Consider the following 72089-nt stretch of genomic DNA (forward strand, 5'->3'; position numbering starts at 1 on the left):
GACTAAAGAAACAAGTCAAGCTGTATTTCATAAGCTGTCAATATGCAGACAATGGATTTTCTCATAATTAAAGGTCATCTTTAGTCAAACACGAGAAACAGCCTAAAGGAGGATGAAGACCTATATATCCATCACCTACTAACTACAAAGCAAAACCACTGTGTGACTGAAGGAAGATCACTTACTGCCCACTATGGTGTAAAACGTGGCTCCAAGGACTGCTTGTGTATATGCAGAAAGAAGGTTTGTAGTAAAGGTGTGTAAAAAATAAATGGCCAAACTAGTTTGAAGCAATTAGAGTCCAATGGCTTGCTGTATTTTCTTTTATATCCTTTATTTTTAATTGGTATTTTAGAACAGCAAATTGTCTTTCACAGCAGTGCCTCCTCGTCTGATGACATAGCCCCCATTTCTAAATGTAAAGATTTAAAATAAATCAATGAACATTAAGGCGTACAAACAGCTACTACTTTAAGTCTGTTCTTACTTAATAAGGATAACTTTTACTCATATTAAAATACATGGAATGTTGGCACACAACTGAAGCTGCTGTAGAAAGATCAGATGTTCTGTGGGTTACTGAAATTCTCTAAAAACATACCTTACATGGTTTTTGTTTTACAAATTTCAGTGTTGAGAAATGTCTAAATAATAAGTAACAATTAAAATAAAATGTTTTATTTGTAAATTATGTACAGAATACATTTTATGTTATGACAAGGAGATGGGGAGGAAGGAAGAGCCTCGGCGTCCGTCCAGCCAGCGCTCCTCACTTCTGCTGGAGATGAGCGCCTCTCTCTGGATTGAACGTACAAGTCAGTTGGGATTTCCTAAGCTGGAAAAGGAGAATCTGTAGCTGAATTAAAAAGGGTTGCTGCACTGTTACTAGCTGGCTTGTTTCCACAAAATGCTCTTGATCCCTGCTAACTCAAAAACCTTAAAAAAGGAATTTTCTGGTATAAGTTTATGGAAAAAAAAAAAACCAAAACCAAAAAACCAAACAAACCTAAAACCCCAAAATGAGCATAACGAGCAAGAACATTGAGTTTAAGCATTTCATCCCAAAGAAACTGCGAAGTGGCTATATCCTTATGCATAATCTGAAATGCTGCAGTTTCTTTAGCAATTTCCATTAGTCTAACAGTAAAAAGCCATACATCTATCAAAAATGCCCTTAATCTAAGTGTCATTGTGGACAATGTACCTCTGATGACTATCAAAATGAGGCCTACTTACTGTAAAATTATCAGATGGATAAAACTTATTAATGGCTTTAGACTGTACCAATAACAGTACCAATGTTCTACAAAACAAAAGGCTGACTGTAACTGAATGTCAAATACATTTCAGAAAATGGATTTAAAGAATGCTACAAATGCCATCTGTACATCATGATGATCGGCCAACACAGGAAACCCAACCTGTTGTACTTTAGTCCCCAAACTAGTCAGATTATGATTTTTCATGTGCAGATTTAGGCATCTCTCCATCTTTGTCGTCATCTTCCTCATCACAATCCCCATCTGTCTGCTGTTCCAGTTCCTCTTTCGTGATCATTTCAAAATCATTCCCGTTCCCACTACTGTGTTGGGAGCGGTCGTCTTCCCGCCTGTCACTGTCTGTGTCTGAGTGCCGCTCTCCGCCCGAGCCTTCTGGTCCATGGTCTGCCGGAGCTCCTTTCCCTTCCTCATCCTCCTTTTTCTCACTGTCTGACTTTTCCTCACTGTCGGACTTCTGCTGCTTTTTGGTTTCAGATTTCTCATCCTTCTTTAAGTCTGCTTTTGGTCCTTTGTACTCATGTGTGTACAGGGGCCTGAAGGAGTCAATGAAGCCCACGTCAGCAGTCAGGTTTGGCAGGAACCAAAAGTGGTGCCTTCCTCCAGTTATCAGCCAGATGATGAGAAACAGGATGCAGCGAGCTGTGGGGAGCAAAGTTTCTCTTGAATAAATGAAATTAAGCCTTGAAGCAACTACAGGTAATATTTGTTTCTAAGAACCTAGACAATATTTAGCTTTATTTGCATATTTTATGCACCATAAAGACAAATACTTAAGATTAGATCAGCTTAGCACCTGACAATATTTTAGGAGCTGCTTGAAACTTAGAAACACAAATGTTATGATGCCATTCTCAAAAAAATTACTTTTTTAAAGTCATGGACGTACACTGAGGACTTGTGCATTTTGTGAAGTTGTGCTTCAGTAAGGACAGTAGTCAGGTGGAAGTGGAAGCATCCATGACATCACACCATAAGAAAATGTGAATAAGGACTATGAATGATACTGGAAGAAAGCAGCCGGCGGAAGAGCAGAATGCCATGCAGCCTTACTTCCCAGTCCTTATGTCTTGTCCTGATTTTAAAAACCACTACATTCAACACACAATATAGTATAATGCAATGTAATGCTGAACAAGTATATACTGAAACATATATTATTATTATTCCTGATTTTAAAATAAATACAAAAAGCTCAGTGGGCCCTTCATTGTATTCTGGATATGAAGCATGTGCTAACTTGTTTAAAAGATAGCTCAGCTGTGAATGAAGAATCCAGGCACTAAAAACCTCTATCATCACATTCTTGTCTTAATAATTAGGTAAACTATGCTTATTTAAGTAACAACTGCTCCAACGTTAAGAAAAATTTTATGTACCTTAAATATCAGCTACGTACAGTGGTAAATTACAATGGTGCTGCAATCCTGGCACCTGGGGGCAAGGTCTGAGCTACCTGCCAAGACTCTATCTCAAAACATTAAAAAAAAAAAAAAAACAAAGAAACCCCAAGAAACCACGTAATGCTAACACAGCCAAGACTGCTCAAACAGATGATTTATGAAGTAACTTGTGCTTTTGTTGGTGCTTGGGCTGGAATCTGGGGTGCCCTGTCAGCGAGGCAACATAAAACTAGATCCTCAACCTTTTAAACTTTGAGATAGGGTAAGCTGTCCAGAAAAGCCTGTGACTTGCTGTGTAGTTCAAGCTGGCCTTAAACTCTCCCTTCTCCTGTCTCAGTTTTCTAAATAGCTGGGATCATAAATGCTTGTAATCACGCTTGGCTGAGATTACTCTTACTACATTATTACAAACCTTAATATTTCAAATGGTTTTCCATGAATTTACCAATTAAGTACGTATTAGTGAGCCTGCCTGCCTTCCTTCCTTGCCTTCCCTTCCCTCCTTCCCTTGCTTTCCTTGCCTTGCCTTCCTTCCTTCCTGAGACAGGGTTTCTTTGTGTAGTCCTGGCTATCTTGTAACTTGCTCTGTAAACCAAAATGGCCTCAAACTCAGATCTGCCTGCCTCCCTCTCTTGAATGATGAGACTAAAGGCATGTGCCCTGACACCTGGATTTATTTATTTATTTAAAGGTCACAATGACTATACAAGTATTCTAGGGTAACTGGTTTTGTTTTGTTCTGTTTTCTTTAAAATTATATATTACTCTTTCAAAGAAAGCTTACAAAATAGCAGGTCCATGGATTTCTCATTATTGTGCTTTGGATAAATCAGAGGATACTAGCTTTGATTTATAAAGCAGTATTTTAAGTAACCTTACTTATAAAGTAGTATTTTCATTTTCATGAGAAATAAAAATATACCATACAACAGATAAGAATCATTTGTGCTACAAAAAAGATAAATATGTTTGAAGCAATAATTTACAAGTAAATTCCACTGATAAAGCATCAATTTTTTTCCTCCAAATACAATTATGATGTTATAGTTTATTCACAAAGTTGTAAGAGAGGTGAAATGTTTTATCAGATCCAAGAAAAAAAAAGCATTTTAGAAAGATGGTAAGTAAACTGAGTATCTTACCACATGTAAAGTGGGTCTAACAGGATTTGAACTTGCAACAGGTTTTCTCTACATGGCACTAGATAAAGGACGAACCTCAGAACCCACATGTACCATCCCTATCATCCTTAGAGTAAAAGCTCCACATTTCACAAAATGCCACATCTTAGTGGTGATAGGAACCATGCTTATTGAAAAACACTATAACGATTTTTGTACAATTCTATACCACAGGACGTGTAAGTGGGCTACAGACAGAAATTATCTGAAAGAAGAATTTGAAGGATAGAAGGCAGCTGCTCAGTTGGTGGAGGGTTTTGCTAGCGAGCAGGAGGCGGCCTGGGTCTCACTCCCACCACTACAGAGAACCAGGCACAGAGACGCATGCCTGTAATGCTAGCACTTGGGACACAGAAACAGGGGGTCATCAATTCAAGGTCATCCTTTGTTATATTGCAATACTGATTATAACTGAGTTACAGAGACCTTGTCTTAAAATATTGTGTGTGTGTGTAGTTACATGTTGTGTTTGTTTCTTTAATTTGCAACATTATCTAATCCATAATATTTATATGCATTGAAACCTGGAAAATTATTTTCAAAACTGGAGAAACAATATTTTAAAGGTCCAAACAATCGAACATAAATCATGGTGCTACTGGTTTAATTAAAGATATAGCAACTAGAATAATTCTGTTCAGTAGAGCTAATACTTTGCTGAAAAACTTTAAGGAACTTGTGTAACTTTCACTAGTTTGACAGCCAGGTGGCATCTACTGTAAGTTCAAAATTTATGGCTTCTCTCCTTGATGCAGGCATCACACCAGCACTAGTTACCTGTATAATAGGATTAGCTATTATTTCTCGGCCTACAATTGTGCTGTGCTGTCTGCAGAAGCAGCAAAACATTTTTTTCAAGGTGACTAAGCTACAGGAAGGAAAACAAATTCAAAGTTAGAAGGGGCTCATTTGAAATGGGAGGCCTGTTACCATGGTAGACTAAAAAACTGTGGATAAACTCTTGGATTCATGTGAGTGGTGGTACCAACTCAGGATACTTTGGTGATCAAGGGGAAGGTGAGAATAAAGAAACTGTTTAGGGCTATACAAATAAAATAAATATTACTTTGATACAACTAAAAATTAATTACCCATAAGAAAATAATATGAACCCAGTTTACTTAATGTTGGCCAAGTTCTATCTTTTTTTTTTTTTTTTTTTTTTTTGGTTTTTCGTTGACAGGGTTTCTCTGTATAGCCCTGGCTGTCCTGGAACTCACTCTGTAGACCAGGCTGGCCTCGAACTCAGAAATCCGCCTGCCTCTGCCTCCCAAGTGTTCTAACAACAGAACATAGATCAATACTGTGGGCGATTTAATGTTTTCTATAAAGCAGTACTGATCTTAGTTGGGAGCGATAGCACATGATTTTAATTATAACACTCGGAAAGGGAAAGGTAGGTGGATCTCTAAGTTTGAATACTAGGCCAGCTAGGGCCATGTGGTAAGACGACCCTGTCTTGAAGGAAGGTATGAAATGTCTCAGTACTTCTGAATGTTAAGAACATTCACTTTGTTTTCCTACTTGGTTTTTAGTTATTTAACTCCTTCATTCATCTAGAATTCATTTTGGTACCCAAAAGAATAGTTGTATTTGTCCCTAAAATGGTAAACAAATTGTTTAGAACCACTTAACTAACTACATGAATAGAACTTATATATTTAATACAAGTTACATTTATTTTATTTCAAATATCTAGTAATGATTCACTACTGCAAAAATAAATGGCCATTATAGCTAATTTTAAAACACATTTACATGAAGATTAAAATATAGTAGTTTATTATATATATCAAAATAACAGAGTAAATTTCAAAAGGTTCACTGTAAAAAAAAGATAGCTAAACAAGGCAATAAATATTTTAACTTGATTTAATCATTCTACAATACAAATATATATAATAAATCATACTTTATAATGTGCTGAATTATGTTTATTAATCAAATATAGTATTACTAAAACAAGAAAGTTTGAAAAGATAGAGCAAATTCCAGATCAGAGCCAATGTCATCATGTGTGAACTCTTGGGATTTGTCTGAGGAGGATGACACACTTCTTGACTTACATGTATTAATTCTGCTGTAGCTACACTGGGGCTCCAGGAAAAGTCTACATGCAAATGCCTACCTTATACCACGATCTATGGTATTACTACTAAGACTTACCAATAGCAAGGAGAAGAATGCTGGCTACAAAGCAGCCTGCGCCCACACTGAGGTAATAAACACCTACTCTCATTTCTGCTGGCCAGAGAGGGAAGAGGGTGGCTGCTATGACTGCAATCACTGGAGAAATGACAGAGTTACACAGTAACTTTTAGAATAAATTTTTTAATGGCTTCATTACAATCAACAGTGAACATATTCTTGAAAATGGAGACAAAAAAGTAACATCTGTATAAGAATAATGAATTATCAGCAATTTCATGTGATTTAACATAACATTTTATACTGTTCTTAAACTAGGTTAGCATTTTTTAAACCTAAATTACATTTAATTATAAAAAATACTATCTAGAAATTAAAACTATTCCTTAAATAACCAACTACTATCATTTTGAAGCTAATATTTTTTTTAATATTAGGAGTAGGGAAACCTAAATCAAAACCAAACCAAAGAACACCCCACCTCCCACTCTAGGAGAATCAGATTCACAAAGCTTTTTTTTAAAAAAAAAAGGTCAGAGTAGTTGGGGAAATTATATAAGCATCTCTGGGATTTTTGTTTGTTTTTTGCACTGATGGTAGGGCCTCTTGGAGAACTGTTAAATGAGAAGACTGGTTATTAAGTCTTTTAAGTCTTTATCATTAAGAACAGGACTCTTGCTCTACCATACGTAAGCTAAGAAACCCTTCCAAAGTTAATTTACCTTATATTGATAAATGCCTGTTCTTGCTGCAATGAGACATCAGAAGGATTTTATGACAAAGTGACTGCCACACTGGAAGCAATCCACAGCATGAGCCTTTTGAGTTTAACTAAGTTTTAACTCTAACTATAAGTTTCTCTAAATGGGATCCTAAAATATCTTATTAACCAATCATATTTTAGATAGTATGTTTTTGCTATTTGTTCAATTATTCTTTCCCACTCATTTTTGTCCCCCAGATTAAAAATATATATATACACAAGTTTGATCACAATATAAACAACGAGTCAAAGGCTAAGGTGAAGATGGAATCATCAAGTTTTTGTCCCACTGTTCAGCGGTAAGCACTATAAAGCTTATCCTATTCCCAGAGACTGCTCACTTACAATACAGATTAGTGACAAATACCCTTTTCTAACTAAAGGAAAGTATGCAAGTCCCGCTCTGGCAGCTTTCTTTTCCTATCTTAAAAGTGCATGCTGTTCTCTTACACTGCCATTGTTTCCTCTCCTCCTGAGGAGTGGGGACAACTTTCAGTTTTACATGATAAGAGACAATCCTCCTGCAAGTCTTCTTGCACACGGACATCATATGACTGGGATTATGTAACAGACTGACTTCTAGGCTGGGGATGGAGCTCAGTGGTGAAGGGCTTGCCTAGCACGTGTAAGACCCTGGGTTTGATCCCAGACACTAACAATAAACAAAAACTAATGACACTCAAAAAGCCATAACAATGAATTCCTTTCAATGGAATTGGTAGGCCAAAAGATACAAGCATTTAAATTTTGAATATTACTTTGCTTAACTGTGTACATGAAAAGGAACATAAGGTAAATCCTACAAGCTTTACAGGAACGATGTACTAGCACCTACAATGTGAAAGGTATTGCCAAACTACCTGCTATGAAAGAAAGAAAAAGGAAGGCACCATCATCGATTGTTGGAGTGTTCCCTCCACCCCAGGATTTCACTGTCAATTTCTGAAATCTTAATCTTTGTTACTTCACTCTGTATCTGATTCAGCCTTAACCAGAATGAATGGTCAGTGTGTTTTTCCTGTGAGCTACATTTATCTTCTACCATGTTAATACCTTAAAAATGATTTAGCTGTTGCAAATAATTTATTACTTATTTTCTAACTTTATTTAAAACATTCGCTTAAAGAGTTCTTTGTTTTAAATTTAAAAGTATATTTTGAGGCCCTGCATTTGTCCTCTGAAGTTTAGAGTATACTAAAAAGCTACTTATATTCTCCTACTTACCAAGAATTAATCCCATGACAAATGTTTTAATGTGAACTGGGTCATAGATCCACACAAAAACCTAGAAGAATCAAGAAACCTCAATGCTTAAAGGTTCTAAGGTCACATTAGTAATAAGTTTACTTCTCTCCTGCAGTTCCTCAGTCTCCATCTCTGAACACACTAAACTCTCCCTTTCCAATCAAGACTACACTCAATCATTAAAGGACTGGTATTTCTAGCTCTAGCTTCTCTAAATTACAGTATTTACCCATTTCTGAGTATATTTTGAACAAGTTCCTTTAATTTTTTTCTGATTAATTTGTATTTTTCTAACACTTGGGTTCTGAATGAACCTGTTTTACTGTTTATATTTTTCTTGGGAATCAGATTTTCAAACATTAGTTTTGCTAGTAACCACTTTAAAAACAACAACAACAAAAGCAAAACAAAAAACCCAACCCTCTAACACCCCCCCCCCCCCTTTTAGATGGAGTTTCTTTGTATAACAGCCCTGGCTAGCCTTGAACTGACTGACTATACAGACCAGGGGCTGGCCTCAAACTCACAGAGATCTCTCTCTCAAGTGCTAGGATTAAAGGTGTACACCACCATATTCAGCTTAAAAAACCTATGTTTAATAAAAGGGAAAATTTCCAATTTTAAGTCTGGAGATACGGTGTTTCTTGTGTGTGTGTGTGTGTGTGTGTGTTTGTGTGCACGTGCACATGCACAGCCTGGCCTTTTCAAGATGGCAAGCTTGTTCAGCTTGCTTTCTTCCCTAATAGATCTATCTCTCTTTCCTGGTACAATGGGCAATCTGCCAGTCAGTTCTGAAGGCTCAAGTCAAATGCCCATGGTCTCCAGACTATAGGGTACTTACATATAATAAATCTTTTTTATAAAAAGCTTCCTTGCAGAGAATTGCACTGTATTTTCCTATAGCACCTGTGAAGTTTCTAGTACTCAGTGATATACTTAATTAACACTTACAATATCTGAGTGCTTCCTATTGCAGAATCTCAAACACCCAGCCCTAGGAGACACTGCTTCTTATAGATACCACAGTTGGTATAAGCGTGTCTTGGAATTCCAACAGTTTAGCAGCAAGGACTACTATTTTTGTAGTAAAGTGACTATTTTAACAGTCTTCATGCAAAGCCATTACCACATAAATCTCATTAGAAAAGATAGAATAAAGCTATCTCCTTGTGTAAAGCATTGAAATGTTGAAAATTTCAGGCCCCTCAAGAGATGTGTCTGGTAATACACTGTAGAAGTGCCAGAGATCAGTAGGTGAGCCCCATTCTGCTCTTTTTTCTCTTGATAATAGAAATTCTGTATTTTAAATGGGCAAATTAAATCTTGACTATAAAGACTGCATCTTCAAGATTATGAACATAATTAGTGAACCCAAGAGTCCTTAGCATGGTTTGCTAAGACAGAAGGCACTTGCCTCTTATCTCTTGTGGATATAGTTAAGGTCATCATGGACCACGAGGCACCTTGGCAAGAAGACACTAACACAGAAAAAAAGGAAGGAGGAGCATGGGCCTGCCATGACAATTCATGCCTGTGCTGTTCATTCCTAGAGCACACTACTGAGAAAGAAAAAGGAAACCTGTGTTGTACTAAGCTACTATAATTTCATGGTTTTTAATAATTCAAATGAAGTCAAATCTGATTCTAACTAGATTAGAAACTTTTTTTGAAAGTTATTTTTATATGCTTAAATGTATGATTAGATTTTTCTAAATTATTTTTTGTAGTGATGCATCAAATATATTTCTAAGATTTTTCTATGAAAAACTGGAGTTCAATTATATTCAAATTTATTATTCTCTAATCTCACCTCATTTCCATCCAGAAAAACTTGATCATCATGTGGCTCAAGTTTGAATTTTTTCTTAGTTTCCTTCTTTTTTGGAGTTCCTGGAGTTTCCTCCTGTAAACAGACAGGTGAAAAGAATCCAACACTCAAGACAGCAAAAGCTGCGATATTCACGAGAAGTCTCACCATTTCCAACACTAACAAAGCCCGTAAGATTGGTGTTTACAAATAATCATGACAGGTATCTCACATGGCTGTTAAACCTTATGATTACAGGACAATAAAGAGCACATGTACACAATGATTTTATTTTTTTCATTTATGTGTATGGATGTTTTGCCTGCATTTACATCTGCATCATGTATATGCAGTGTTTTAAGAAGGCTGGAAGACATCCTGGGAGCTAGAGTTAACAGGTTATGAGTTTCCACATGGGTGAAGAAACTGAATGTGGGTCTCTGGTACAACAGCCTCTGTGCCATCTCTCCAGTGCCTATAATGGCTTTCAATTTTAATTTAACTTTAGGAAAACTTACCTTTTTGGAATCTTCCTTTTCACCATCTTTCTTTTTTTCTTTTTCCTTTTTTGTTTTTTCTTCTTTAACACTTTCTTTCTTGCTCTTTTTATCATCTTCTTTCCCACTTTCAGATTTCCCTTTATCTTTTTCTTTTTTTATGTCTTTATCATATTTCATTTTCATTACTTTTAGGGCCCGATGAAAAAACTGTTTCTTTAAAAGCCTTGGAGAAAAGTGACAGTTCTCAATTACAAAGACACAGACTTCTTTAAAAAGCAAAAATATCAAAACCCGAATAAAGTGAGCAAAGGAAGACGTGAACTGTCAACTTATAGAAGAAATTATAATCTGTAAGTCTATGAAAAAACACACTGAAGTATAATAAACATACCAAACAAGGAATTTCACAAAGAAAAGGTCAATAGCTAGATTATAAAAAAGTTGCCAAAACTTGTTTTAACTTTTAACTAAAAGACATTACTGGTTTGAGACTTATTCACATAATTCCTCTCTAGATACACTGGTCATAATTAATACTCATCTTCATTTAATGTTAGGCCTCTATTTCAAGAGTAAAAATAATAAAGAGGAAAATAGTTTATCTACGGAATGTCAACAGAGAAAACTGTGTTTGCGCCTGTTTGTCCTACTCATGTCCCCTCAGCTGTGTTGTGAAGGTTATCCCTCTACATTCAATCTACTACTGTGACTGCTGAGTATCAAGTGAGTGACGAATAATTACATATACTAACATGACATTTCTGTACATTAGTACGGATTCCAACAAGAAAAATTAAAAAAAAAAAGTGCACTAGAGCAGGCATGATGCAGTACTCACTCCCATGTCAGCAGTTTCTCCCTAACTAGAGTAAAGGCTATCACCATCACGTGGAAGTCTTTCTACAAAGACATGAGTTTTCATTTCACTCTGCCTTCCCTCAAGTTTACTCTGAATTACAACCTAACCTGCTTAAAATACACACACCCATGTCATCCCCTTTCACTTTCTGCTATCTTGTCAAGAGCACTACCTATGCACTTACGACATTATGTATTGTATGTTTGATCCTACCTATGTACTTACGACATTATGTATTATATGTTTGATCCTTTCCTAGGCTTAGACCACTAACAGATAGATCCCATTCAATCATCTAATGAGCTCAGAAGCTTAGCTGATCCCTTATTAAGCCAATCTCCTGGGTTGTTTGTTTGTTGTTTAACCTTATAATCCTATCCAAGAGACTATTTGGTTCTTACCATTGTTATTTATAAGCTATATTTTCAAATCTCATGATCTAGTTTCAGAATTCCTGATATTATTCTTTCTTACCTTGGTGATGTATTACACATCTGCTATGGCACAATCTAGAACATATATGTCACTAACATTTCTGTCCCTAATGGCGACTAGTCATCCTTCTTCTTATATCTTCCTGGTGCCCAACCAGCATGCTCACCATCATTTGCTTACTAGGCTTTTCCTTTTCTGTACAGATGACTAGTTCATTCTGGTCATTAAGTCGTGACTTCTGGGACACCTATATTGTTTCTTGCTTGACTGTGCTTCTCTGTGATGCTAATTAAACCCAGCTAATGGGCATCCCATACAAGTAATGTCAACATGTCCTGGTTTGACCTATTATTTTTCTTTTCTCTCTTCTCTCTCTCTTTTTCTTCTTTTTGTTTTTTTGTTTTTGTTTGTTTGTTTGTTTGTTCGAGACAGGATTTCTCTGTATAGCCCTAGCTGTCCTGGAACTCACTCTGTAGACCAGGCTGGCCTCAAACTCAGAAATCCACCTGCCTCTGCCTCCCAAGTGCTGGGATTAAAGACGTGCACCACCACTGCCCGGCTCTCAATAATTTAAGAAATAAATATTTAAGACAAAATATTTCCTCAATAAGAAGCAACAGAGTGGCACAGACCTAGGAGGACTGCTGCTTCTGCTGTTCCTCCTGCATGGCTGCCCAGTCAACAAAGCAAATCTGTAAGTGCAACATAATGAAGGCCCTTTGCAGCAAGCCCAAGGCCAACAGCAACGTAACGGAAAAGAAGGAAGGAAAAGCAGTCCCACTACAACGAAGAAGAGACAAGGCTGTCCATCCTCTTCACACCAATTCAATACAGTACTTGAAGTCCTAGCTAGAGCAGTAAGACAACTGAAGGAGATCAAGGGATAAAGTCAAAGTATCCTTATTTGCAGAGGATATAACAGTAATATGTAAGTGACCCTAAAAATTCCACCAGGCAACTCCTTTAGCTGATAAACAAAGTATATGGATACAAAATTAACTCACAAAATTAGTAGCCTTCCTATATACAAACAGATTGAGAAAGAAATCAGAGTAACACCTTTTACAATAGCCTCAAATAATATAAAATATGTTGGGGGTAACTCTAAACAAGCAAATGAAAGATTTGCATGATAAAAACTTTAAGACATTGATGAAATTGAGACAATATCAGAAGATGGAAAGATCTCCTGTGCTCATGGATCACAATAAAGAATTAATATAATAAAGGTGGCCATTCTACCAAAAGCAATCTACAAATTCAATTTAATTCCTATAAAAGTTCCAACACAATTCTTCAGATATCTTGAAAAGTCAATTTTCAGCTTCATGTGGAAAAACACAAATGAAGATACACACACACACACACACACACACACACACACATTCTCACACCATACACACACCACACACCATACTACCACACGCATACACATATCACACACACACACACTCCACACACACACACCCACACCCAGGTAAAAACAATACTGAATAATAAAAGAATTATTACTGGTAGTATCACCATCGCCAACCTCAAATTGTACTACTGAACTATAATAATGAAAACAGTATGATACTGGCATAAAAATAGACACATAAATCAACTGAACCAAACAGAAGACCCAGACAAATCCACATACCTATGGACAACTGATTTTTGATAAAGACCCAGAAATGTAACCCCCCCACACCCCAAAGATAGCATCTTCAACAAATGGTTCTGGTCAAATTGGATGACTGAAAGTACACAAACTCAAATCAATCCATACTTATCACCCTGCATAAAACTCAACTCCAAATGGATCACAGACTTCAACATAAGGCCATATACACTAAATCTGATAGAAGAGCAAGTGACGAATAGCCTTCAACTCACTGGCAAGAAGATTTTCTGAACAGAAGACCATTAGCACAGGCACCAAAAACAATTCATAAATGAGACCTCAGGGCTAAAGAGATGACTCAGTGGTTGACAGCAGATTGGTTTTCTTGAGGACCTGGGTTCAATTCCCAGCACCCACACAGTATCAGCTCACAACTGTCTGTAACTCTAATATCTGACACCCTCACACAGACAAACAAGAAGAAAAAGAAAACACTAATGGATATAAAATTATAATAATAATAAAAAAAGGAACTCATCAAACTGAAAAGTTTTTCAGTTCATAAGGCAAAAAAAAAAAAACCATCAACTGGACTACGTGGCAGTCTACAGAATGGGAAAACATTTTTATTAACTCTACATCTAATATATAAAGAACCTAAAAAACTAGACATCAAGAAAACAACAAAATTTAAAAGGGGGTACAGATCTAAACAGAATTCTCAAAACAAGAAACCCAAATGGCTGAGAAACAAAGCATTTGGTTCAACATCCTTAGTCATCAGGGAAATGCAAATCAAAACTACTTTGAGATTTCATCTCACACTAAACATAATGGCCAACATCAATAAAACAAAAAAATGACTCATGCTGGTAAGGATGTGAGATAAGGGGAGCACTCCTCCATTACTGGTGGGAGTGCAAACTTGTTCAGCCACTATGGAAATCAGTGTGGCAGTCCTTCAAGAAGATGGCAATTGAGCTACCTCAAGATCCAGCTATACTAGTCTTAGGCATATACCTAAAGGATGCTTCATCCTACCACAGAGACATTTGCTCAACCATGTGCACTGCTGCTCCACTTATAACAGCCAGAAAATTTAAACAACCTAGATATCTACTAACAAATGAATGGGTAAAAAATGAACAATGTTTACACAATGGAATATTACTCAGCTGTTGAAAGAATGAAATCATGAAAATCACAAGAAAATGGAAAGAACAAGAAAAAAAAAATCATCCTGAGTGAGGTATCAGATCCAGAAAGACAAATATGCTATGTGAGTGGATATTAGCCATGAAGTCAATGATGACCAAACTACAGTCTGAGAACCGCAGAGGTTTGAAGAGGAGTACAGGGCTTGTGGGAACAGATAAATCTTGTCAGGAAAGGGAAACAGACAGTTAGGAAATGATGGGGTGGCAGCTGGGAGTGTGCTTCTCGTGCTTTCTCTCCGGCTTGCTCATGTTCGTTTGTTTTCTCCTACTCCAATTTGTTTCTTTTTTATTCATTTCATTTTATTATTACTCCTTAAATGCCTGTTTTCTAGTAAGGGACAGAAGGGGGTGGATCTGGATGAGAGGGAAAGTAGGGAAGAACTGGAAGGAGTAGGAGAGGAAAAACTGTAATCAGAATATATGAGAAAAAAGTATGTAGTTAATGTCCAATCAAATTAATGTTTTAAACAACTTAACTTTAGGTAAGCACTCAAATATTGCTTTTGCCACTTATCTAGGTAGGTGATATTGGGGTAAGTTGATTATTTTTTATCTCTAAATGAAGCGCCTATCATATACAATTTTTAGAATTAATGAGAAGCATATAAATTGTTAGTGCTTGACATACACATATTCAGTGTTAGCTATTTTTGCTATAACAAGATCTTCAATTTAAATAGTTCTGTGTTCATAAATCGTTACATCATTCTATCTTATAGTAACAGGATCACTGACTTGGTGAGAATTTATATAATGTCTACAGTTAATTCTATGTCTACCAAAGTGATGTTGATTTACTACTGGCTTTGAATATGTGGTATGGGATAAACCACTTAAGTACATTGTAACACTTCGCATAATGTTTGTACTTTTTAAAACTTGTCATTGCTCGAGTAAATATTAAGTCTGAAAAAAAATAAGACACCAAAAGGAATTCACAAATAAGTTTTAAAACTTTTAAAAAACTAATCAGCATGATCAAGCTCCCATTACAGTACTAGACCTCATAATAACATGGGTTAGTTACTATGATTTGGTCAGTCAGATTCTCATCAGCGTATATATTTCTCATCTGTTAAAAAATCACAGGTAGTAATATTAGTTAGAGAAACCCTTCAGTAAACCTTCCTTTAAAGAGGAAATGTTTTAATCAAATTTTGAAACATAAATATTGACTACCCAAAAAGCAAGAGAAAAAAGGTCATATATTTCTAGGAAGAAGCATAGAACATACTAAAATATGGCCATATTAGTAGTTCTGTGAACATGCTAGCATGCTATGTACTTAGTGGTTTATCTCATACCACATATTTAACAGATGAGAATTCGTACTCTGAAACAGTGACCAAGTCATAGTAACCAATGTTATTATGACATCTAGCATTGTATTAAAAAGTTTTAAAAATTATTTGTGTATTCCTTTTGGTGTCTTTTTTTTTCAGATTTAGTATTTACTGAATGTCAGACATGTTTGGAACATTCACAAATGTAGCAACGACAAGTTTTAAAAAGTATAAATATCATGCTAAGTGTTACAAAGTTATGATAAAGTATAAATATTTGGAGCTGGAGAGTCTGGTTTGGTGGTTAAGAACACTGACTGCTCTTCCAAAGGTCCTGAGTTCAATTCCCAGCAACCACATGGTGGCTCACAACCATCTGTAATGGGATCCAGTGCCATCTTCTGGTGTACCTAAGACAGTGACAGTGTATTTACATACATAAAATAAATAATTTTTTTTTCTTTTTGGTTTTTCAAGACAGGGTTTCTCTGTGTAGCCCTGGCTGTCCTGGAACTTACTTTGTAAATCAGGCTGGCCTGGAAATCAGAAATCTGGCTGCCTCTGCTTCCCAAGTGCTGGGATTAAAGGCGTATGCCACCACAACCGGCAATAATTTTTTTTTTTTTAAGTATAAATAGTCCTATTGTGGCCATCATTGGGAAGAGGCCCCTTGGTCTTGCAAACTTTATATGCTTCAGTACAGGGGAACTTCAGGGTCAAGAAGTGGGAATGGGTGGGTAGGGAGTGGGGGGGGGGGTATAGGGGACTTTTGGGATAGCATTTGCAATGTAAAATAAGAAAATACCTAATTAAAAAAACAAAAACAAACAAACAAACAGTCCTATTGCTTTCTGATTAAGCTTGCAAGTGACTGTAAGAACTAGTAAATATGCAAGAATTCTTAAATAGTCAAAACTAGCTGGAGTAGACAATACTAACTGCAGATGCAAAGGCTAATGTGGGGTAGGAAAGGAGAATCAGAAAGTGGAGTTACACACACAGAAAGACCAATTAGAGAAGGAATGTGGCTAGTAAATGGAAGTGAAGAGAGTATTACCTGATTAGAGTGTGACTTGGTGATACAAGGTCTCACAGAAACTAGGTTAAAGACTTCTGTATGAAATGGGCCTTACAAAGTATAGACTAACAAATACGCCTGAGGGCCTGGAGAGATGATGACAGCAGCTAAGAGTATCTGCTACTCTTGTAGAAGATTAGAGTTTGATTCTCAGCACCCACAAAGTGGCTTACAACTATCTGTAATCTGTATATCTAGTTCCTGGAGTATCTGATAACCTCTAGCCTACATTGCGACTGGGCACACACGGTCCATAAACATACACAGGCAATCACGCAAATACATAAAAATAACTAAATCTTAAAAAAATACATCTAAATTACTAGCACACATTTTTTGCTTTGGCCATTTCCCCTCAGGCTCTACCATGTCCACTTAGCTGCTTTAGAAAATGGAACTTGTCAAAGTCTTATTGTGGATTTCTTTTTTTTTTTAAAGATTTATTTATTTATTATATGTAAGTACACTGTAGCTGTCTTCAGACACTCCAGAAGAGGGCGCCAGATCTCGTTACGGATGGTTGTGAGCCACCATGTGGTTGCTGGGATTTGAACTCTGGACCTTCGGAAGAGCAGTCGGGTGCTCTTACCCACTGAGCCATCTCACCAGCCCTTATTGTGGATTTCTCTACGGTTGAGCAGGAAGCCATGAGAACTGGTCACAAAGAGGATTTTATGGCTACATCAGAAGTGGCTAATTACCATCTTAGGTCTAGTCCTTTATTTTAATGCAGAAAGAACATAAACGACTTGAGTAGGAAGAACTTAAAATTCAAAGTGAGTTTGTGTCTAAGACATCCTCTAAGCTCCACGTCTTTATTTTCTTTTTAAGATTTATTTATGTGTATGATGAGTGAGGCATGTAAATGCATTGTGTGGGTGCATCTGGTGTCCTCGGAGGTCAGAAAAAGGCACCGAATCCTCTGGAATTGGGGTAACGGGTTATAATTTGTCAGGAGGCTGCTGGGAAACAAACTGGGTTCTTACGAAAGAGCAGCTTAGGGAAGCCCTTAGGGAAGCCATCACTTTAGCCTCAGTATCTTTAAAAACTTTTCATATAATAAGGTATTAAGGCTCCTAAAAGACCACACTATGTGAACTGATACTGGTTGCTCTTCTGAAAAATTTAGGCTCAGAGAGTAAATACCCCTAACAGTAATATTGGCAGGCGATACGGATTAACTTTTGCTCCAATAAATGCATCACTAATTTGCTGGAGTAGACAATTTGGTGCAGGGGTAGAGAGTATGGAAGAGACTGTTACATTTAGAGCTTTAGCCCTTGGACTAAAGGTTGCTGTATGACCTTGGACAAGGTTTTAAATTTTACCGTGTCCCAGTTCCTGCATCTGTAGTATCCCTCTACTTTTTATAGCATACATGTATCTTGAAGCAGAGAGGGAAGTTTACATTTTAAAATTCTCATCAGACAAATTACTGTCCAAGACAGTAAATAGAACCTGTATCATTGTTGGTTCAGCCCCACTCCCAAAATATAACTTGTTTCTGAAGTGTTTATTAGTCATCGCTAGTCACTCAGCAACCAAGACTTCTAAGTATTCGATAATTCTTAACTTTAAAAACAGATTTTAAAGAGGGTTCTCAGATGAATAATGCTTGTTTTCTTTCTTCAAGACAGTATCTCAAACAGTCCAGGTTGGCCTCCTACTCACTTGTAGCAAGAATACACTTGAATTCTTGATCTTCCTGCCTCCATCTTTCCAATGGGGTATTATAAACATGTGCCACTAAACCTGGTAGATGGCAGATACTTAAGGTGCTATTAAGCAGAGTTATCATTAAATTCTGTATGTGTGTCCCAAACAAACATCTACTTTAAAGTCTTAACTACTCGCATTTTAAATTTCAGTACCACCAAAGCAAAATCTAGCTAATACAGATTAATAAGTATGCTCTTTATGTATTAAACAGAAAGAGGACAGTAATTTGGTTTGGTTTTTTTAGGTATAAATTGATGACCAAAAGTTTCTTTACAAAGAAGAAGTACCTAAAGCTCTAAATGTAACAGTCTCTTCCATACTCCCTACCCCTGCACCAAATGAAAAACCTGTATGTTACCAAAGTGCATGTACTTTATCTTGAAATCTTTCAGACTACGAAGACAGTGTAGCTGTTTTGATTTTCAAAGGAATACCTTATTAGTAATCACTGAAAGCAGCAAGAAAGTTAGGCTTATAGCCAGGATAAAACCAAAGGATAATGAAGTTAATCGTCATCCTATAAAAGATCTGGAAAAAAACCCTGACCATTTCCTACACTCAATTTGTTCAATGTAGACATGTTTATCCTTTTTTAAATCTTGATTCTTCCATTCAGTAGCTCTGGCAAATTCACACAAGTAAAAGAACATAACTACAAAGTATACATACACAACTAAAAATATAGTAAGTTTAAGAAACGCTACCTGTTGCAGTAGTCGACCACAGACTCCCTGGTTGTAAATAAAGCTTCCTCTCCTTTCTTGGCCTTTGCCCACTTTGAATCCAAGAGGCACTCCACTGCTTTTGAAGCTATAGAAGAAATTTGTTATTTAAAATTTAGTATACATGAACTTATGTCTTATGAAATCATGCTATAAATGTCAACAGTCTGACAACAGAAAATAAAACAGAATATCAAGTCTAATGACTATGTGATTTATGTCAACTGTGAGTATACTGATAAGCATCTTCATAGCAAGTAAATAATATTATTCAAGCAAGATAAACATTTGTTAACCATCAATCACTGAATAATCAAACAAAAAATAACCCCAAACACTTCCTTCTTCCCTCAACGGTAATGAAAATTCTCGTGTTATTATAACCACGAAAGAATCACTCTGAACAACCTACTGCTATACTAGCAAAGAAATACATTAGATTTAGAGATTAGCATGTCTACTTTTCTTAAGTTTTAACGAATATCAAATTTACTAGTAACACAAAAAGAAATTTCTTCTACAGACAGAAATTCAAGTTTAATTGTTAAGACAAAAATACAACCACCATTTATAAGCTACTGGGCTACATTATAGATGATATCAGCTAATCATGAGGTTGAATAGATAATATATGAACAATGTTCCTAATTAGTTCCATGCAATCACACTATCTGAGCAAAAGGTAGTATTGTATAACAAACACTGAAAATAAGTCTTTTTTTTTAAATTTCCAACAAAACCAATTATAAAACACTTCACTGTTTGACTCTTCAATCATAAAAGGAAGAGTGGGGTAATCAACTGCCATGCGCTTGCATGTATGATTACTGATATTGTCTGTTCACAGCAGTAAAACCCTAACTAAGACAGACCCAGCTTCAGAATCACACATGCAAGCTCTTTATCACTGTATGTATCTAACTCTAGCTAACTCCATAGAATCTTTACAGTAATAAGACTACAGATGTAATCCTACCAATAAAATAGTCAACCCGATGACCCATCATATTGGTGGATTTTGTTGGACAGTTGAATCGAAGATATTTGGCTACAGCCTTCTCTTCTTTAGATGGTTCACCAACTTCCTGCAACATAGGAATATTAATTTAGTGTGGTTATATTACTAAAGAGTCATTTGCACATCTGTTCTATAAATCTTTTCAAGTGTTAGATAGGGCTTGCTTTCAGACCTTCCTGGGAGCAGATCTGATAATGGATACAAAAGACAAAACTGGACGGACACTCTTAGTACTGTCTTCTAAATAGAATCCAACAGGGCTCAAGGCCCCATGTCAGCCTCAGTGACAGAACATTAAGCTGCTTTTCCAGTGCTTGTATAGTTTCTCTTCAGTTTTGTATGGCATCCTTTACTACTCACAAAGCAATAATTTAAAAGATGTTGCCAACAATTACTGCCTAAATGTTAAAGTAAGTAGGTATCATAAATACAAGTTATAACTACAGTTCAACATGTGCCCTGATTCATGCATAACAGTTTGTAAAAAGTCTCAAATTAACCTACAGTAGCAGTCTCAAGGCAGTAAGCATAAGAACTGAGATGCTCAGGACCGGCACTAGGTCCCTTCTCTCTTCCCTGGGATCACACATGCTGTCTGGGCCTCTTCCCCAGGAGGACTGTGGCGAATATGGAAATGCACAAAGGGATATTCTTATTAATGCTAGTGCAGTAACAAAGAGCAGTTCTGGAAAAATTGCTCCATCGTTTTCTGTGACTTTCCCTCTATATCTGTCCCCAAATTTTTTTATGACAAATTCTGCTACCACAAGCTATAATTATTTGTGAAAATAAAAAGTTCAACCAATTCTCCTTTATAATAACAACAACATATTCTAAATATTTTTTCCTCATTCAATGCACCTGCTGTCAACTTTCAAGTTTATCCTGGTAACTTGTTACCAGGATGAACTTAATTTGAAATTGAGGGAAGGAAGCCTCATTAATTAGAGGAGTCTCAGTAAATGTAAGTCATTTGTTCATTCAAACATATATTTCCTGAGTGTTTATCCTATAATCCTTGGATGCTGCAATATGTATTAGTAAGGCAAGATACCTCTACTTTGTTACATAAATGCTGAAAACACCAACTGTTATTTTTTTCCAAAAAGGAATAATACATAAAAATATTTTAGATATTTTAGAAGTACACAAAGTAGAAGCAAAATTATCAAGAATACAGAAAAAATGTTTTCCATAAACCTTGATTTTAAAAGCCAAGTTCTGAGTAAACCGAATGACCAGCATAAACAATGAAGCTGAGAATGAGGCTCAACTGTAACAGAGATCGCTATAATGTGCTAGGAAGTTAAATTATTAGAAAGAGAATAAAGAGTCCTTAAAGGCAAAGTGAGACACTTTAGCTTTATTCCACAAGAAGCAGAAAAATGACTACATTTTTAATAGAACAGAAATTAGGAAAGTAACAAAAATTTTTATAATTGTAGGCAAGACAAATAGGGAAAAACATGCAAAGCCAGATAGTTAGATTATTATAGATTACTGTGCTATGATATTGACCTAAGAGTAGAAAGGGGATATACGTGTTTGAAACATTTCAAACGTAGAGTACACAGGATTCATGGTAAAGAGTGAATGCAGTGAGTAGACACAAGATTCCAGATTCTGTGTTAGCCAATGAAAGGAAACACAAAGTTGGGTGGGTAGAGAGTTGGGGATGGATCCTGGAGGGCTTGAGGTGAGTATGTTCAAAATATTGTTTTAAAAAAGGATACTTTTCAGTAACATGAAGTGTATAAGGAAGCAATGGGGAAGGAATATAGAAAAGAATCATCATTTTAGGCATTTTATGTCAATACTTACACAATCCTTCAATTAAACAATTTATGGACCACAGATAAGTGTGCTGATTTCCTACATGCTGATCAAGATATAAATACTCAGAAAAGTTGATTATATAATAGTAAGTCAGACATCATTAAGTATCTGCAAAAATTTAAAAAGTTTCACTTTAATAAATTAGTCAACTTTCCCCCCAACTCTGTACTTTCCTTGTTAAAGACACTACTAAACTACAATGGACAGGAAGACTCAAAAATGATGTCTGAGTAATTTTTTCAAGTGGACATAGACTTCAGTTGTCTACTAGTAGTCTCCTTAGGTGAAAGAGACTGGCACTAGTTACTAGTCAGCTCTCAGTGAGAATGTCACACCGGGAGCATCTGCTGGTGCCTCAGTACCAGAGAGACTCCATGAGAGGGTCTGCATCAGCAGTGCAGAAGTTGGTTCCACAGGACATCCTCTGTGGCTGCTGCCTCCTGCAGCCTAAATGACATCAAAGAGTCTTACCTTGTTTACAACATAGACTACGGTATACTACCTCCCCTATTTGTTCCCTTTTACTGTGAACAGAATACTTTGCTAATTTCTGTGCTAGACTTCTAACAAGAAATGAAAGCCTTTTGAGGGTATTAATAAATGCTTATAAAACATACAAAAATGAGCTCATCAACTCAAATTAATTAATTTTTAACCACATGAACTCTCATAACTATCTTTGAATGAGGACACAAAGAACCAACTAGTTTGGGATAGATTGCCTTTTCTTTGCATCCAGATACTATCTACTGTTAATCACAACCAAAATTATTTGAGCAGGAAGTCTAGTAGAATATTGATAAAGACTTTAATATACTTTAGAGAATATCAAAACCCAAATACCAGAATGAAATAGAAGTTGCCATTTGTAGTCTACTTGAGAAAAAGAAAAAAAAAATCTAGAGCAAGTCATGGGCTTGCTTTATTCTGACAGACTTCCAAATAGAAACTAAGTAGAAATAGAGTTATTGATCTATAAATAGAAACTAAGTAGAAATAGAGTTATTGATCTATAAATAGAAACTAAGTAGAAATAGAGTTATTGATCTATAAATAGAAACTAAGTAGAAATAATTATTGATCTATAAATAGAAACTAAGTAGAAATAGTTATTGATCTATAAATAGAAACTAAGTAGAAATAGAGTTATTGATCTATAAATAGAAACTAAGTAGAAATAGTTATTGATCTATAAATAGAAACTAAGTAGAAATAGTTATTGATCTATAAATAGAAACTAAGTAGAAATAGAGTTATTGATCTATAAATAGAAACTAAGTAGAAATAGAGTTATTGATCTATAAATAGTGGAGCGAACAAAAGAAAACAGGTCTTAGCTTTTTGTACAAGTAAAAAAAATTGCATAACTGTTTATGGACATGTAACTGTAGGTTAATAGAAGATATTGTGAAAACTAGAGGGGACCTTAAATTATGTGCTTAAAGTCACTCTGTAAGCTACAATAGCAGTATCATTTCCAATTTGCTTCTATCACATTTCCTATGGCAACAGGTTTGTTTGCTATGTAACTGCAAAATTCTCTATTAAGCCTGGTATACTGGGGTGGGGTGGGAGGTAGTAAGATGAACTTTCAACTTAGAGGACTGGATTTCTGGGTTCTTTCTCTTTCCTTCAGAAGGTCCCGAGAAGTCAGACCTGCAGTCTGGTTGAACAGTCCCAAATATTTTTCTTCTCTTTCCTGAAATGAGGTATATTAGCTCATGACATGTCAGGATTTTACTTCCAGGGAGACAGATGGGTACAACAAAAATAACTGATGAAGGTTATACAAGTTCTAAGATACAGAAGTCATCTGAAGATTCCAAACTGAACTAGATTCTAAATTGAAGAGAACACTATATGGAATGATTCTTTGAGAAGGAGCAAGCCAAACTAGATCTTTTTAAATAAAATTTATATTCGGAATTTGGGGAGGTAGAGCAATAGCTCAGTGGTTAAGAATGCACTGCCCTTGGAGAGGACCTTAGTCTCTTCCCAGCAGCTACATTGGATAGCCCACCGATACCTGTAACTACCACTGCCAATTCCACAAGATCTGATGCCCTTTTCCTGTCCTCAGTGGACACCTGCACTAAGGTACACAGAGATACACAGAGATACACAGACATAACACAAAACTAAATAAATATATTATGTATATGTGTACACACACACGTGTATAAAATCTGGGATTAAAGTAATACAAAACTTTTTTTTTTTTTTTTTGTCGTCAATGGTTAGGTGGAAAGAGTATTCACTGGGAATCAGATGACTACTCTAAATCTAATTTTACTAATAGGCAATCCTATTTCAAGTCACATAACCTCAACAGACATCAGTTTGTCATTAAAATGAGGGTGAGATCAGTAATCTCCAAGCCCACCACACTGTGTGTGTGTGTGTAGGTGTTCGTGTAAAGGTCAGGACAATTCTAGGGGTCAGTTTTCTCTTGCCACCTTGTGGGATCAAACTCAAGCCATCAGGCAAGTGTCTCTGCCCCCTGATCCATTTCACTTCCTGAGCCAGAACTTACAACAGAGGATTCCAAATAAGTTCTATCAGATGTTTTTCAAAATTTAAACTCCATGGTATCAGAATTCTCAATCAATGCTTCTAGTGGCTTGTTAATCTACAAAGTCACCATATTTCCTATTCTTAAGATTTTTGAAAAAGGATTTCACGAGTTTCAGCCATAATCATTCTTGTTAGAGAATCTGTTATTAAAATTTTACAACACAATGTCAACGAAAATGTAAGCTCACTTCAAAGTTTCAGTGACCTGATCTGAGTCCAAGAAAGAAATGTGATAATGATCCCCTTGCTTCCAACTCTGTTAGGACACCAGATTCTAAAATTATTCTGTCCTGGAAAAATCAAATGAATTGGCTCCAAAACCAAAGCAGAACTCTCAACTTAATTGTCTGACTCAAACATACCCCCAGTCCCCACAAGTCACTGTAATCCAACCAAATCTGACTGTAAACAGAGCATCAAGTAACAGGACACTCACCAGATAGTCTTTGAATAGACTTTTTTTTTTAAAAACAAACTCTGAACTTTGTCATTACATTTGATCTTTTTATCTCAAGTGATGCCAATATCAGAGATTTTAATTCTCGACAGGAATATAAGAACTGAGGAATTCCCTATTGTTGTTGGAGGAAGCTGAAGAAATGTCTCAGTGGTTAAGAGTATGCCCTGCTTTCCCAGAAGACCTCAGTTTGGATGCTAGCACCCTGTAACTCCAGCTCCAGTAGAGCTGACATTTCATTCTGGCCTCAACTAACATCTGCACACATGTACACACCACATAACATAACCACACATGTACACAAAACCAAAACCAAACAAAAAACTTAAAAAATTTGTTGGTCTATATAAGGTACTCCTGTATGATCTTCCACAAAAATGCTATACTCCTATATAAACACATATTTAGATGGGGAAATTTTTTTAATTTCATAATACCAAGCTGACTTTTAATAACCAACATCTCAAATAGAGTAAATAGCTATACTTCATAGAACTTACACCCTAATGGTTAATTAACTGGATAGATGCTTGTCATTTGTAAGCTTATTAGGGAGTACTTAACAAAAACCAATATAACTAACCTAATTTCTTTATTCTGGTGAAGGAGGACGTTTTTAATAACTTTTAGTAAGTTATTAACTTAAACTTTTTATACCAACTCTACAACCCTAAAACCTTTTCTTTTTCAAAGGTAAATGATCCTTCTTACAAATGCAGAAGTTGAGAGAAACAAAACAAAACAAAACACCAACCAAGCAAAAAACCTTGCTACCTAACTGGTGGAGCTAGAGAACAAGCAGGCATAAGATAACTGACTTGTAGCTATGGTACTAAAGAGCACCATGAAGCATCTTGACCTGCTTTTCTGTCTACCATACACTCATAACTGAAATATGAGCAGCGATCTAAAAAGCACATTACATTACCTTTATGACAATATTGAAAAGCAGATAAAACTGTAAAATGTGTAGTAAAGAGCAAAAAAGTACAAATTTGTCCTGCCAAGGGTAAACATAAGAACAGGAAGCACAAATTTAACAACTTCAATACAAATTCTAATAAAGTAAGTATCCATATTAAGCCATAATACTAAATTTCAAAAGCCTGGGAATAGCATAATTTGAAATTTCTATTGTCTTGACACTCTGGTTTAAAAAACCTATATGAACTTGGAATCTGTCTCTAGTTCCCTTCTGTAACCTGTTCAAAATTATCTTGTCACGCCTGCCAACTTCCACACTCACTGAACACTGGTATCTTTCCCACAGTATTTAAAACTGTTTTCAACTGTAACTTACATAGTTCAAAAGACCTGTAGGCCAATAAGTTGATAAGCCTTTTAAAAAATGGATATAAAAGGAAAACAGAAAAAGACATCCTACTTGGGGAACAGAAAAACAAGAATGAGTGTAACAACTTGTGACTAACATATTAACAACTTACTAGATAGAGGCCATCAACTTAGGCCTTTGGTTTCTGGGTGAGCTCTTGAGGCGCTCACATCCATGTTTAAGATGCATCGAACAAAGGACACCCAACTGGGCGAAAACTGCGGGGAAGAGATGCTCAGGTGACATTCATAAGGGATGAGGGAGGCACAGTATGTAGGGCGTGAGGCTGACAAGCTGGCATGTGGAAGGTTTCTGGGTGCCACCAGCCCATTGCAGCACTGACCGGGCAGGGTTTGTTTACATCGTGTCGCCTGGAAGAAAGCCGGCAAGGTTCAAGCCCGGCTATTCGGTTAAAAGAGCCCTTGGGAGGGGAATGGAAGGCACACGCCGCTTAACATCTGGAAGGAGCCCTGGGGCCGGGCGGCCCGGGGCCAACTTACCGACCGACCGTCTGCAAGCACAAAGAACCGGCGGCGGTGCCGCAGGTCAGCCCTCCTTCCACCCCAGCTACCGTGGCCTTAATATCGGGACGCCAGGGAGACACGGAGGAGGGAGGGAGGCCGGCCGGCCGGCCGGCGCCTGGCGTCCGCGCTCCGGAGGCGGCCGGCTCCCCGCGCAGGCCGGGGCCCTCCGCCGCAGGAACGCGGGGCCGGCCGCGGGATTCGAGCGCCGCGCCTCCCCTCCCTCCTTCCTTCCCCGGCCGCACCACAGAGCCCTCGGCCGAGCGGCCGCTAACACCGTCCCGCCTCGAGACCGTCACGGCGCCGCGACCCCGCGGAGACGGCCTCCGGGCGCCCGGCCGCTCGGGACGTCTCCCCCTGTCCCTCCTCGTCCCAGCGCGCCCGAGCCCGCCCCCGGTCCCACGGCCCCGCCGAGCTACCTGGATCCGCTTCTTGTGTCGCCTGCGTTCCGCCATGTTGGCCGCTCCGCCCGGTTCCTTCTGACGTGGAGCGAGTCGGGGAGGGGGGCTGCTGAGATCTCGCGAGAGCGCGGCGGCTCGCGGCCCGTTATGTAACCCGCCGCGGGCTCTGGGCTGGGGGCGGCCTCCGTGGTCTTCCCGCCGTTCGTGCGGTGGCGGACGACGGAGGCTGCTTCTGCTTCTGGTCCCGGAGGCCGGCGCCAAGTGAGTCAGAGCGCTGGAGGCTGGGAAGTCGCGTCGCCTCTCAGCCCTGACTGAACGCCCGAGTCACCTGGCTGGCGTGTAAACACAGATCCCCGGGCCCCGCCCCTCAGAGTCGCCGTCGCCGCCGGGACCACCGGGGCCCACAGCGTCACCTGTGGCGCTTCCGGCCCCAGCGAGCCCCGGGGCACCCCACTTCAGTCCCGCGAAGTTCCCCTGAAAAGATGGGAAACAACTTCAGAGTCTGACTCCATGGAGGAGTGTGGAGGGTTGCACAGCTCGTCCCCAAAGCCTTGGAATGTCCGCTCCTCACGTGACTCCCCACAACCCATCCTTAGAATCCAGAAGGCTGGATGAGCCCAGGGAAGTTAAGATGGAAAGGAGCAAGACTAGCTGGGACGCAGTAGACTGCAGGCCACTTCTATATGACTATTATTCCAGAACTTTCTAGACCAAAGACATGGGTAGTTAAGTGCTTAGGTACAAGTTCTGATGACATTGTAGCTGTAGAAAGTTGGGAAAATGCAGAAAAGATAAAACCAATAGTTTAATTCTATCCCTTGAGTCAGTTAATCATTTTAAATTTCTTTTGTCCTTTATATTCACTTTGCGTGTACAATGGGATGTACACGCAAAAAAGTGTATGTTGAATTTATAAGTCTTCTCTGTCTCCCCCAAACATCATGGAACCTGGTAGCCTGTTTGTTCTTGTTGTGTTTTATTTTTCAGTTTTGCATTGTAAACTTAATTTCAAAATCCTTAAAGTTTTCTATTTCATATATCTGACATAATATGTAGTTGAAGCAAAGCTCAGTACTTTGATGCCTGATCATTTATATACTAAGATAGCTGAAGGTTGGTGGGTTTTGTTTTTAACTATGTAATTCTACTCTCAAGAGACCCATTTCTTTTCCTTCCCACTGTGATCTGTAATTTGGCTCTGCTGTCAGGAAGCAGGGGAGAACTAAGAATTCTTACCTATTAACACAAAACTTGGAACATACCATATCTTGTTTCCTCTAGTCCTTCCTACCCAGATGATCGTCAGGACAAGCTAATAACTAGCGGATGATCTCCCTGAGATTGTGTGCCTCAGATTAACATAATCCATGACAGATTTGCTCCCATAGGCAAAGCCCAGGAGAAAATAATTTTAGGAAAGATTCCTACTATTAATATGCTTCTCCTGTTATTATTAAACATATATAACAATCACTAGGTATTAGCCTACCTCTTTGAGCAGTTGCAGATCTACAGAGATGTACTGTCTAGTAGGGATGCTATATAGACAAGTGGATGACTTAATTCTTATGATGATCCTGTAAGAATTCCTAAAATTATATCAGTATGTATTAAGCTGTCAAAACTGCAGTGAGAACTCTGCCAGTCTCTGTCACCAGTTAATTGCCTCTACTACTCAGAGCACATTCCAAAAGGTTGTAAAACCATTAACCAAAAGTCATAAAAGGGGAACTATTATATTATAGGTGCTAGGACAGAAGATAAAATGTTGACAGGGTTTATCTATACAAAACTTCACTAGTAACTCGGTTATGTTTTTTAACTCTCCATGACCCTGTAGAGCTGTGACAGGTGATGAATGTTTAGCCAGGTAATTACTCCTAATGGATATGCATGTAAACATTCTCTGTTGTAAACTTCTATGTCAATTTATGATTTGAATTTATGTGTAAACTTGTGACAAACTTTTTACCATGTGATCATGTGTTCTAAAAGATGTATAAGTGCTGCAGAGAGAAGAAACAGAACTAGGCTGAGGAGAACTTTTTAGACAGAACACTTTTTAGTCAGATCTGAACAGAACCTTTTAGAAACCTAAAGTGAGGACAATTTTTTTAGTCATGACACAAGAGAACTTTTTAGACAGAACTGAACTCAAGAAGAACTTAGAAGTAAAGGCATATAGCATTGGGAGAAAAGGCTTTGAGAGTAAGAGCATTATTGTGACATCAGAGCAGGAGGAGAGAGAAAATTAGAAGGAGAATGCAGAGTGGAATAACTTAGAAACTATAAGGTAACACAAAAAACTAAGAGACCAATCTGCAGAATGTAGAGGGGAGGATGATAGAAAAAGAAGCTACAGAGAGAGCAGAAGGAGCAGGCAGGCTTTTCCTTACTATGGGACAGAACAGGTAGGCCTTTTCTTAATAACAAGACAGACTTAGTCTTATTTAAAGGAACAAAGCTTTCTTCTACAAACTTAGGTTTAATTCATTTAGTAATAAAAGGGTAGAAACTTTTTCTTTCTCTTGCAGTAAAGATTAGAGCTCATTTTTCATCCAGAATGAGTGAGTTCTTTCTGCACTGGTGCTTGGTCTTTTGCTCCAAATGCATATGTAAGTATGGATGTGTATGTGTGTGTGTGTGTGTGTGTGTGTAAGTATGTAATTATGAGAATGCATACAAGCTGAGCCCAACTGGTCTGAATGGAGATGTATAAATGTGCAAGTGTGAATCTGTATGTAAATTTATGTGAGTTTATGCATATTTGCTTATGTAAAAGTTTTTCCTTCTGCCAGTGAGATTCTCTTCTCTTAGTTCAATAGTTTATTGCTCTAAACTTCCCCCTAGCCTGACAAGGGAGAGGAATCTGGACAAAAGGGAAAAGGTTCTAGCAATTAATCCTTTACTTAATCTGCTGTTTTAGGATGAGGTGCTAATGCCAAAGACTGCAGTTTCTGGCCTCAGAGGATCACAGAAGGCAGATCAGCTACAGTAGCAAAGTAAATTAGACATAGATAAGTAAACTTTTAATTATACAGCAACCCTAAATATCTTACAAAGTCTTAAGAGAAAAGTCTGACCATCCACCGACGCTCTACCCCCTCTGCTGCCTCAAGGAGAACTGAAAGGAAAGAAGACCCCTGCTGGGGCTGGCCCCAGCAAATGATGATTCTGTTCTGTACTGCTTTATTGTTGTTGTTTGTTTGTTTATTTTGTTGTTGGTGGTGGTGGTTTTATTTTGTTCGTTTTGTTTTTTGAGACAGTATTTCTCTGTGTAGCCCTGGCTGTCCTGGAGCTCAGCTCTGTAGACCAGGCTGGCCTTGAATTCACAGAGATCTGCCTGCCTCTGCTCCCAAGTGCTGGAATTAAAGGCATGCACCACCACCCAGGGGACACTGAACTGTTTTTATAGGACAGTTGATCTGTAAATGAAAACACTATTTCATTTAGTAGAGATGGAGTGCTTACTAAACTCAAAAGGTTAGAGGTGAGTCCACTATATGTTGAGGAATGAAAATTCCTTTGTGACTCTAGAGGAACAAATCAATTGAACATATATTAAAGGTGAATTTATTATACTAAGTTACATAATAACCGGGGTTGTCCAACAATGGCTGCCTCCCACTGGAGAAGATGAGAACCCTGGTAGTTGCTCTGTCCACGAGTTTGGGTAGCTAAATACTCCAGTCTGGTACTGAAGTCCTGGAGGATTCTGAGAGGTGTGTTGGTGTTTGGTACATGTTGGAATCTAGAAGAATCTGTACCCTGATATCAGTGAAGGAATGCTGCAGCAGCAGAAGCATCAACAGGGTAGATGAACTTCCCAGTGATAGTGGCAGAAAGCAGGCAAGAGCAAAAGCTTCCTTCTGCCTTGTTTTGTAAGGGCCGCCACAGAAAGGTCCCACTGACACTTAGGATGGAGCCTCCCCTTTCGGATAACCTGATGAAGACAATTCCTGACAGGTGTCCAGTGCTTTACCTTCGAGTTGATTCCAGATTCAGCCAAGTAGAATATCAAGGTTAACTGTCATGAACTCCTTCTCAAACTACAGCTTATTACCTTCAGGAGAGATTTAATGATTTAATTTACTGTCTCATGATCTCCTTGCCATTTCCTCTGGACCACAGTTTGGTTTTCTTTCTCTCTCTCCTATTCATATTTCACTTCTTAAGCTCAGTGTCTTTGTTCAGCTAGTATTGGACAATATCCATATCTTCTCCATCTTGGCCTTTATGATATACTATGTCTTTAATCCATCCTCCCCGCCCTCCTCTTTATTACCAGATCTTTGTTCAAAGACTTCTGCAGGCAACACTGTAGTGTCTTTGGAATGTGATACTTATATTTCAGCTGTAGAAATTAATTTTTAAGAAGCATTTGAAGGGTCAATTTAGATGAAACAGAGTACAAGAATTATGTTGATGGGGCAAAATTTGTGAGGGCAAATATAGATGATAGAGGTTTGAACATTGAACACTCATTTTTAGTGATGGTCTGAAGAAAAGACTCTCTTTCTCCTTTAATCCCCACTACATAGCTTTAGTTTTGTTAGCTACAATATTGACTTGGTCACACTAGAAACCTTGAAAGTATCCCAACCACGCCTTTCTGTCAGCCGTTCAACAGCCGGCGATTACACAGCTGAGATGTTTGGAATTCTTCCCTTCCTTATCATTGTCTTCATCAGGTTTTAGTTACTCACTGAACAATTACTGTGACAGCCTCCCAATTGTCCTCAGCTACCCTCTCTGCACACCGAACTATCTTTTATCCTCTTGGTAACCACTCCCTGTGGCTCCCTACTGTGCATAGCAGCATGAATAGTCCCAATCTTTCTATGTGTAACCTAAGAGTTCAAGTTCTGGTCCCTCTTTGATTTATTACTCGTATAAAATGGCTAAGTGCCTGTTTGTGCTGTTGGTGGTGGTAGTGAGGAGTTTCTCTGAGCCATTTCTTGTCCTGGCCCACAGTCTCATTCCTGTTTGGCTGCTATTTCTCTCCTAAATGGTAGCATTGAGGTGTGTGTGTGTGTGTGTGTGTGTGTGTGTATAAATTTTTTTCCTAAACCAAAACTACAAGAGACTTGAATGCAAGTTTTTTGTTTTTTGTTTTTTTTTTTAGATGAAACTTATTCATTGTTTGTTAAGGGATTGTTGCAGTGTTTTCCTAGGCACTGAGGAATATAATAATCACTCAGAAAGACTATCCCTGCCCTCATGGAACTTATATTTTAGGGAGAAGAACAAATAAAGACAGGAAACAAGTTGTGAAATTTCTCAAAAGCCTTACAAAAGAAATGCAGAAGCATGAAAGAACTGTTTGCAGGTGAAGGAGAGTAGGGCTTAACTGAAAGAGCAGTCCTGCTGTTCCTTTGACCAGATCCAGACATGAAAGAGAAAGGCCAGGCAGTGCCCAAAGCAACGGTAACTACAGACAGAATGAATAGTACTTGTAAAAAGTGGCCCAGTCAGGTTGTATTTGAGCAATAATAAGGAGATAGGTTGCTGAAGTAGATCTAAAAGAAGGGCAAGGTCAGGGATCAAGGTTGAAGGAGATGGAGTTAGATTTACAGGATTTTGAAGACAGCTTTAATATGGGGGTTCACTCTAAGTAAAATGGGGCTGTCAGTCTACTTGTCAGTGTGGGGTATGGCGGAGGGATGAAATGGTCTTTATTTTTCTAAGATTCTAGTTGTAATGAAGGTAGAGCAGATGCAGGGATTGAAGGGAGAAACTTCAGTTTGGAGGTTATTGCACCAAATATGTGAGAGATGAGGTCTTAAGTTGTGGGTTTTCTGCAGACGTGCTAGAAAAATGGAGCCGGGCATGGTGTCGCACCATGGTGTCGCACTTTCCTCTCGGGAGTCAGAGGCAGGCGGATTTCTGAGTTTGAGGCCAGCCTGGTCTACAAAGTGAGTTCCAGGACAGTCAGGGCTATACAGAGAAACCCTGTCTCAAAACAAACAAACAAACACCAACAAAACAAAACAAAAAAGACAAATGCTTGGGTTATAGGTTATGAACATGAGGGAAAGAGGAAAATCAAAGTGACTCTAATGTGTAATGACTCTTGTCAGATGCATCCAATAGCTTTTCTGAGCTATGCTAGAGTAACCTTCCTCTTTGTAAAACATGACTAAGATTTTTGACTTGATTAGAAGAATGAGCTTGCAACTTAGTAAAGTGGGAAAGATAAGACTGGAAGAGGTTTCCCACGGGAAGGATGGGAATGAGGTAGTTGGTGTTGAGAACGTGGTGCTGATGTGGAGAAGTCTAGTGAATATCTAAGTGGATATGTGGATGTTCAGCTAGCTGTATGAGAAATGGAGAGACTATATCACCCAGTAGTACCATGTTGGTATAAGGAGCATTTTAACCTGAAATGACTACAAAAACAGCAGACACTGGAAGAGTTCTCTGCCTTTTATTATCTATCTGTACGATCAGGACAAACGCGTGCTTTGCTAGTGCTTCCTTCCCTTTCCCTGTAACAGGAATGGGGAACTCTCCTTATCTAACTGATGATGGGAGGAGCTCTGAGATGAATCTACACAAACTCTTTTTAGTAAGGACAATCTACAGCCATGTGTATCTACCTCCATAGGTTTGTTGTTGTTGTCGTTGTTTGGTTTTTGCTTTTTCCCCTTTTTGGCCATTCACCACAATTCTATCATTCTTTGTTAAAATGATAAATAAAATCTCCGAGTGTAATTACTATTTCGAGTTGTTGAGTGTTGTACTGTTTTCCTCCTTTTGGGTGTGGGGTATGCTGGGAACTGAATGGTGATCTTGAAAGACCCACAACGTGAGGACTCCCTCACGTTCTGACTCAGGAGAGGCGACACCCCAAAATCACCCACAAGAAACGATCTTGCTGCAACTTGCAAGAGGATTTTTATTCGAGAGCGTTCTCGGGCCCATGGTCATACACCACGCAGGGGTAGAGGACCATGGCGCACTGAGTAGCTGAGTAAGGGGGTATTTAAAGGAAGAAACCACAATTCATGGAGGTGGGGAGGGCGTTGTTGGAAAATACCAAAAATACCAGTTAAGAGTCACAAGGAAGTATAAAGTCACAAGTGTCAGGTTATCTCTCAAGGCAGTTTCTAAGAGCCCCTAACAATCTAAGAGCCCCTAAAGGTAGCACATTTGCATTGCAGGTTCCAGTAATGGTCAGGGTGCCATTCTTTGAATTGAACCCAGGAAGCAGGTGGGTGGAGGAAGGAATGTCGCTATCTGTTTTATGACCAGTACCTGGAGCACTAAGCCACAAAGGCTACACTCCCAAGCCTGGGCCCAAAAGCCTCGAATTTTGTTTTTACTTTGCTATACTTTTTTAATACTTCTTCATTCCCCCCCTTTTTTTTTTAATAGTTCTAATCTTAGAACTAGACACTATCTTCTCCCTGACATAGTTGATCCTTTAGGGCATGGTACTGTTATCTCAAAACTAAAAGCCACACTGCATTAATTCTTGTTTTAATAAAGGTGACTTGCCTATTTAACACACATGGACCTATAATTAAAAGCAGAAGAAAAATCAAAAGGGGTCTCATAAAGGTAGATAGTAGGGTGGTCAAGAGTACAAGATAAGGGCCTTTCCACCCGAGTCTCAAGGTTTTCTGCGTGGAGACGTCTAGCAGGTCTTCTGGAGCAGGCCTTCTGGAGCTGCTTTTTCACTCGCTGTCTCACTCACTGGAGCACCTTGAGCCTAGAGAACAAAGGCTGGGAAAGCAGCATGTCAGCACTATGTACAGAGGCTATTTTTACCAGTGGAGGGGGCCCCCTATAGAGTAATTCATAAGGGGGTCAGTCTAAACTGTCCAGGGGTGTTTTTAACCCTGAAGAGCAAAGGGTAGGAGAGCTATCCAATCATTAGTGCCAGTCTCCGCTGTCAATTTGGTTCTATTTATTCTCTCTACCTGTCCTGAGCTTTGGGGCCTGCATGCACAATGTAACTTTTAACTAATCTCTAATATCTTGGCCAGTCCCTGATTTACCTGGGCAACACATTACCTTGGGAAGATTTCTTTTAGAAATTCTACCTCATCATAGCACAGGCCTTGCAGCTTTTGGCTATTTCTTCTGCCAAGTCAGAGAGTCCTGTAACATAGTAGTCAAAGGACCTAACCACACCTTTGAATTTCTTGGAGTGCTCAGGGGTGTATCTAAAGCTGGTCTCTCTGATGTCATAATAATCTTTAGGCTCCTTGACTGCCAGGATCATTGCTCCTTGAGTCACCTGTTTGGCAGTTAGATCTGCTATCTGATTTTCTTTAGCCACAGCATCTTAGGTCTTTCTGCAGATGTCAACAGCCCTCTTTGTCTGTATATTGCTCCGGACAGTGGCAAAAGCATACCTGCTGTCAGTGTAGACTTTTCTTTTGCCATTCATAGAGCTTGTCTCAAAGTCACAAGTTCAGCTTTCTGGGCCGACGTCCCTTCAGGGAGGCTGCTGGCCTAGATCACTTGCTTTCTGTCCACCACCATACTGCTGTCCCCGCCTTCTGCTTACCTTTAACCTCGAGGCTACGGTCATCAGTGTACCAGCTCGAACCCTCAGGCCAAGGCTGATCTGATCCTTCAGATCATTTCAAGTACCAGTTTCTCAGCACAGTGATGAGTAGGTGCAGTCTCACGCAGTGGGACAGCAGGTGGAACGAAGGGAAGGTCACTCGTTCAGTCAACAAAAAGTTCTGATGTGTCACAGGAGCATTGGTCGTCATCCATCAGTCAGGGGGCTTTCAGATAATGCTTTCAAGAGCGTGGGATGCCATTACAGCTAGTTACTGTCCCAGAGTGAGCTTATCAGCATCCTTGACAAGCAGATTATGGCAGCAATAGCTTTCAGGCAAGAAAATCACCCGCTGGCAACAGGGTGTAACTTCTTGGATAGGTAAGCCACTGGCCTTTTTCAAAGTCCCAAAGTCTGAGAAAGGACTCCTCTGGTGACCCCTGATCTCTCTTCCACATAAAGAGTGAAAGGCTTGGTTAGGTCAGACAAAGGCTGGCCATCAGTAGGGCCTGTTTTATTTCTCTAAAGGCTTTCAGGTGATCTGGGATCCACACAAACACTTCCCCTTCCTTGGTTAGGATGTACAATGGGAAGCTAAGGTCGCCAACCCAGGTGTCTAGAGTCTGTAGAAGCCAGCAAGTACCCAAGAATTTTCTTACTTGCCTTGGCATAGTTAGCCACTACTTCCCGTCTCGAAGGGTGTATCTCAAGTAAGTAACTTCAGTCTGACACAGCTGAGTCTTTTTAGCTGAGGCTCGGTCTTCAGTTGCCCAGGTTTCCTGTCTAGATCCTGTCTTTTTCTTTCTCTCCTATCACTGTGGCCAAGATTCTAGTCAAATTTCTCTCTTGTCTACGATCCCTCCTGTTTTCTCTTTCTTCTGCCTCCCGTCTCTCTCTCTCTCACACACACTTTCTCTGCCTCTTTCACTAATCACATAACTGTCTCCCTCTCATAATACACCTTCTAATCTCTGAAGTTTCTTTCTGATATCGGGAGCCAACTGCCTTATGAAGGCCGGCCAGGCCACTGAGGCCTTCTGGGCTTCCTAGGTAAGATCAAAGGGAGTGAACTGCCTGAAGGCTTCCATAAGCCTTTCAAGGAACATTGAGGGAGGTTCGATCGGCCCCTGCATTACCTCTTACCTTAGCCAAATTAGTGGGCCCGTCTCAAGGCACCTTGGAGACCAGAGCCTGGCGTTAGATTTTCAAGCTCTCCTTACCTTCAGCCATGTCGCAGTCGCAACTGGGGCGAGTCAAAAGGAATCCCATGTCAATCTCATTTTGTAGCTGTGTAGACCGCCCGTTGGCTCCCGGGCTATTTTTCTAGCCTCTAACAGAATTCTCTCTCGCTCTTCGGTTGTTAAGAGCATCTGCAACAGCTGTTGACAATCATCTCAAGTAGGCTGATGAGAAAACATAAGGAACTCTACCAACCCTGTGAGGCATTGGGGATCCTGAGAAAGGGGGTGGTTAGTTCTCCAGTCATAAATACCAGCAGAGGAAAATGACCAGTACTGAAGGGTTTAAAGTTTGGGTGGGTCCACCAGAGTCCGCCCAGACTCTGTGCTCTGCAGCTCCATGTACCCGCAGTGGTCCGTCTCTCAACACCCCGAGGGGTTTAGGGTTCCCTCGGCAGCTGGGGTTGAGGCTGTGGATAAGGGGAAGGTTGTGGACTAGGCCACTCAGGAGGCTTCATACAACCACAATTTTGAGAAGCAAAACCCAATTTTAACAGTGAAAACAATCTATTTTTTCTTTAAAAATGAACTCCAAAAACATTACTTGCTACAAATTTTGGTGGCCTGTTCCTGCACACAAACACAAGAAGGTGTAGCCGCCAATATTTCAAAAAGACACTACCCTAAATCTTATCTTTTATAAATCGGATTTCTAGGATAAGAATTACATAGAATATTACTCAATTTAGGTGTATCTTTAGAGACCTGTTCCCATGGATTGTCTCATGCTGCATGTTGTAGTTCTAAATTACTCTAATCCAGAGTTACCAGTTTTAAGTCAACTTTTTGTTACCAATGTTACAAATTTTTAATCATAACTAATAACTTATGAGCCACTAATCTATAACCAAGACATATAAAAACATATTTATACTTTTGAAACTATTTAGAAACAAAAATGAAATGGCCGCATACATTTGCTCATTTAAACCAACCAAAATTCTTAATTTTTCTAGCTGTAATTTCAGGAGAGGAGCACCTTGTCACCTGATGAATCCAATAATCACAAGCACAGAGATTTTTGTAGGAAAAACAGCCATTTGTTCCCTTACCATAGAACTTAAGAACTTGAGAAGCTGGTGGTCCCTATAAGAGCAGCGTTTATAATCAGCTCCTAGCAGGGCTTCTCTAGCCACACTAGATTCCTAACTACAGGTGCAGGGCTCCAAAGACCAATTAAAACTGTTTATTTTATTTTATTTTTTTACCAAATTATCCCCAGATAGTCGGAGAGTACTGCTTTTCTCAAAACCCATTCTCTCACATCTCAGGTGTAAACTATCTCTAGTCAGGGTATAAAGCACCTATGAGAATTACCTTTGCTTTTCTAGATTTTCACATAGCTCTAAACACATACACAAAAACACATAAAACAGAAACCAACAGATCCAGACACATTCGACCCTTTCTTGTCCTCTACAAGCAGGCAAAAGAATTAGACGATTTTGGAGGGGGAAGCTTCCGCTTCAACAGAACTCGGTCCCTCTGACCGATCCGGAGACGGCCAGGCGTCCCTGGCTCTCCTTACCTCCCAGGGCGTCCCCCAGGGCCACAGCCTGTGGTCCTCCTAGCACGTCTGCCGACCACAGTCCTCCGGTCCTTACGGCCCAAAAGGACAGCTGCAAATACTGACCGCGCGCGCATTTCAGACCCCATCACCCCATCGTCTACAAACACCAGCATCCATTTCTACCTAGACGACCAAAACCAGAGAAGCACACTTGTTCCTCACTCTGCCAGGTGTAAAACCAAGGCACGAGGTGGGACTCGAACCCACGATCTCGCAACCCGAAAACCAAGACACAAATTTCACTCTGCCAGGTGTAAAACCAAGGCACGAGGTGGGACTTGAACCCACGATCTCGCAACCCGAAAACCAAGACACAAATTTCACTCTGCCAGGTGTAAAACCAAGGCACGAGGTGGGACTCGAACCCACGATCTCGCAACCCGAAAACCAAGACACAAATTTCACTCTGCCAGGTGTAAAACCAAGGCACGAGGTGGGACTCGAACCCACGATCTCGCAACCCGAAAACCAAGACACAAATTTAATAAACTCAGATGGATCCGAACTCAGACTTCGCCATGCTTCAGAAACATAGGACAAGACATAAATAACCCAACACAACAAGCACATGTTCCAATGTTCGTTTCAGAAAACAGACACTCAAAACAGAGACACCGGCCGGCACACACACAAGAGGGGATCCCCATACCTCCAAGTCGGTTCTCGGGTGTGAGGGGTGGTCGCGTTTCCCGGCCCATGCACCAAATGAAAGACCCACAACGTGAGGACTCCCTCACGTTCTGACTCAGGAGAGGCGACACCCCAAAATCACCCACAAGAAACGATCTTGCTGCAACTTGCAAGAGGATTTTTATTCGAGAGCGTTCTCGGGCCCATGGTCATACACCACGCAGGGGTAGAGGACCATGGTGCACTGAGTAGCTGAGTAAGGGGGTATTTAAAGGAAGAAACCACAATTCATGGAGGTGGGGAGGGCGTTGTTGGAAAATACCAAAAATACCAGTTAAGAGTCACAAGGAAGTATAAAGTCACAAGTGTCAGGTTATCTCTCAAGGCAGTTTCTAAGAGCCCCTAACAATCTAAGAGCCCCTAAAGGTAGCACATTTGCATTGCAGGTTCCAGTAATGGTCAGGGTGCCATTCTTTGAATTGAACCCAGGAAGCAGGTGGGTGGAGGAAGGAATGTCGCTATCTGTTTTATGACCAGTACCTGGAGCACTAAGCCACAAAGGCTACACTCCCAAGCCTGGGCCCAAAAGCCTCGAATTTTGTTTTTACTTTGCTATACTTTTTTAATACTTCTTCAATCTCTCACTTCTTTTCTGTTAACCTTTCATAATTGATTAATACAATCGTCTGCAAATCTCGGGTTGTTTTGTTTTGTTTTGCTAAAGGTCCTCATTATAGAACCAGAATGGCTGGTAGGCATGTGTCTGAGGGTCATTTGCCCAGCCTACTGTGGGCAGTGCCATTCCTGGGCAGGTGATCCTGGGACATAAAATAAAGCAAGCTGATAGGGCATGGTGGCACACCTTTAACCCCAGCACTGGAGGGACAGCGGCTGGAGGATCTCTGGGAGTTAGAGGCCATCCTGGTAAGTTCTAGACAGCCAGAGCTACATAGTGAGACTTTGTCACATGAGAGAGAGAGAGAGAGAGAGAGAGAGAGAGAGAGAGTGAGTGCAAGCTGAGCACATCAGTAAGTAGAATTCCTTTTCTGCTCCTGCTTCAGTTCCTGCCTCTGTACTGTTGTGTTGAGTTCCTGCCATGGCTTTCCTTGATGAGGGACTGAAACTTGTAAGTTTTTGTTTTTTGGTTTTTTTTTTTTTTGGTTTTTCGAGACAGGGTTTCTCTGTGTAGCCTTGGCTGTCCTGGAACTCACTTTGTAGACCAGACTGGCCTCGAACTCAGAAATCCGCCTGCCTCTGCCTCCCGAGTGCTGGGATTAAAGGCGTGCACCACCACGCCCGGCTGAAACTTGTAAGTAAAATAAACTTTTTTCTCCCCAAGTTGCTTTTGGTCAGAATGGTTTTAAAAAACAACAGAGAAGCACCCCCCCCCCAAATAACAAACTTGAGATATGTTGTTAATAAAGTAATGAGTTAGTACTGCTGTCAAAACAAAAATAATATAAATTACAACAAGCCTATTTTTGAAATTTTAATAATTAAAAAGAATGAATTCTTTGAATTCCTAATAAAAATGATATTCAGGCATGGTGGTGCATGCCTTTAATCTCAGCACTAAGGAGGCAGAGGCAGATAAATCCCTGAGGTCAAGGCCAGCCTAGTCTACATAATTCCAGGGCAGCCAGGCCCACACAGAAACCCTGTCACAAAAAGAATAAACAAAATGACAGAAACCAAAACCCCATAAAATCAAATAAATACAATGAAATATACCACTGAAAAATTGTAAAAACTAGCACAACTGTCCTCTGAGAGCTCCAACCAGCAGCCGATGGGAACAGATGCAGAACTCACAGCCAAACTTAGGCTGAACTTGGAGAGTCTTGTAGAAGATTGGGAGGAAGAACTGAGGGACCCAAAGACAATAGGGACGCCACAAGAAGACCAACTAACTTGGACCATTGGGGGCTATGAGACTGAATCACCAACCAAAGAGCAAGCATGGTCTGGACACTAAGTACCCCCACCCTGCGTTTATGTAGCAGATGTGCAGCTTGATCTTCATGCAGGTCCCCCAACTGGAGTAGGGGCTGTTCCAGAATCTGTTGCTTGCCTATGGATCTCATTCCCCTAACTGGGCTGGCTGCCTTGCTGGCCTCAGTGGGAGAAAATGCACCTAGTTTTTCAGTGACTTGATGTGTCAGGGTGGGGCAATATCCAGGGAAGTGGGGTGAATGGGGGGGAAGGGCTGTGTGTGTGTGGGAGACCATGAGGAGGGGAGGTGCTTCAATTGAGATATAAAGTGAATAAATAAATTAGTGAAAAATGTAATAAACACATTTTATGCTGAACATTTATAAAATCATTTTGTGCTCTTGGCTGAAATAGTAATTGTTTCGTTGTTTGGAATAAAAAACTTAATGATATTTTCATTTGCATATAGATTTCTTTTGCTTTTTAACTTTTTACTCCATATTTGTCAAGGTTCAGTAAAGAAAGAGAAACTAACATATGAATTTAATAAGAAAGAGTTGTAATTAAGGGAATTGGGTATTTTCAGAATCATTTAGAGGTTGGAGGAGTGGGCTAGGCCTGCTTGGATGACTGTCAGGTCCTGAGGTGAGGCGTGAGTTCAACCCAGCAACACTGCTGGAGAGGCTGTGTTACCAGGCACTTACCAGGAAGGGAAATTTGCTTCTAGCACTTTTGAGATTGCTCTTTCTCCACAAAGGTAAGAAAATGGACCCTGCCCCCTATATGGGTAGTCATGCATTTAATCAGATGGAGAAGTATAAAGGCAGCCGAGGAAATGAAGTGAGGCTTTGTACCTTCTGGTGTGTGCTGCTCAGAGGACGATGTGGCACGTACCTAATGCCACTATCTTCTAGGGTGATCATCGCCACCTAGGGATACATCGGAAATCACAGAGCACACTATCCTCCTGTAATGTGCACTTTCTTGACCATGCATTTTTGATATTTTTCTTTCCTGTCCTACTTGTCATCTGGCTCAGCTAAGTAAGTACTTGTTGGGGAATGAAAAATGATAGGAATAGCCTCTGGCACTTAACTCAATTTTTGTCTTAGAAAACAGAAATAATTCTGTGGGGATGCTTTCATTAATGCTCAAGGCTCTGTAGTCTGTGTGACCCCTTCTGGCATTTAACGAGAACCATCTTAAGAGATTCCCCTAGGTTCGGCTAAAGAAACACTTTACTGTGCTAAAATCCTAGAGTCCAGGAATGAGTCACTTTTGCTTGATTCCACCCATCCCCCCTCTCCCCCCCCCCCCCCCCGCAAACCTACCTGAGATCAGAGACCTGTGGAGAGTCAAACTCCCAACCCTACTTCTTACTCAGCAACTTAAGAGAAGAGGCAAGGTTTGGAAATCACCAGTCACAAAAGTGTCTTTGAAAATAAAAGCCAACTGGTGCTCGTAGGTTAGCAGAATCTAGAACTTGCTTTCTGTGCAAACTGAACATCTACAGTAATATGGGGAGACAGATGGGAGAGGATCAACTGGCACAGAGTTCTTAGGAGATGCGGGGACTGAGAGAACCAGTGCGTCTACAGCCAGAAGTCACATCTAGATTAGCATTGTCACCTTCCATTGTCCTTGACTTCTGCGTAGGTGCTGATGTTCACTGGCTGTATAATAATGTCATCGCAGGGAGTGAAGAGGAACAGCACAGAAAACCACACAAGTATTTTATCTAGTTACCTAATTTGCTGTAGGCTGTTATAATTGGTAATTATTAATCTACCCTCACATTAAGTTATTAGTTATTCATGTGTTTCCCTGAAGAGTCTATTTAGGAAAATGTTAAAATAGAATTTCTTCTATTCTTTTTATAGAATTTATTTTTATGTGTATGGGTGTTTTGCCTGCATGCATGTCTTTGCACCACAAGTGTGTGCGGGACCTGTGAAAGCCAGAAGAGAGGATTAGAAGCCCTGAAAATGGAGTTACAGGAGTTACAGGTGCTTGTGAGCTACCATGTGGATGCCAGGAATTGAATCTCACTCTTAAAGACCATCTCTCCAGCTCTGTGTCTTGTATTCTTTCATGCATGTTACGGTTTTGCTTCGTGTTGCTCCATTCTCTCTCTCTCTCTCTCTCTCTCTCTCTCTCTCTCTCTTTCTTTTCTTTCTTTTTGCAGTTAACCCCTATATTACCTCTAGGTTCCCCTTCCCCTGGTAAATGAAAACCCAATGCATTTGAAATGTTATACCTGGGAACCAAAACTCAAGTCCTCCTCAAGAGCAATAAATGCTCCTAATTGCTGAGCCATTTCTCTAGCCCCATACTTTTTTTGTAATTCTTAAGGAAAGGGATTTGGGATCTTGATGTTTGCATCAGCCAAATGATAGTTTCTCCCCATATACTCTTTCTGGGAATTAATAGTTTGAAGGATGGCATACTTAGCACTCAGTAGTTACAAGCAGGGATCTATTCTATTTACTTTGTACCAGGACAGACCAGGATTGCTAAAATACTTTCATACATAGTTGTTATCTTGACTTTCAGTTTTAGTTAATCAAATAAATGCTGAAAGTCCAGAATATGCTTTTAAAAATTTCCACATATTTTAACATATGATTAATCAAAGGAAATGATTGCTTGTCTAGTCTAAGCACAAACTTCCAAAGGAGGGAAGCAACCATCAGTCCCACCCAGCTATGATGCTTGTGAACCACAATGACCAGTATGGCACAACAACCCTAAAGGTGCAATCCTGGCATGCACATCGGCTGTAACCAACAACTTTCTAGTTGGACTTAAGGCTCATTCTACAGGAGGAAAATTATGCCTGGCACTGGAAGCAGGCCAACTGCACAGGACCAATGAAGCCATGCATCTTGAAGGAGAACCTACAACTATCACTTTATGAAGCCAGCAAGATCCTTGACTGTATTATAAATATTTGTCCTTATACCTACAGACAAGTACAGTCCTTACCCGTTACCAAGGAAGCCCTCTTTGCAACAGATGGAGACCATTACAGAAACCACAACCAATCAAAATACAGAATTGTGGAGCCCAGGCTCCAGGAGTGCATCTACAATACAACTCCCGAACCTAAGTCTCAGGGATCATTAGGAAAGAGGGAAAGACTGTAAGAGCTTGGGGGGGGGGGGGTTGAAATAAGGTTGTGTTTCCTAAGAACGTCAGAAATTTATACCCATAAAATCTCATCAACATGACTGCCTAAACATGAGCTGAGCAAGGACAACAACATGGACATGGGACATGGACATGGAAAAGTGCATAGGGAAAGAAAGCCCTGCATGCCTCAACCCTGAGCAAAGAACTAGGCAGCTAAGGAATGCTGGTCGAGTTGGAGAAACAGTCTTCCCCATGGAAAAGGCATGCCAGCTGGTTGTCCAACACCAAACGGTCAACACTGAAAACAGGCGTCCAAGTAACATTATACAGACTGAGAAATTTGTATCTGTGTATTTAGGAATATATATGTATTTACATATTGCTGAATCCAGTATGGTGTTGGTAGGGACAGATTGGCGTGATTCCTGCCCCTGGGAAGCAGGTATAAGCCTCCATGAGTGTCGATGGCTGCTGTGGGCAAAAGGCTTGTTTGTATAATGTACAGATTTTCATGTTTCTCCCAGGAATATCCTCCCTGTTAATGTTAATGACTCCATGATAATCAGAGACAGCATGAGTCTGGGAGCTGAAGGTGTGTCTACTGTTTCAGTAAAATGGTAAACATTGGGACCTTCAGGACAGCCCTTATAGCTGTGGAGAAGAACTTTAAAAACACGAGTTTGAAATATATAATTTCTCAACTATGCAAAAATATAAGGATGCAATATGAGTTTTATAAGGAGTTTCACAGATCTAAAGGACCAGAGGCAGCTGGCACTATGAGCCAGCTGGTCAGAAAGATACAAAGTCAGATACAAATGCAGGCAGATTCCTGAGTTCAAAGCCAGTCTGGGCCAGAGTAGGCAAGAGCAAATTTAGGTTCAGGTGTGGTGGGAAAGGTGATTGCAGGCTGGGGTCCCACCCAGCATCTTATTGTCTGTGCTTGCATTTGTTTACTCTCCCTAAGAGTCAAGGGCTAAGGTATGGAATGCTGATTTGTGAGGTGGTCAAGAGGGGACATAGAATAAATAACTGAATTGATCTGTAAATAAAAAATAGGGTTTTTGGTCTGTAGGAGATGAGCTCGCACAAGTCGACAGCACTTTTTTCTTTTTTTTTTTTTTTTTTAAAGGATTTTTCTCTATAGAGAACTAAACTGTCTGAAGATCTCTGGAGAGTGAACACAGGTTGTTGGTATTCTGTCTGGACTCCACTCCCAGTTACCAGTCAGCAGCCAGGTAGGCCTGGCCCACTCTAAAAGGGGCTGCTTATCCCCTCTCCCCTCTCCCCTCTCCCTCTTGTTCTCTTACTCCTGCTTCTCTGCTTTGCCTTTTGCCCCATTCCTTTCCCTGCTCTCTCCATGTGGTCATGGCCGGCCTCTGCTTCTCTACTCTCTCCTTCTCTCTGCCTTTCTCTGCTTCTACTACTCTCTTAACTCCCCACCCCTCCCCTAAAAAAACTCTATTCTATATTATACCCTTGTGTGGCTGGTCCCTCAGGGGGAAGGGATGCCTTGGCATGGGCCCACTGAGGCTCCCCCTTCCCCCAGACCCCCACAGAACATAGTCTTATACCCCTTTATCTTTTTATGACCACAACACAGGTCTGCTAGAATTTTTTCTAGCAGGCTACTTAGAGAGCTGGCACAGCTCTTCTAGAATGTTTTTAGCTGCTATCCAGAGAAGGATGTCTGAAGAGCAAGCACAGCTCTTTACAATTTTTTTTTTCTGGCTTTCTGATTTTGATGGGGAAAACCCAAGACTAACTTCTAGAACTTTTTCTAGAAATCCAAGAATTTTTCATAGCAGCTTTTCTGACTTTGGTCAGAAAACTTATGAGCTATTCAGAGAGCTTTTAGAATTTTTGCTAGCAGGGAGAGATGTCTCAATCAGAGAGAGCTGTCTTGAGCAGATTGCTAGGAGTCTCAACCAGAGAAATATTTAGAATAGTAAGATAAAGCTGTCCAGAGCAGTGCAGAATGGAGAGAGAGAGAGAGAGAGAGAGAGAGAGAGAGAGAGAGAGAACACAAACTGAAAAGCTGTCTCCAGCAGACTACAGAGCCAAGAGCTATCTACAGAGCGCTATCTCGGGAGCCATCTTGAGCAGAACATAGGCCATCAGCTTGGACCCACAAATTGACTTTGAGTCACTTGTTTTTGACACTCCCAAATACCCCTTCTCTCAGAACCCAGACATAGCCAAGGCTGGTCCTTGGCAACATATGACTACATAGCAACAATTAATGAAAAGAGAAGCCATGAATTTGAAAGAGAGCAAGAAGGGATATATAGAAGGGTTTGGGGAGAGGCAATGGAAAGGGAGGAAAGGCATAATTATATTATCTTCAAAAATAAATAATGAAAATATTTTTAAAGAGTGAAGGCATTTTTCTTAATTAATATGCATTCAAACTCTATATAAAACAGTATTGTAGTAAGTGAGTGTTTAACTGCACGTCCTCCCCCCTCTCTTCCTCCTTTCCTCTCTCCCTTCCTTTCTTCCTTCCTTCTTGTACTGGCTATTTTTGTGTCAACTTGACACAGCTGGAGTTATCACAGAGAAAGGAGCTTCAGTTGAGAAAATGCCTCCATGAGATTCAACTGTAAGGCATTTTCTCAATTAGTGATCAAGGGGGAAAGGCCCCTTGTGGGTGGGACCATCCCTGGGCTGGTAGTCTTGAGTTCTATAAGAGAGTAGGCTGAGCAAGCCAGGGGAGGCAAGCTAGTAAAGAACATCCCTCCATGGCCTCTGCATCAGCTCCTGCTCCCTGACCTGCTTGAGTTCCAGTCCTGACTTCCTTTGGTGATGAACAGCAGCATGGAAGTGTAAGCCGAATAAACCCTTTCCTCCCCAACTTGCTTCTTGGTTATGATGTTTGTGCAGGAATAGAAACCCTGACTAAGACAAATTGGTACCAGCAGAGTGGGGTATTCCTGTGACAACCTGACCATGTTTTGGGGAGGACTGTGGAAGGACTTTGGAACTTTGGGCTTGAAGATCCATTCATTGTTAAGAGCTCTGTCAGATGTTGTGTAGAAGCTTGGAAGATAATGTTGAGAACAGTGCAGAAGATGGAGGTCTGGTTTGTGAAATTTCAGAGGGAAAATTAAAGACTCTTTTCAGGGCCATTGCTGTTTTGATTGTGAAGATTTTGTAGTTCTGGTTAGCTGGGGCTGAAGAATCAGCTGTGATTAACAAGATACCAGAACTACTAAAGCAAAAACTTTTCATTACTGGGACTATTGATGTTGGTTAGCTGGAGCTAAGAAATTAGCGGTGATTAAGAAGAGACCAGCATCGTTGAGGTGACATCTTCTGGGAAGTGTTTTCTGAAAGCACAAGGAGGCTGTGTTCCAGAGATAGGCAAGGTTGTACTCCTTCTGCAGTGGGACTTGGTAATGTGTAAGGGTCACCCAGGTGGTACTGGTTTTGAAGGCATGAAGGGGTCACACAGAGCAGCTGAGGCTCGGCACTGTGAGAGGCCATGGAAGGCCATTGGTGAAGGTGCAGCCTCAGTTGCAATTGACGGCCCAGGACTGAAGGGGCCATGCAGTGTTTTGGAGATGCCAGTACCATGAGATGACCACCAAGAGCAGCAGCAGCAGTGGAGTACAGGCATCTGGAGCCTAGAGGACGACGTGTGTGCTACAAAGGGCATGGCTGGAGAAGTGACCCAAGCCCTTGGAGGAGCCCAGAAGATTGTGAGTTGGATCCCAGACGTTGGACGGTTGGAGATTGATTTTTGCTTTGATTGTGACTGTGCCCTGATATTTTCCCTCTTGAAGAAACTGTTTTAGTGGAGCCCACAGTTAAGAGACTTTTAATTGTAAAAAGACTTTGGATTTTAAAAGAGATGGATATTTTAAAGAGATTGGAAATTTAAGAACATGTAAAGACTGTGGGACTTTTAAAGTTATTTAGATCTTGGGGATGAATACGAATGTAAAGGTTGAGGCTTACTAGTGATGTGTTTGTGTGTCAAGTTGACAAGGGGTCAATTGTACTGGCTATTTTTGTGTCAACTTGACACAGCTGGAGTTATCACAGAGAAAGGAGCTTCAGTTGAGAAAATGCCTCCATGAGATTCAACTGTAAGGCATTTTCTCAATTAGTGATCAAGGGGGAAAGGCCCCTTGTGGGTGGGACCATCCCTGGGCTGGTAGTCTTGAGTTCTATAAGAGAGTAGGCTGAGCAAGCCAGGGGAGGCAAGCTAGTAAAGAACATCCCTCCATGGCCTCTGCATCAGCTCCTGCTCCCTGACCTGCTTGAGTTCCAGTCCTGACTTCCTTTGGTGATGAACAGCAGCATGGAAGTGTAAGCCGAATAAACCCTTTCCTCCCCAACTTGCTTCTTGGTTATGATGTTTGTGCAGGAATAGAAACCCTGACTAAGACACTTCTTTTCTGTCTCCCCCCCTTTTTGAGGCTCTCACTTTGAAGAGCTGTCTGAGCTGCAACCCTGTGTTGATCAAGCTGGCTTCCAGCTCAGAGATCTGTCTCTGCCTCCCCAGGAGTGGGATTAAAGATGTTCACCATCACATCTGGGTCAGCTGCAATTTTTTTTTTAAATTAAATTTTAATCACTTCCAATTTTCCCACTTGAAATCTTTTCAGCCTTATTTAGAACACTGGAAAGTTGCGAAGATGGTGTGACGCGTTCCCATATGCTCCTTAGCTTTGAAAACCTGGTTTTTATAGATTCAAACAGCTTCCAGCATTTCTAAACTAGAAACTATCCTCACCGCAGCATTACTAAATAATCCGAGTGCCTCACTGAAAACTTAGCTGTCCTCCTGAGGTCCTTCCTGCAGCTCCTCAGTGGCATGCTGTCATCCTGGCTGCTTGGTCCCCATCACACTTCACGTTGACTTGATCTAGAGATGGCAACCTGGGAGCAGTTGTGAATGAGAGTTGACATGGCGACCTTTGTACTGAGCTTCTCACGTCACCTAGCTTGCACTGTCTCCTTTGGTAGCATCCATGCTGGAGTGATTTTTTGTCCCCATTTTGGATGGGGTCTGGAAAAGAGCTTGTGTGGGTATTATGGGGAGAACACAGGAAGCCTTCCTTCACAATTTTGGTAGCTATTGATACAACAGATTTCACAATATATTGATGCAATAAATGTTTATCTCGCCAAGGAAAAGCCACAGCACCCAGTGTGGACTGTGAACAGCATATTGGACACGGATATGAAAGCAAGAAGCACTTTGCCTCAGCATAGATCTCTGGCAGTTCATATGCCCCTCAGTTGAAAGAATTGTGTATGAATGTTTTAGTAGTTTAGCTCCAAGCAACCTTGTAGTAGGCTCTGTGCTACTGTGGCTAGGTGCACACTGGAGGGCGTGTCCTTCTCAATGTGAAAGATTAGCTGTTTTGATGACTAGCCCCGAGGGTGACACTTCTGGGCCAACTCTACCAGCACAACACAGGGTGCTAGGTCAGTCTCCATTCCATGGGTCCTCAGAGGGAGCTACAGGCATGGGACAGTTTCTGTTTTTGATGTATTCCTCTGTTAGAATAACTACCTTTGAGGTTGTAGAGACCCCATCCAACTACCAGAAAAGCAAAAAATGACCACACCTGACATTTTAGCTCCCTGAAGATTCTAGCAGTTTTCCAGAAACAGAGACATCAGTAAAAAATAAAATAAAGTAAAGTAAAGTAAAAATGAAAACAAACTCAAAACATAGCTGGCCTTTTACACATAGCTGAGCAAGAGGAATGAAGTGCTATTGAGATTTGAACATCAATACTATGCAAAACTTTTTAAAAGTAGGGGCCTCTGTAAGCTAGAATGGCTCCAGAATATTAAGTTTTCACATATTCAAACTGATACCCATTACAACCATAACAAGAAGTGAAAAACGGCCAGTCAGGAACTGCCAGTTAACTCATCTGGACCTTTCCATCGAACCAACTGAATATATTTTCATTGCCAGGCCTCTACCTTCTGCTTGTAAAGCTGGCTCCCTGACCTGATGCAGCAGAGGTAACCCTCTTCTGGTGCTGGGTGCTGCTCAATCTATGAATTGTTCTGTGCTCAGATAAACCCCTTAATATTTTAATAACCCTATGTGCAACTTAAATAATGAGTGGGAATGGCACACACAAATGCACACGCATATGCATGTACATACGCATTGTATACAGACAAATATAAAAATAAAATTAGAAAAAAATCATGTTCTTACTGAGAGTAAGTATGTGTGTGTGCATGTGTGCATGTGTGTACATGTGTGTGTGTGTGTGCTCCTTTATGTATGTGTGCAGGAGCATATATACCATGGGAAACTCTGGAGGTGAGAGGACAGTCATCTTGGGTGTCAGTCCATGCTTTCTGCTGTGCTTGAGACGGAGCCTCCATGCTACTTCCCACTGTATGTGCTGAGCAAGCTGTCTCATACACTTCTCATCTTCCTGTAGGAGTGCTGGGATCACAGAAGCTCACACTATGCAGCTAGTTTTATGTGGTGGTTTCTTGGGATTTGAACTCAGGTCCTTACGTTGTTTGCACCACAGGCACTTCTACCCACTGGATCATTTATCAGTTCTTAAAGTGTGCTGCCAGCCAGGCATGGTGGGTCACACCTTAAACCCAGGATTTGGGAGGCAGATGCAGGGAGATATCTCATTTTCGAGCCAGCCTGGTTTACAGAGTAAGTTTAAGTCAAAGCTAATTAGTGAGACCCTGTTAATCATCATCATCATAAAGGATGTATGGTTTGGAGTTTAAATTTCCTCCACAGGCCCACACGGTAAAGGCTTGGTCCCTGGGTGGTAGCATTAGGAGATGCTGTGGACCTTAAGGGATGGAACTAGTGACAGGTGTTTAGGTCATAGGGTCATGTTTTTCAAGGGGATCATGGGATCCATGTCTCTGTATCACTCTCATGTATTCTCTGTCTGTCTGTCTGTCTGTCTGTCTCTCTCTGTGTCTCTTTATCTCTCTGTCCTCTTTTTTCTCCCCTACAGTTTGAGACTTGACTGATCACTCTAATGCAGGTTGCTTCCCCCATCACTGGCATTCCCATCAGAGGCAAGCCAGTGGCCCTAATGCTCTATTATAGACTTTGAATGTCCAAATCAGAGAATAAAATAACCCCCACAAGTACCCCTCATCAGGCATTTCAGCATAGAAAGCTGAAGAAAGAGCACATGCCCACTTTTGTCCAGAAGTTTTGGCACCGCTGCAGAGCAGGGTTGGGATTCAGGCTCTGTGTGTATTTTCAGAGCCTTCTGACCACATGTCCTGATGTTTTTAGGTGGGAATTTCATGTGCAGTGTAACAGCCAGTGCTACCGAAGGCCAGAGAACACCTCTATTCGCCAAGATGGGGACTATGGGAACTACAGGTCTCAGAGGTTGAGCATCTATCTGTATGGTGGCTGCAGAAGCGATAGGTGAGCCAGCAGCCTGGCCTCACCCTTGGGAATGAAGGGTGACACTTCTTGCAAGGCCTGGCACTGGGGTCAAAATGTTCCAGGCCAGAGCAATGAGTATGAATGGGGCACGTCACCCTACATGGGAACAAATAAGCCCGTCTATATGGCGTTTGGGATAGCGGGTGCTCCAAAGGTGAGCTTGTAATTGAGTGGGTCAGCTTCCCGGGAGTAGGATTGGCTTATTTTGACTCCTTTGGTTCCTACTTTAGCACATTCAGTCTACCTCCAGTCAACAGAGGTGGGCCGAGGAGGTGCATCAGCCTGGTCCATACCATGCTGGAGACATTATTTTATTTTGTTGTTATTTTTTAAAATTAATTTTTAATTGAAAAATCTTTTTCATACAATGTGTTTTATTCTATTTCTCCCTTCCCCAATTCCTTCCATATTCTCAGTGCCTCCCTATCAACCCAACTTATGTTCTGTCTGTCTGTCTGTTTGTCTGTCTCTAAAAAAAAAAAAAAATACAAAATCAAAATCACCATCATGGGGGCGGGGGTGTGTGTGGAGACCACAAAGCAAAATGAGACAGAACGTCTATAAAAAGGCTACTGAGTTGATTTTGTGTTGAGCAGCTACTCTGAGGCATGTGCCTTCCCCTGGTTTGGGGTTAATGTACCCACTGAGACTCCGTTGGAGAGACCTGATTTCCCTATGCCAGCGGGTAGAGTATCAATCACAGCTTGCTTCTTTGTCCATTTCCCTTCTCAGTTCTGGGACCCCACCTGGCTTGAACCTGTTCAGGTCTTGTGCTTTGTCCACAGTCTCTGTGAGCTGATGTGTGTGTCATTCTTGTCTCTGGAAGACACTGTTTCCCTGGAGTCAACATCTCCTCTGGTTCTTACATTCTTTCTGCTTCTTCTTCCACCATAGCTCCCAGAGCCCTGAGGGAGAGGCTTAACGAAGGCACCCCATTTAGGTCTGGGTGCTCGCTCCAAAGTCTCTCTGCATGGTGTCCAGTGGTGGGTCTCTGTAGAAAACCCACATTGTGGAAAACATCCATTTCTAAATGTTCTCACAGCATCTGTACAGGGTTTCAAATGTCTCCGAGCTTGGTAGGCAGCAGTGAGAGTGGGCACTGGTGTTCCGGTTACAACCCTCACTCCAGAGGCTCCAGCTGACAGCATTTTCTCACTCAGATCTGTTCTGGTGTTGGGATTTCTTTTGCTTCAGTTACTGGGTTCTTTTGCAAAGTCATTGCTCACAAACAAACAAGATCTTCTCTCTGCTTATAACCCAGAACACCGGGCGTGCTGCAGAAAGAGCATGCTACTATGTAAAGCTGAGATACAACACTCCTTCAATTCTAATAGCCTTGAGGAGGCCGCCTGAACTACTATATTAGCCTGGAGGCAGGTGTCTACATACATCTTTCTGTTACATGTCTCACTAAGCTACTCATTACTAAGTCTTTCTAGCTGCAGTCTGAGGCAGGGTTCCAGCAGCGTACAAATAGCACATACTTTCCCGGGTGTTGGGAAGGTCAAGGGAAACATCAAGATGTAGTGGTGGTTGGGAGTTTTCTCAGACCTAGGTCTGAAAGGATATGGAGAGGAGCCCGCTTATAAGAATCCAGGACTTGGTGGTGGTGGTGGTTGGGGGAGTGTGGCTGTCAGTATGGGAGATGACCCCTTGGCTGAGCTGTGAGCTCCATGACAGATGAAGAGTGGAATGAAGGAATCAATGCTTCCATCCTCTTCCTCATTCCTTGATCTGGTGCTGGTTCCTACGCAGAACCTGACTGGCATATGGGGAAAGGGAGGCTGTCTGATGGAATCTACTGAAATCAGCCTTATGGGCAGTCAACATGATGGACAGAGGACCGGGAAGGGTCACGGGCAACACTCTTCCCTACTCTAGATCCTACCATATTGTTTTCCAAAGGGGTGTGGGCTATTAGATAAGCTGTATAAAGAAATGACTTTTATGGTCTTTATGACATACAGTGAGCGCCTTTCCCTGTCCAGCTGTTCAGTCCCACTTATTGAGTATTTCTCTATTTTTAAAAGATAATTTGACAAAGTACAAAGAATTTAGGAGTCAGTTGCTGATCTCAATGGGTAACAACCAAGAGGTTGAGAGTTGATACCTCAAAAGAGCAATCTTCTTAAAGTTACTGCACTTCATGACATCTACCAAGACTCAGTTCTCTTTCCTGTGCCAACGTTTGTCAGGGTTTTAGAAAATTCATATTATCGTTATCCTAATTAAAAAAATAAAACCCTAATTTGTGATCTAAGGTGCTGGTATCTAATATCTCATGAGAAGTAACCCAATTAAAGTGTTCATTTGGTACAGTTCTTAGGATGCGGGCAGGGGTAGAATGTCTGCCTAGCCTTTGTCAGGTCTTGGATTCATCTCCCATACTGAAAAAAAAAAAAAAAGACACCACAAAAGGAAATAAACAACACCAAAGGATGTTCTCTGAGAAGCAGGGAATGTTTGGAATACGTCTGTGGATGTCAGAGTTGGTGGAAATAAAATCTAATAATGTTCGTATCTTAATGTCTTCAGTGCACGAACAATTAATTATCAGGCCTGGATAATGACTGTTTTTTATACTTTCCCAGGACGGACAAACATGTCTTAGTCCTGGTTAGAAGCACTCTTCAGAACTGCTGATGTCTGTCTCACATCTGCGCAAAAGAGTAAATAAATGTTGACTGGTTCATTCTGTTTCCTATGCTTTGGGTATTTATTTATCTGCTCAATTAAATGAATGGTTTTGTGACAAGCCCAGCCAGCCAGCTTGACCACAGAGGGAAGAATAAGTATTAGAGGACCCCAAGCCACTGTTAGACAGTGGTGTCGGTGTCAGTGCCAGTGCCACAGCAATGAACTGTGGTCATCATTTTACCCATGAGGAAAGAAGCAACTGTGAGTAAAGGCCTTTTGCTGCGCTACAGAAGCCCCTTCCTCTTCCTCCCCCTCCTCCTCTTCCTCTTCCTCCTCCTCTTCCTCCTTCTCTTCCCCCTCTCCTCCTCCTCCTCTTCCTCTTCTTCCTCCTCCTCTTCCTCCTCCTTCTCTTCCCCCTCCTTCTCTTCCCCCTCTCCTCCTCCTCCTCTTCCTCTTCCTCCTCCTTCTCTTCCCCCTCTTCCTCCTCCTCCTCTTCCTCTTCCTCCTCCTCCTCTTCCTCCTCCTCCTCTTCCTCCTCCTCCTCTTCCTCTTCCTCCTCCTCTTCCTCTTCCTCCTCCTCTTCCTCCTCCTTCTCTTCCCCCTCTCCTCCTCCTCCTCTTCTTCCTCCTCTTCCTCCCTCCTCCTCTTCCTCTTCCCCCTCCTTCCCCCTCCTCCCTCCTCCTCTTCCTCTTCTTCCTCTTCTATTAGCTGACCTGCATACAAGTCTGAAGAGAAAGTACTGATATTACTAGGGACACCAGTTGAAGTCTTAGAAATTTCAGAGAACTGTCGTCGACTGCTACTTTTCAACTCAGCCTGGTGCTTTCTGTAAACCCCATAATCTCTGTTTCACAGGTGAGAGCTGGAACAAAGCCCCATTATCGAAGCACAAGGCACAACCTCTGAACCGGCTCCAGCAAACACTGTGTGCCCTGCGCAGAACTGGTGAACTCACTCACACAAATGTCAAGGAACAAGATGACCCCTGAGCAAATCATCAGCCTGGCCCATGTACACGGACAGAGATTTCTGCAGTGTGCACAGTTTCCAAGGTTTAGAGAGAAGCTGGGTGTTCTAGTCAGTGTTCCAAAGTGCTAGAGGTACAGTCCATCTTGGGAGGGAAACGGATTTCTGGCTCATAATGCAAGAGTCAATTCTGCCTTGTAGCTACTACTCAAAGGATTCTTTTCTTTTTTCCTAATTTACTTACTTATTCACTTCACATCCTGATCGAAGCCCCCTCCCTCTTCTCCTCCCAGTCCCATCCTCATCCCCCTCCTACCCCTCGCCTTCTCTGAAAAGGGAAGGATGCCCATGAGTACCAACCCTTCATGACACATCAAGTCATAGCAGGACTAGGCACATCTTCTCCCAATGAGGCCAGACAAGGCAGCCTAGCAAGGTGCAAGGGATCCACTGGGAGGTAACAGAATCAGAATCCACCCCTGCTCCACTAATTAGGGAAGCCACATGGAAACTATGCTATACAGCTGCTACATATGTGTAGGGGGCCTAGGCCCAGCCCAAGTGTGCTTTTTGGTTGGTGGTTCAGTCTCTGTGAGCCACCATGTGCATGTGTTAGTTGACTCTAAGATTATCTTATGGTGGCCTTGACCTCCTGGCTCCCACTCTTTCAATAAGACTCTGCAAACTCTGCCTAAGTTTGTCTGTGGGTTTCTGCATCTGTCCCCATCAGCTGCTGGATGAAGCCTCTCAGAGGACAGTTATGCAGTTATGCTAGGCTCCTATTAGCAGAGTTTCATTAATGGTTCTCAGGCTGGCCTTGAACTCACAGAGATCGATCTGCCTCTGGATCCTGAGTTTGCTGGAATTAAAGGTGTGCACCTCTATCACCTATCTGTGCAAACAATTCTTAATTAAATAGAATTATAACACCATGGAAGAAAAACCTAGAAAGATAAGACGGAGAATTCAAAGACCAAGGTAAGTCAACAGAAGCAGAATGTTGGATTTAGTTACAAAAGAAAGGCCACTTTATACCCGATGATAAATAAAAGTTCATAGGTTGTGTATCTTAGTGTGTGAAAAGTAAAGGGATCCTGTGTGCTTAAGTCCATTTGCACGTATTTCTCCAGCTGCTGGAGCTGTGAATAAAAGCCTTACTGAGATGGCCACTATAGAAAAGCTGAACCATCTAAAGAAAGCATGGGTATCCTACTCTTATAGATCACTCTGAATCTAGAACATGGAGGTGCAATGAAGCCATTCTGCTAGTAAGTGGCTATGAAGAAGGGGACACACATCTATTGTGGTAGCTACTATTCCAGGCATTTGCTCCACTCCCGTGTTGCTTTTAAATATCTATTAGGGGTTTCTATCCCACTTTAGACCATATTGTTCTCAGATAAAAGACAAAGAAATCTTTAGATTTACAATAAACTTAAAATCACCAGGTGCTATTTTGTCTACTTCCCTGTGGCGATCCTGGAGACATCACTTGCTTTGTTCTGCCTGGGCTGCAACTACTCCATTAGGCCAGTCCTCATGGCCATGTGTTCACAACCCACGTATCCTATGGCTATTTCCTTCTTCCTTCTCTCTTGCTCTCACTCATGCTCCCTACCTGACACCCCAAGCCTGGGAACCCTTGTCTTGCCTCTCACCTGCCCAGCTATAGATTGTCAGCAACTTTTGTTAACCAATCAGGGATAATCTGGGAGCAAGGTTTACACAACAAAGGTTAGTGTACATGAAAACCTGTACACCAACTGCTCATTTTAGGGCAAGTAGATCTTGGGATACTGAATTTAGTATTTGAATACATAGGGACAGACCAAATTGCAATAGACATTCTGCCACAGAATAAGATTGTCAAGATTTCTAATAATCTCACTAGGCAAAGCTATTTGGACAGTGTCTGCTTGCTTGGGAAATAAAGACAGAATCAATACTCTAAATGAGGAGACCTGCAAGAATTCCTCAGGAAGATGTGGTGGCACCAGAAACCAAGAATAGATGACAGGCTACCAGTTATCCACTGGCATACAATCAAAAGCTCCCCTGCCTGTGGCCATGAGCCAGGGCAGGGGACAGGGACAGAATGCTATGGGTAAGGGTGTCCTCTGTTCTTTTTTCCCTGTTGGTGGTTGGAATCAGCTTAAGGGACTTATTATTACTTAGGTGATAGGTACCGTAGTTGCCAGGCTCTGCTGTTGCAAAGGGTGGTCCAGGGGAGCAGAAGTCAGCAAGGGCCCGAATTTGTTTGTGTTTCTTTTTTTTTTTTTTTGGTTCTTTCTTTCACAGCTCTCTTTATTTGCAGGCATCTGGTCAGGCTAGAGATGGGCTGGAGATACTAATTCTGAAGAGAAAAACTTCCAGGTAGCTTTTGCTTCTAGAAAAATCTGGTGCACAGATTGCTTTACTCGGATTGCTTCTTTCTCTGACCTAGACCCATGAGTACCTGGAAGACAACACTCAGGGTCACACGTGTAATCCCCAGTGGAGGGCAGACTGTGAGGAAGGAACAGGATCCCTGGTGGCTATGAGGGCAGGCCTCCAGATTGGATTGCCCACAGATAGCTGCTGATTTCAGGGCAAGGGTGAGAGCGGGGCATGAGGCTTACTCTCTTGCGCTTCACAGGCAAGCTTTCAGTTGGGAGGTGGAAGGATGTAAGTTGAGAAGTAGGGTTTTTAGATTCTTAAAACAACTGCCTTGCCACCTTTTCTGTAACTTCTCATCTTTTCTGAAGTGAAAACATGATATTTCTCTATATAGGACCGTGACTGTGAATGAAAAAAAAAGTGTATAGAAGGCTCATGTCTTCAAAGGTGCCTGAGATTGCTAGATACATTTTATTATCTGTTAAACAACTGAGAATGGACTGACAGAATAGATAAAGAATTTGAGCTGATACTCTTTTCCTTAAATTTGGTTTAGCTAAACATACACACACACACACACACGATTCCTATTTATAACAAATGCTGTGATACATGAATCTCCTGGACCACGAGCTCCTTGAAGGTAGGATCCACTCTTCCTCGTTCATTCTTGGCCTAAAGCACTGAGCCTGACCCACATTGTCTAAGTCTTTAAGTCTCTACTGTACAGAGGGATTAAAGGCCAGCAATAGTAATGGTTTCCCAGTTATGTTTTGAGAGTGTTGAAAAGAGACTTGATACTATGCATGTGTTAAAAAGGATACATTGAGGTAGTTACTGCAGAATGTTTAATTTTAGCAAAACAGTCTGAAGTATGTGGTCTCTCTTCCCCCACCTGCTTGAACCTGCTTGCTCAAGGGTGGAGTTTCCTGCTCATTCGTTCTGCCACGCCCACTCTGGACCCTGTTGCTTTGCTGCTTGGAGGCACACATGTGTTCGTCCTGCTACTGGACCCCGAGTTACTTGGTGGGAAATTGGGTTCCCTCCCCCTTCCTTTATAACTGAATGTTGGAATTAGTAAAGGGGGGCATTGAACATGGAATCGTCTTGGCCTCATTCTTTCTCCCGCCCCGTCTAGCTTCCTCTTTTCAGCTCGAACTGCCATCCTCAGTTGAACCATTCACATTGCGGACTGTGGGCGGCCTGCAACAGAAGTACTAACAATTGAGGGTCTTGAGGATGCTAAGTAAGTGCTCTACCACGAAATTACACCCCATACCCTGACCAATCAACTTAATTTGATAACTGTTTTGGGAAAAGGTATCAGTAATATTTCCCTCCAATAATTCGAAAACAGAAACTTATACATTGTTATAAATACATTGCCTTGTTATGTTTGATGAGAGTATCTTCTTAATGCTGGGAATAAACTAATCATTAATTAAGTTTAACCATCAGTTTAGTACACTTAAAAAATTGAAACTATCAAAACAAAAACCTCCTGAAAATGAGCCAAAGATTCTAAATGTACTAAAAAATAATTTCTTAAAACTGTACACACAATCTATAAGCACATTAAAAAATGAGATCCAGTGGTGTTCACACGAACCATCTCCTTTACTGGTGTGATTAGCTTCTCACAGCTACACAAAGACATCTCCTGGGTATCAGCAGACACATCAAGGCCTTTGACGTGTGTAAAGAGGGATCCATCTTCCAGAGAGGAGGCTGGACAAGTACAGTGAATGACTACAACTCTTTTTAAACAAAACTTTCTTACATTTGTGATGAAACAGCAATTGAGAAAGATCTGGGAGTGATTGCATGAACCTGTAATCCCAGAACTGGAGAGAACGCCTTACCAGATGGAGATGCAAGGTTGGAACCAGCCTGGCCTACATATAAAGACCAGATCTTATTTAGCTCTCATGCTTTTAGAAGGATTTACTTGACTCCTCTGAGCAAAAATATTTCATAAGTAATAACATCCTATTTATCAGATAATTCTTTTAGTGGTTGGTTTTCAAACAAAGGAGGTTTTCTATAGTTGCGATTTATCTTTGATTATTTGCTTATACAGAGTAAAGTTTGATCAAGGCTAATAGAGCATTTAAGGAGTTAAAACTTTGTCCCAGGAGATGGCTCAGCAGGTAAGACACTGGCCACCTGACTGACTGACATGTGATCTCCAAGATCACATGGCTAAAGGAAGACAATTGATTCTTGCAAGTTGCCCTCTGACCTTCACTTACACACCTCAATGAGGAAACAGACAGACAGAAATGTCATACAATATTGAAAAATTTAAAATCTGAGTGATAACTGTGGTGGTTTAAATAAGAGTGGCCCCAGAGGCTCATGTACTTGATTGCTTAGTCATCAGGGAGTGACACTTTTAGAAAAGGATTAGGAGGTGAGGCCATGTCAGCGGAAGTGTGTCACTAGGGATGGGTTTCAAAAGCTTAAGCCAAGGCCTCCCGTCTCTTTTCCTGCTGCCTGTGAATCCAGTTGTAGAACTCTCAACCACTTCTCTAGCACCATCCGGCTATGCCTGCTGCCATGCTCCATGCTATGATGATAAGATACTCAACTTCTGAAATTGTAAGCCAGCCCCCAATCAAATGCTTTCTTTTGTAAGAGTTGCCTTGGTCATGTTGCCTCTTTGCAGCAACAGACCAGCAATTAAGACAATAATGTAAGTGAAATCACCCTTCAAAATCATCCCAGTCACCAAAGTATCCCCTTTTGTTAACTCGGTCCCTGCAGGGGCTGCAGAGGTGGCTCATGGACTTAGCAGTACTTGTTGCTTTTGTAGAGGACAGAAAATCGGTTGCTAGAATGGCAGCTGACAACCATCCATAACTCCAGTTCCAGGGGACCTGATGCCCTCTTCTGACCTCGGTGGGCACCAGGCAATGCACATATGTATATCCAGACCAAACACTCAGATACGTACAATAAAATATATGAATCTATTCTAACAAAAAATATAAAGTACCCAAATAGTCTCTAACTGGAGAGCAGAGAGTTTTGTGGGCAAATTATTTCAAGCTCTTCTTTTGGGAAAGAGTCCTCAGCCAGGAGGACTTCCGTTACCATCTCCTGATTCCTTTTTTAAATGTCTGACCTAAAATTAAGCACAGTGCTTTCTGTGGTGATAGTCTATGGCTGGCATACCAAAGCGTCTCCCTCTGAGCAGCGCTGACACACATCTGCTCAAATCAGTCAGTTGCTTGCTAGCTCACCAGATTCCTTAGCAGGAGCAAGAGATTATGATGTGGGTGGTAGTGGGTGATCCCTTAACCACTGGAGAATATCAGGTAAACAGCAGTTTTCGTCTCTCACCACAACATCTCCTAACCCACTGAAACCTGGACGTAGTAGGTCTGTCTAGACAGTTCTATACACTGAAGATTAGATGAGTCGAAAAGAGAGAAGAGGGCTGGAGAGATGGCTCAGCAGTTAAGAGCACTGACTGGTCTTCCAGAGGTCCTGAGTTCAAATCCCAGCAACCACATGGTGGCTCACAGCCTTCTGTAATGGGATCTTCTGGTATCTGAAGACAGTGACAAAATCTCACTGAAATAAATGAAATATTTTAAAAAAAAAGAAAGAAAAGAGAGAAGAGACTGAGGTATTTTGCGAGTTACTTTTAATTGAAACCTTGACACATGTTATCTACCAGCATAATGCCATCTTAAGAAAAATTAATAAAAATTTGAAAGTTGTAGAGATTTCTGCTTTTTGACTGTCTCTCAACAAAACGATAAAGAGCTTAAGCTAAAAATTTGCAAGTATATTTGATGGCCTGACAGGCTTTTGAACAATTAATTTTAAAAGTTAACATACCAAGTATTAGGTTTGATGATGAGATTTTCAAGCAGAGACTCTTTTGTTGATTCTCCCCCACCCCTTTGCCCTCCCACTCCCGGGATCCCTCGTTTCCACTCCCACCACACATGGCCGTGGTCCTCAACTGAATTCATCCAAATCTCTGTTTGCTCTTTCCAGTTTCAAAGTCTAAACCCACACTAATACCCGCATGAACACATAAATGACATAGATAAGTTTTATATGAGACCAAACCCTTGTCATGGAGGAAAGAAAAACCAAAATTTACCAAAACAAAACTAAATGAGAACTCTAGGGGAAGGGCTTGGATGCCCACCTTCCAGACCAAATGCGGAGTCAGTACTGTGCTCTCTGTGTCAGTAAGTTAAATCTACGTGTTTCAATTCTCCATGTCTGTGAAAGGACCCCAAAAAGCAGTGACTGGAAACAGCAAGTTTGCGACAACAGTTCTGTGGTCAGGGACGGAACGGAGGCTTGGCAGAGAGCCTGGACCAAGGTCTTGTGAGTTGGCATTAGGCTGTGGACAAGGACTTTCACATACCTGAAAGGCAGGCAAGCTCTGCGGAGTCCACTGTCAAGGTTAGTCACGTGGTGTTCTTACCCAGGGCCTCTTGGAGAGGGAAACTGACATAGAAATGGGACAGAAGCCACAGGAGGGATCCCTGCCGGGCCTTATGGGTGCGCTTCATTAGGAAGGCGTGTTTCTTTGGTTCAGCACACTGTAGGGGAGGGGTATACAAGGGCAAGCACCCTGGACAATGGAACGGTGGGCTATCTTAAAGGCTTCCTGCTAGGGTTTATTTACTTGAACAGCGAGTGTCACGTGAGACACATTCTCAAGGTTTACAATTCAGACCATTCAAAATAAGACCTCCTATGCTTGCCAGCCAGTCCCCTCTCTCATTAAACTGTTGCCAGTGTGTGTGTGTGTGTGTGTGTGTGTGTGTGTGTGCGCGCGCGCATGTGTGTTTGTGTGTGTGTGTGAGTGTATGTGTGTCCCTTTGGAATCATTCTGTGAAATGTTAAGTTGAAGACTGGACACAGCCACCTTTATCATCACCTCTCTCTCACTAGTTCCAACCTGTTACACACAGATAACTTTTCCCCTCCCCTCAGGTAAATCCTAACTTCCCCCTTGTAGGCCCCACTTCAGGCTAGACGCTGCTGTGGCTAGGAGATAAGGTGCTGTCTCTGATCAGCTTTGCCCCGCCTCCTCCCATCAGCACCTGCTGCTCCATCAGGGTTGGGCGATGGAAGGAGTGAGTAGAAGGAGTTCTTTTTCAGTTTCTGCTCTCCACTTCTTCAGAATTTTCTTCACGGAATCATCGGAGTGTAGCTTGTAAATGTAGTCTGTAAATTCCCCTCCCCATTCGCATTTTCTCCTCAGGGCAGTTCTTCAGAACCTTGGTGCTTGGTTTGCTTCGGCTTACCAGGAAGCCTGTTGGGTGAGATTCTTCTTCCAAGACATTCTGTGAGCATGGTCTCGCTCTCTTTGTCCACCACCTGAAGGTCTCACACCCTGCTGGTGACATCTGGAACATCTGTGTCTTTGGGTGTTTTTAATTTCTTATAACGTCTTGCTCAGTTCTTTTAGGACTCATTAGATCCTGGGGACCAGGAATGCTCAAACCATCACTCCAGGAACTAATGTCCAAAAGAGGGGATGTGTCTGCTGGCTGATCAAATGCTTGCCTTGCATGGGTGGGAAGTGAAGGAAGTTTTCTACAGAACATATTTCCCACATGCTGAGATACCTTTGAAGACAAAATAATTATAGTGATTAAGTCTTTGAATTCTTTTGATAACCCTGCATTAACCATGGGGGTGGGGGAAGCCAGGAGGCTGAGGTAATTTCAGACACAGATGTAGGAGGCCGTGCTTCTAGTATGTGGTAGACCTTGTTGTCTTTCAGAGCCATGTGATGTTTGCAGCTGCAAAACTGGCTATCTGCTGGCTCCACATTTCCACTTCTCCCCTGGTTCCGCTGTGGTTCACCTGCTCCTGGGTCAATTCCATTCTCTCTCACCCTTTCACTCTACGAAACCACCACCACCAAAAGTCAACCAGATTTCCTCCTGGACCAGGCCACAATTCTTCAAACAACTCTAGCACATATGTGGTCAGCAGGGAACCACAAATGAGGCTGCTCTAGGTGTTGGTACCTTGACATTAACCATTGAGCTTCTCCTGTAGGGTTCCCTTACCCTTGCCTCAATAATCTTGGCCCTGGATGGAAACCAGGCCACATCTGCATGAATCAAAATCCAAAGCACTTGTGCTTTGCATATACACACACATATACATATATGCATTATATTTCCAAATCCCACTCTTTGACTTGTAGGCCTAAATCAGATCCACCCTCTAGGCTTCTGTCCTGATATGGGGGGTGGTTCTTTCCTCTTGATCATGTCCACTATCATGGGGACTGCCCTCAATTTCCATCTTAGATACCCAAACCTTCTTATCTTATTCAATGACAATCTCTTGTTTGCCCTCTGAACTCCCAAGTGTTAACTGGAGCCTTCCAACTCAACGACTTCAGTTCCCAGTGACAAGGACTTCATGGCTGTCTTCTTTGATTGACAGTTACCACTACCTAGGCCTTCTCCATCCATCTGGTCTTGGTGGCAGATGGCACTTGGAACCTAATAGCTCGACTGGCTTTCAGGGAAGAAAAACTCTTCCATGGGAACCCAGAAACAAGCAACAGCAAGTCAAAGTCAAACAGAACTGACCCAGGAACTGTCTTTGTAAATATGCCAAGAGACATAGTATCCTCACTAAAGAAAAAGAAATCACTTAAAAATAGCTCCATATTGTATCCATGTTAGTTAGTACTTAGTTTTGACAATGTATTCTGTTACATAAGATGCTATGTTAACACTTGAAAGGGCAGGGTAAACTTTCTGTAGTATTTTTTGCAATGCTACTACTTCTAAAATTATTCTAAAAACAAAACATTTAAAAAAGGAAAACCTGCAACAGAACTTTGGTGAAGACATTAAAGTGTTGAGGTATTTGTAGTAGAAGCATCCTCTTTCTTTTCTATTTTGAGGCTGGCCTTGAACTCACTGTCTTTTTTCTCAGTATTCTAAATCCTGGAATTACAGGTGGGTGCTACCATGCTGTGCTGAATGATTTCCTGGCTGAAGAGATGGCTCAGTGGCTTAGAGTACTTTTGCTCTTCTAGAAGACCTGAGTCCGATTCCCAGCACCCACACAAGCAACTCACAAGTGTCTGTAACTCCAGTTCCGGGAGATCTGATGCTCTCTTCTGGTTCCTATGGACACCAGACACACACATGGTACATAGACATACATACAGAAATAACACCTATTCACATACAATTAAGATGAAAGAATTTCCGTATCCTAAAAGTTTTAGACTTATAATAAAAATTATAATGATAGGGTATTCTCTTTTTAGTTGTGTGTTTGTGTGTGCATGCTTAAGTGTGTGATGGGGAACATGTGGAGGCCAGAGATGTGTGCATGCACACCCACACCCCCACACAATGTCTTCCCCATTGCTTTTCACCTTTAGTTTTTTTGTTTGTTTGTTTTTTGTTTGTTTTTAAGGAAAAGCCTCTCACTGAAGTTGCTCTAATTTGGTGAGAACAGGTAGCCAGTGAGTTGTAGGGACATCTGCCTCTGCAGTGCTAGGATTATAGGTACCATCCCCATGTCCAAGGTTTTTGTTTCCCCTTGATTGCCGAGGATCTGAACACTCTTTCTTAGGCTTGTATGGCAGCACTTTACTGACCGAGCCATACACTTAGTCACTTTCCTGACCTTTAGCCATGAAAGGACATTCTGAAGTTCTCGTCCTTACAGACATACATCTGCCTAATGGGTGCAGTCACTGTTATAAGAAAAACCAGAGGCTATAATCCGGTAATGAAGCCATCCAGAAACAGTAGATGGTACTGAAGTTGGCCTCGACAGCTCTCAAAAGCCAATTATTACCTCTTTTTTTTTTTTCTTTTGGAAATTTGCAAGCTAGTTGTTAAAACAAGCCATCATTAAAACTTAAATAAACCTAAAATTAAGTAAATCATATTGCAAATGGAAGTAATACATATCTAGAGTTCACTGATTCTTGCTTTAAACCTGGATTATTTATCATTATTGTTTATTACTATATATGTACTTAGGGATATTTATACCCAAGATACAATATGCCTGTTATATATAGTTTACTCTCCAGAAATGAGGCATTGATATGTGTCTCTTCCCAATTCTGAATCCAGTGACATTTAGGAACTTGTCAGTTGCAGTAGGAGTCATTAACACCATGAATGTCACGAAGCAGGTTCTGTTCCCTTTATAAAGAGATAGAGTTGCTGACCACTCACCAGCACACAGCCGCCATTGCTCCCCTGCCACATGGGGAACTGTGCATGACCCTCATCAAGTGCTTCTCAGTGTCCTCCCTTCTGTCACAGCCCCAGTTACAGAGAGGGGAAGGCTAAAAGTGAGCCAAATAAGTATTCTATATATCAATATTAATATATACATTAATATTGTATCGATATATTAATATTATATACCATATCATATTCCATTCCCTTGGGCTTTTCATCATTGCTATATACTAAATTGTGTGCAGTCACCATACCTGAGACTGAATTTTTAGTGCTGGCCCCAGCTTGAGTCCCATGGTGCCTCGAAGATGCTGTTCTGTGAGAAGGGGCAGTGTTTCTCCATCAATTGCATGGTCCTTAAAGACCTGAGGAAACACAAACATCTTTAGCTTGGCCTCTGAGTCTTGTAGCAAAGTCTTTGTTTTATATGCAGATGGTTTGGTGTTGGACTATTTGCATATAAAAGATCACTTGAAGGTGACACAGAGCTAGCTATGTAAACCTTTCTTTCATTGCTGGTTTGTCTGGGCTCCACTGCCTCATTGTCCGTAATAATATTTGGAATGCTCTGTAGTTCTGTTTATTGGACTCACTTCAACCTGGAGTAATTACCCAAGGGCAACACAGTCTTATTGATGCTGCAGTCCTGAGGGGGTGTGGTGAATGTACATGCTAGGTAAATCAGTAAATGGGAAAATGCTGGAATAAAGGGACGGTGGGCAGTGCCATCCCAGATAGCAGCATCTCTCCCTCACACAGGCAGATGCAATGCCTTCTGGCTGCTGGGTTAAGTGTATAGTGAAAAGAGCCAGGAAAGCATGGGTAAACGTTGTCCACTGGGCCTTTCCAGCAGGGCCAGATGCTACCCAGTGCCATGATGCCTTCCTTTCAGGCTAGGAAGGTTGCTGATGGCTAGAGTTTTCAGACAGGTAAGGCAGTGGATAAGAAGAAACGTGCTGTGATCTGAAGTAGTATAACCTCATCACGTCCAACTGCAGCCTGCCTCACAAAGCCTTCTGTTCTCACCTCTGAGCCTTCTCTTTAAATCTTCTCTACCCTCCTCAGACTTTAGATCTTATAGGGTTCTTGTTCATTTTCAGACAACCTTCTAATTTAGAAAGAACGGAAAAGAAAACCATAGGCACAGTCCCCTGTAAGTCTGAACAAGGGCCTAAGATTGGGCACTTTGCCCCACTACCCTGATTAGTAGAATAGGGCTTGATCTCTGCATGCTTGCTCAGGCTCCTTATCCTTCCTATGACAGGGGTTCACAGTGGGAGCTCTTCCTTCATCTCCAACCTCTCCTCTTTGTTGTCCCATTAACATCTAAGTGGGTCACTACCATTGGGAAATGCTGATGGTAATGATATCACACCCCCATACCTGCCCTCTCCCTCTCTTGCCCTCACAGCCCCATTGATCAAGTGGAGTGGGATGCTCTTGTGCCCATTCGATCACTTCCTGTCATTCTTCGTTCTCAAGAGTTCTGGGCTCTGCTCCCTGTCGTTCTCTTAATCCTCAGTTCTGTAGGTGCCTGTGCTGAACCAAACTCATCCTCCAGTCCTAGGTCCTTGTATTTGTTAATTTCTGGCCACCACTGGCAAAGTTGACTAGTCCTTCGTGGAGATGATCATATGGCCCAGTCTGACCCCCACACTGGCTGTGTAGTCAAGGATGACCCTGATGTTCGGACTGCAGTGGGATCATAAGCCTGTGCCACCGAGCTAGTGTTTATGAAGTAGTAGGGATGGAGCACAGCACTTTGTGCCTCGTAGGCCTGAGGAACCCTCCTTATCAGTGCAGATTGGGCCGTGTCTGTGATATACATGTGCCTGTATTTTTAGCAATTTCAGATATTTCTCAAGATGAATAATTTATCTGCCTGAACTGGCTATTAGAGCAAATTGCTGAAGTGTTTCCTGGCTATTCCTATACAGCAAACTTCTCGAGGAAGCTCTTTATGACTTTTTACTTTTGCATTTTGATTAGGTTCCTTTCACAGAGAATATAGCAAGAACAAATTACAATACAGTAGGAAGTAGCACAGCACTAACAACTTACGTATGCTTTAAACAACTGAATCTGTATATGGTTTGGCTTTTTCAAGGTTTTGTTCTTGGTTTCAGATTGGGTTGTGTGTCCCATTGTGTAGCTGAGTCTGGCCTTGAACTCACAATTCTTCTGCTTGAGCTTCCTAGTGTAGAATTTCCAGGTATGCACTATCACACTTGATACTAGATAGATTTTTAAGACTTTGTTTGCATAAGGCTGGCAAAGAGGTGGGACAGTGGCTATAAAGCTGACCAGTCCCAGGAAGTTGCAAAAAAAATATTCAAAGTACGGGGTTGTGAAAAAAAAAGTCAAGGAGACACTGTTGGCCAAGGTCTCTGTGAGAACTGTGTGTGTATCCAGAATGTACTAGCATCTCCTCATTTCTGCACAGTTATTTCTCAGAGAGGAGCAGTGGGTGCTTAGCAGGGCAGCTGGGCCTTGCAATTGATGTCATCTGCCGTAGCCCAAAGGGAGAAGACTTCAACATGTGGACACCCTAAATGCATGTGAGAAACTTCTAGAAAGAAATGGTAGAATTCCTTGGGCTACTGATACCCTGTTGGTGACAGACAATGAGCTAGCAAAATCTGCCGTGTTAATGTTTCTATGACTTCTGTCTATCCTCAAAGAGACAATAATATAAGGTGTAAGACACATGTGATGCTGTTGCCAGAGAAGCTGTGTCTTCTTTATTTGTTTGTTGGGGGCAATGCCTCACTATAGAGCCAGGAATTCCCACAAATTCGTAATCTTCTTGCCCCAACCTCTCAAGGACTGAGATTGCAGCTGTACGCCATCATTCCTGGTTCCTTGTTTCTGTGTTTGTGCTACAGTGTGTGTGTGTGTGTGTGTGTGTGTGTGTGTATGAATGTGTTTATGTGTATGCACACAAAGGTCTGAAGATAACCTTGAATGCAGTTCCTCAGAGACCATTCACCGTGCATTTTTGAGACAGGGTCTCTGACTTGGCTATAACTTGCCAAATAGACTAGTCTGGCTGACCAGCAAGCCTCAAGGATTCATTGTTTCACCAGTAATGAAATTAGAAGCAGGTACTAGAATGCCTAGCTTTGGTTTGTGTGTGTGTGTGTTGTGTGATGTGTGTGCATGTGTGTTTACACAAGTGACATGGTGAAAGTGTGGAGGCCAGAGGACGTCTTATGGGAATCAGTTCTTTCTTTCCTCTGTGTGGGTGTCAGGGATAGAACTCAGATCGCCAGACTTAGTGGCACGCACATAAATGTCCGTGAGTATGAATGTGATATGTACATCATGCAACGCACATGTAGAGGTCAGAGGACAACCTCAGGTGCATGTCCTTGACCTCCACCCTTCTTGAGGCAGGGCCTTCTGGTTTCATGGTGTATATGGCAGGGTCGCTGGCTCAAGACGTTCTGGGGGATCTTTTCTCTCTCTTTAGGCACACTAGATTATAGACGCGCACTACTGCATCTGTTTGCGTGTCTTAGAGACCATCTCTCAGGCCTTTATATTTTTTACAGTAAGCTTTTTATACACAGAGCAGTCATTTCCCCCCAGTTCCCCAGCTCTCTCTCTCTCTCTCTCTCTCTCTCTCTCTCTCTCTTTCTGTGACTTCTGGGAATTTAATTCAACTCCTCATGCTTGCAAGACAATCTTCTGGCTGGGCGTGGTGGCACACGCCTTTAATCCCAGCACTCGGGAGGCAGAGGCAGGCGGATTTCTGAGTTCGAGGCCAGCCTGGTCTACAAAGTGAGCTCCAGGACAGCCAGAGCTATAAAGAGAAACCCTGTCTCGAAAAACCAAAAAAAAAAAAAAAAAAAAAAAAAAAAAAGACAATCTTCTGACCGAGCCGTGTCTAAGCTTCTTTGTTCTTTCTCAGGACAAAGTACACATTTCTGTTATTTAAGTCATGTAGTAAATACTTCTCATTCTTTCTGGATCTTTAGCCTCGGAGTCAGCTTTCTGATAAGTCTAGACAGGACAGAAAATAAAACTAAATAACAGCTTCCCAGCCTTCCCTGACAGCTGTGTCCACCAGTCATAGACACCTCTCCAGTGAGTGACAGTGCCATAAAATGGAATCCTTTTCAAGGGCAAAATGCAAGTTGGACAAAGCTCATTATGCATGAAATAGTTGCAAACTTTCATAATTTTGCAAACATATGAAGTTACCTGGGCATAGTCTGCACAGCCTGGAAGGCTTCTGATGAAGTCATACACATCGTCCACAGTCCACTTCTGAATATCAGACAAAGAACAGTTTTCTCTGAGTGCAACCCGCTCATGTGTTCCTTTAACATGAAAAGAAAATTATCATGTAGTATAAAATTTCCATTTGGAAGATGCTCAGAAGTCAGGTTTGCATTTAGCTATGTGACCCCACTAATGTCTGTCAGCACAGGGTGCGCCATTTATATAGGCCAATTACTGAACGAACTCCCTGAAGATATTCAGACACAAGGAGGGGTGGTTCATTTCCCCCTCTCTTAAAGTCTCTTCAGTGATGTAGCTAGAGGTGAACACAGAGGTTCCAGATTTGCTCTAGGATCTCCAAGGTGCTGATAGAAAGGCTCTGTGAACTTCATTTTCCATATTAGTGCTACAATACCATGCTATGTGGTCTCCTGAGACCATCATGCTCTGAATGTGAGCCAGGAGCCTCAGGGTGAAGCAGTTGGTATGGTGGCTACTTCAGTGCCCTAATATAGCTGTCAAGATGACATACCCTCGAGTTATCCAAGAAGGGAAACTCATTGACTAAACCAGAGTGTGTGTCAGCAGGTCAGTCGGGACTGTTTTGATTGTCAGTGGAAGTGGGAGTGCCTAGCCCATTGTAGGCATTACCATCCCCTAGGTAGGCGGCCTTGAACCTTATAAGAAAGCTTAGTTATTATAAACCTTCCTGCCAGACAGCAAACTGTATCCTTCTTTAGCTGTGAAGTGAATTTGCTCCTTGGAGGTGGTGCCGAGGGGCTTAGCAAGCAGGCACATCTTCAAGTTTCTGCTGAGCTCCTCTAGAAGTGCAACATGAATAGACTCTCCTCTTACGCTACGTTAGTCACACTGTTCTATCACAGCATCAGAAAGGAAACTACAACAATCAGGGACACATCACATCTCTGTGTTTTAAGTTTTTTTTTTTTTCCAAACAAGTTCCAAGGAGCTATCCAATATGGGATTTTCTCCGAAATACAATAATACTTATCAAGTTGAAAGTTTGTGCTTTTGTTGGTTTTTCTACATTTGGAAACAGGGGAGATAGAATTTATATTTTAAAATAAAAGGTCTCTTTGTAAAGAAATCACAGTTAGTTAAGTTAAAACTTTAATTAAAAATCTCCATACTTTCTTAAACTTACTCTCCCAATCTGTGTTGAGTGGTTTTTACACAGCAGTATCACAAGACTGGTGTTTCTCATGTGACTTTTATGAAACATAATATAATAAAGCGACTCTGAGAAGTCACTTAAAATGGGATTAAGGAAATGGAGGGACAGGAGAAATGATCCCGCACTGGAGAGCTCTGGCTGCATCTTCCAGAGGACCTGGGTTTCAATCCCAGCCCGGCAGCTCAGAACCACCTGTAACTCCAGTTCCAAATGATCCAGTGAGCCTTTCTGGTCTCTGCAAGCACTGTGCGCACCCAATGCCCATACATTCGTGCAGACAAAATACCCATACACATATAATAAAAATAGGTAAGTACTTTTTAAAGGATGGAGATGAGAAGGTAGACAACGTGCCTGAAAAAGGGAATGGAGACCAAAACAAGCATCGCTACCACTTCCTCCACAGGGGGAAGAAGCTGCCGCCCTTGAGCTTCTGAGGACCCGCCCACAATCCCAGACACCTACCTGACAGAGGCAGGATGGAGACTGGCCGGAAAACCCCATTCTTTCCATCACAGCCTTCATAGACCTGTTCGGAGGGCTTTCCCTTCCCATCATCCCATGCGTTTGCCTCCAGGGAAGACTCTGGTTTCCTCTGGTGTGTATGGAGTTCTCTGTGGGGGTTGGTGAGAACCGTAGTTGG

The 72089-nt window shown here is 41.3% G+C and overlaps 2 protein-coding genes across 3 annotated transcripts in view; both read right to left on the bottom strand.

The window, feature by feature from the left end:
* Positions 1 to 309: 309 nt before the first annotated feature.
* Positions 310 to 27717, bottom strand: Sec62 (SEC62 preprotein translocation factor). Of its 2 annotated transcripts, XM_029475199.2 has the most exons (9): positions 27402 to 27717; positions 20220 to 20328; positions 19226 to 19331; positions 10343 to 10547; positions 9828 to 9920; positions 7997 to 8057; positions 6028 to 6147; positions 1471 to 1919; positions 310 to 835 (listed from the first exon to the last, which is right to left on the bottom strand). In XM_029475199.2, exons 1-9 carry the CDS (start codon positions 27435 to 27437, stop codon positions 770 to 772), a joined length of 1245 nt encoding a protein of 414 aa, XP_029331059.1. In that variant the 5' UTR covers positions 27438 to 27717; the 3' UTR covers positions 310 to 769. The 2 variants fall into 2 exon arrangements, with proteins under 2 accessions (XP_029331059.1, XP_029331058.1); XM_029475198.2 differs by having other exon boundaries at positions 310 to 1919; positions 27402 to 27706.
* Positions 27718 to 63216: 35499 nt separating this feature from the next.
* Samd7 (sterile alpha motif domain containing 7) overlaps positions 63217 to 72089 on the bottom strand; it is a 15389-nt gene continuing 6516 nt past the window's right edge. Inside the window, exons 4-7 of the mRNA XM_085835351.1 lie at positions 71912 to 72089; positions 70231 to 70349; positions 66279 to 66389; positions 63217 to 63411 (exon numbers count right to left, since the gene is read on the bottom strand). The exon at positions 71912 to 72089 is cut by the window's right edge and continues 436 nt beyond it. Coding sequence (XP_085691477.1) covers positions 63217 to 63411; positions 66279 to 66389; positions 70231 to 70349; positions 71912 to 72089 — 603 coding nt within the window. The remainder of the gene's footprint in view (positions 63412 to 66278; positions 66390 to 70230; positions 70350 to 71911) is intronic.

The sequence above is a fragment of the Mus caroli genome, unplaced genomic scaffold, assembly GCF_978045245.1.
Source record: "Mus caroli unplaced genomic scaffold, Mus_caroli_1 scaffold_3, whole genome shotgun sequence".
In the NCBI taxonomy this organism is placed as follows: domain Eukaryota; kingdom Metazoa; phylum Chordata; class Mammalia; order Rodentia; family Muridae; genus Mus; species Mus caroli.

Excerpts from the sequence above, each read along its gene's own strand:
- Sec62 (XM_029475199.2), bottom strand. The coding sequence starts at position 27,437 with ATGGCGGAACGCAGGCGACACAAGAAGCGGATCCAG. Across the intron at positions 9,921-10,342 it reads AAAAGGAAGATTCCAAAAAG|GAGGAAACTCCAGGAACTCC; the intron begins GTAAGTTTTCCT and ends GTCTGTTTACAG. Across the intron at positions 1,920-6,027 it reads CATTCTTCTCCTTGCTATTG|CTCGCTGCATCCTGTTTCTC; the intron begins GTAAGTCTTAGT and ends TGCTCCCCACAG.